The sequence below is a fragment of the Phyllobates terribilis genome, unplaced genomic scaffold (assembly GCF_046119375.1).
Source record: "Phyllobates terribilis strain yellow unplaced genomic scaffold, ASM4611937v1 Scaffold_2__4_contigs__length_985480577, whole genome shotgun sequence".
Taxonomy (NCBI): Eukaryota; Metazoa; Chordata; class Amphibia; order Anura; family Dendrobatidae; genus Phyllobates; species Phyllobates terribilis.
In genome coordinates this window covers 259,369,484-259,430,431 of record NW_027362762.1, presented here as the reverse complement: position 1 = coordinate 259,430,431, position 60,948 = coordinate 259,369,484, and the positions used below count along the sequence as shown (strand labels likewise).

The 60,948-nt window shown below is 43.8% G+C and overlaps 2 protein-coding genes across 5 annotated transcripts; one reads left to right on the top strand and one right to left on the bottom strand.

Annotated features, from left to right (window-relative positions):
- Positions 1–203: 203 nt before the first annotated feature.
- Positions 204–34,900, bottom strand: BORA (BORA aurora kinase A activator). 4 transcript variants are annotated; one of them, XM_073663961.1, is made up of 13 exons: positions 34,720–34,900; positions 33,725–33,911; positions 28,598–28,704; positions 20,150–20,195; positions 19,944–20,025; positions 12,130–12,195; positions 10,219–10,272; positions 9,104–9,333; positions 8,347–8,500; positions 6,297–6,871; positions 5,112–5,243; positions 1,363–1,522; positions 204–1,273 (listed from the first exon to the last, which is right to left on the bottom strand). In XM_073663961.1, the coding sequence occupies exons 1-13, from the start codon at positions 34,764–34,766 to the stop codon at positions 1,221–1,223; spliced, it is 1,893 nt and encodes a 630-aa protein (XP_073520062.1). In that variant the 5' UTR covers positions 34,767–34,900; the 3' UTR covers positions 204–1,220. The 4 variants fall into 4 exon arrangements, with proteins under 4 accessions (XP_073520062.1, XP_073520061.1, XP_073520064.1 ...); XM_073663960.1 differs by having other exon boundaries at positions 10,219–10,275; positions 34,720–34,899; XM_073663963.1 differs by lacking the exon at positions 34,720–34,900 and adding an exon at positions 34,610–34,717 and having other exon boundaries at positions 10,219–10,275.
- A 121-nt stretch (positions 34,901–35,021) lies between these two features.
- MZT1 (mitotic spindle organizing protein 1) lies at positions 35,022–51,917 on the top strand. The gene is made up of 3 exons (XM_073663964.1): positions 35,022–35,091; positions 39,833–39,978; positions 51,210–51,917. Exons 1-3 carry the CDS (start codon positions 35,043–35,045, stop codon positions 51,231–51,233), a joined length of 219 nt encoding a protein of 72 aa, XP_073520065.1. The 5' UTR covers positions 35,022–35,042; the 3' UTR covers positions 51,234–51,917.
- The last annotated feature ends 9,031 nt before the right edge of the window (positions 51,918–60,948 follow it).

Below are 60,948 nucleotides of genomic sequence, written 5' to 3'. Positions count from 1 at the left end.
ACCGAAGTCGCCTTCTTAATGTTAGTCTATATAGTCTTGTTTTGACCCTCAGACTTCCATTGGGAAAGCAGCACTGCCCACAGCAGACATTGTGCACGCCTGGAAAGCTGCAGAGCGGCCATGTGGGACCGAAGTAGTAAACCCAGAAGATCGTGATCGGTAAGTATTTTAACACACTTAATCATTACATAGATCAGGAAGTATTAGGGGAATAAAAATTTTAATGAGACTTCATTAAAAATGGTTCACTATGCATTAAATTGTCACTTTGTGGAGGTCACGGTTTCAATTTACATTACAAGCAGTGGGCATTGAATCCAGACAAGGCTGTCAGTATACACAGGAGGAACGAGCAAGGGTTAACTTCCATGGAAGCTGCACATCAGTTTTAAATAACAGGTGACAGTATGCGTCAGCCTGATAATTCATTAAAATGCATTAAAAAGAACCACAAAGTTCAAACTACATGCAATTGTGGACATTGTTTATAGGGGGGTACACATCAATCATTCTTATATGTGCCGACTTAGCAATTCCTGACCTATTTCCGCCTACTTGGTGGCAGGAGAAAGTAGTGTCTAGTGGTTTTTAGATATAACTGTAAATGCTAGCACTAGAACAAGCACATGCACAATACTGTAAACTAGTGACCGGGGTGCAGACAGGAACCCTTCAAAGCAACATTAAAGTATAACACTATATGAAGGTTTTTATGCACGATAGGAACTGCATAAAGGTGCTGATCGGTGGGGTTTAGGGTTTTGAGATCCCCACGATTCAGTCTAAATCTCTAAAGTCCACAGCTCCTGCATGAGCTGTGAGCACAGAGCCGTCTACAAGGTCAACAGTAAGGCTATGGGTCCATACACCGCTCTGAGAGTGAATGTACGGACACAGACTTACTAATGAGTCCATAGACAGCGCTATGTGTGTGCACCTCCTGCAGGAGCTGTGGCCTTCATAATGGTATTTTGTCTGACCGGTGAGAACTCAACACCCGGACCCCATCGATCAGCAGCACCTCTCATATTAAAACTTTCATATAGTGTCACCTACACTTTACCCACATTACCCAACTCTCGGGTTTTAACCAATCAAAGCAGAAATAAAAGGAGACATTGCTTTAATAAATAGGGCATTAAGTTAGTGGTTACAAACCACCTCTTCACATTTAGGAGGTTAAATAGTCACAGAATCCGGAAGATAAAACCCAGGAATTGCTAATGTGATAGAGATTTCTCATCCATGGTCTGCTGTGGACTCTGGAGACGTACTAAAAGACCAAGCAAGAAAAAACAAAAATAATGAGTGGGGTTGTACTTCTGCATTATTCCGTGCCATGTTGTTGTGCTCCAGACATACCATTCTTATTTAACCGGTTATATTGCCGGTCACTGCTAAGCTTCCAAGTCCCAGAGTGAAATGCAGGATGCGGTTTGTGAGTTTTATAAAAAGGACGGTCACGTTCCGGAGACTCTGGTTCTAGCAGCCTATGTCCTTTAACATCAATCGCCAAAAAGTCCTTAGAAAAAAAAAAATGAATAAATATAAAAAAGTTCCAGAACTCTAGTCAAAGAGCATTATGCAGTATACAATGACTAACACAGATAGATGGCAAACAATCTCAATTTGCACATCATGCCTGCGAATGACAGCTTGGAGAAAAAAACAAAAACAACTTTTTTCGCTGTTCAGAAGGCTGACTAGCTAAGCTCCTGCATACATCCTGCAGAATGGTATACGGCGCAACATACACAGCGCGGAGCATGGATCCACAGAAAGTCTCTGAGCCCATCCACAGCGCGGAGCACGGATCCACAGAAAATCTATGAGCCCATACACAGCGCGGAGCACGGATCCACAGAAAGTCTATGAGCCCATACACATCGCGGAGCACGGATCCACAGAAAGTCTCTGAGCCCATACACATCGCGGAGCACGGATCCACAGAAAGTCTCTGAGCCCATACACATCGCGGAGCACGGATCCACAGAAAGTCTCTCAGCCCATACACATCGCGGAGCACGGATCCACAGAAAGTCTCTGAGCCCATACACAGCACGGAGCACGGATCCACAGAAAGTCTATGAGCCCATACACAGCGCAGAGCACGGATCCACAGAAAGTCTATGAGCCCATACACAGCGCGGAGCACGGATCCACAGAAAGTCTCTCAGCCCATACACATCGCGGAGCACGGATCCACAGAAAGTCTCTGAGCCCATACACATCGCGGAGCACGGATCCACAGAAAGTCTATGAGCCCATACACAGCACGGAGCACGGATCCACAGAAAGTCTATGAGCCCATACACAGCGCAGAGCACGGATCCACAGAAAGTCTCTGAGCCCATCCACAGCGCGGAGCACGGATCCACAGAAAGTCTATGAGCCCATACACAGCACGGAGCACGGATCCACAGAAAGTCTATGAGCCCATACACAGCGCAGAGCACGGATCCACAGAAAGTCTATGAGCCCATACACAGCGCAGAGCACGGATCCACAGAAAGTCTATGAGCCCATACACAGCGCGGAGCACGGATCCACAGATTTTCTATAGAGCCTGAATACTGAAGTGTGCGCTCACTACATGCAGGAGCTGAGCGCATCAGCCTCATGAACAGTGCTGTATTTTAAGTTGGCGAGTATTCTTTTTCCAAACTTGTATGTGGATGCCAGCTTATGACTGGCAGCTACTACAACCCCTGGCAAAAATTATGGAATCACCGGGCTCGGAGGATGTTCATTCAGTTGTTTAATGTTGTTGAATAAAAGCAGATCACAGACATGGCACAAAACTAACGTCATTTCAAATGGCAACTTTATGGCTTTAAGAAACACTAAAAGAAATCAAGATAAAAAATGTGGTACTCAGTAAGGGTAATTTTTTTCAGACCAAGCCGAGGGAAAAAATTATGGAATCACTCAATTCTGATGAAAAAAATTATGGAATCACCCTGTAAATTTTAATTTCCAAAACTAACACCTGCATCAAATTAGATCTGCTAGTTAGTCTGCATCTAAAAAGGAGTGATCACACCTTGGAGAGCTGTTGCACCAAGTGGACTGACATGAATCATGTCTCCACCCAGAGAGATGTCAATTGAAACAAAGGAGAGGATTATCAAACTCTTAAAAGAAGGTAAATCGCAATGTTGAAAAAGATGTTGGTTGTTCACAGTCAGATGTGTCTAAAATCTGGACCAAATACAAACAACATGGGAAGGTTGTTAAAGGCAAACATACTGGTAGACCAAGGAAGACATCAAAGCGTCAAGACTGGAAACGTAAAGCAATATGTCTCCAAAACAGGAAATGCACAACAAAACAAATTAAGAACGACTGGGAGGAAACTGGAGTCAAATGTCTGTGACCGAACTGTAAGAAACCGCCTAAAGGAAATGGGATTTACATACAGAAAAGCTAAACATAAGCCATCATTAACACCTAAACAGAAAAAAACAAGGTTACAATGGGCTAAGGAAAAGCAATCGTGGACTGTGGATGAAAGTCATATTCAGTGATGAATCGCGAATCTGCATTGGGCAAGCTGATGATGCTGGAACTTTTGTTTGGTGCTGCTCCAATGAGATTTATAAAGATGACTCCATGAAGAGAACATGCAAATTTTCACAGTCATTGATGATATGGGGCTGCATGTCAGGTAAAGGCACTGGGGAGATGGCCGTCATTACATCTTCAATAAATGCCCAAGTTTACATTGATATTTTGGACAGTTTTCTTATCCCATCTATTGAAAGGATGTTTGGGGATGATGACATAATTTTTCCAAGATGATAATGCATCCTGCCAGAGCAAAAACGGTGAAACCATTCCTTGAAAGAAGACACATGAGGCCAATGTCATGGCCTGCAAATAATCCGGATCTCAATCCAATTGAAAATCTTTGGTGGAAGTTGAAGAAAATGGTCCATGACAAGGCTCCAACCTGCAAAGCTGATCTGGCAAAAGCAATCAGAGAAAGTTGGAGCCAGATTGATGAAGAGTACTGTTGGTCACTCATTAAGTCCATGCCTCAGAGACTGCAAGCTGTTATTAAAGCCAGAGGTGGTGCAACAAAATACTAGTGATGTATTGGAGTGTTCTTTTGTGTGTTTTTTCCCTCTGCTTGGTCTGAAAAAAAATTACCCTTACTGAGTACCACATTTTTAATCTAGATTTCTTTTAGTGTTTCTTAAAGCCCTTAAGTTGTCATTTGAAATGACTTTAGTTTTGTGCCATGTCTATGATCTGCTTTTTTTCCATCAATATTAAACAATTGAATGAACATCCTCTGAGCCCGGTGATTCCATAATTTTTGCCAGGGGTTGTAGAAGAGTTTGTAATGACACTGCCAGACATGAGATGAAAGCTGTTAGTTAATCACACCCAGGTCTGCTGTGCTCCTCCACGTCATCACTCAACAGTAGGAGCGCAGACCATTAGTCAATAGTATTCTTGGGGTGTGTTCTTCATTCCCCAGTGTGTTGCTGTCCCCTTATGAGTGGTCATCATCAGAAAGAGAACTTGAAATTAAAACGAAAATTAACTGTTATTGGCAAAGTAATTAGCACTATCTCCGCAACAGAGGCAGAAAACAAACAACCTAAGAGTGATAGATAACCATTATTGATAAAGACACCCCCTTTTGAAGGGTAAAACGGCTTGTACAAACAACTTTGTAATTATAGTCTTCGTAGAAATCCTCTACAATCTCTAAAACAGAAGGATTTTTAATTTTATAGTTAATTGCTCGTTGTCTAGTTTAAATGACCACTGCTGCAGTGTAGCAGACATGGTCGAGCATGTGCGGTGCGTACCTCTTTTTCATAGAGCTTGTAAACACTGATCTATTATGTCCACATCACTGTAGTACACGTTATATTTTTTTAAAGCATTCTTCGTTTGCAAAAGTTTTTGGTAGGTGAAAAAAATTCTGCAAAATACTTTATATTTCTGACTCCAATTATGTTCACCAAATCTGTGAAAAATGCTTGTTGACAACAGTTCAGTTGTGGTCTGTTTGGAGAGAGACCCAAAAGTACTACTAGTGCCCACTAATGAATGCGATGACTTTACATCTTGCCAGTATTGAATGGCATGCCTACCTTTGTTTTAAGAAGCCGAGAACCATTCTGATTTTCAAATAGCTGTGTATCAGTTTCTTTGTAGACTCCATCTGTGCCAATACCATCCATGATACTAGATCCACAAGTCTGTGTTGTGTAACCACTGTCCACCTTTATGTTAACACATAAGAGTAGTAAGAACACAGGTTAAAGTCAATATACATGGGTTCTCACAGTAAACCTAACCGTACTGAAATGTCCAATAGTTATAGTTGGCAGCAAAGACCAGAACGTTATTGCGTTATTCTAATGTATTGTACGAACTCTTACATTTCCTTGATTGAGAAGTAGATAAAACCCCTGCTTTCACTAAAATCACAACTTTGCCTAACTACACATTGACACATCTCACTACCGAGGATCCTCAGAGCGGATGGTGAACTGGTTTCCTATATCTTTGATGAAATTTATCTGGACTTTGCACCACTACTAAACTAACACTTGCTGCTTATTCTTTGGCATTATGGGAAAGTGTCAGCATCCAAATCAGCACTCGTCAATACCCAAATCTAACCAAAACCTAAGACAGAGGCAAAATCAACATATACCCTGCTGTAAGTAAAAGCTATTTAATTATAGCTTCCCATTTGTTGTGTGTCCATGTTCGGGACGGCTCGGCCCTTATTCACATTGATGTCACTATGACAAATGGTAAGGTTTAAATACTAAAGCTTAGGACCATCCCGATTTGGGTACACCTTGGTGGGGTGGCTTTTACGCTTTTGTGATCAAAAACGGTGTTTATGAAGTACCGTGTTACTTAAACAAATACCCTGCTGTAATAAAAGCAAAAGTGCATTTATTTTGTTTCGGTCTTAGATTTTGTCTGTTTAATGGCCAGTGTGAACATGCGCCTATTTTGCATGCATACCAACTTACACTCCAGTTCATTTTTTTCTATTTAGTTCCATAGTCTAACCAGCTTGAACTGTGGCACTTGTGCTGAACAAGACAAAAAATGGTACCTGACCAAGGACTTCAAGCACTAATAAAGAATATATATGACAATGTCTTTCTAGCCATTACCTATTGGCAGCTAACATTTTTTGTGTATTTAGAAAGAGGAATGGTTCACGATTAAAAAAAAAAAAAAGTTTAACACAAAGCCAGAAGTGGTGACATTCAATTCTGATTGGGGCAAGAATTGTGCATGAAGATCATTACCTGAATGCTGCTGTTGTCACAAGGGATCACACTACTCTCGGCTAAAGGAGACATGCACATGTGAGACATCTCTACACTAAAGGTGGTGCCAGTCATGAAACTGGTCATTGGAGTGTTATCATTCCCCGCTGCGTCCTTAACCCAAATCTGATCGTCTTCACTCTCCGCAGGATCCCCCATTTCCACGGTATCGTTGTCTTTCAGTTCATCTGTAGCGTGCTCCGGCGCCCGCTGTGTGCATGTCTCAGGAGAGATGTTATCTGCGGAGTGCGTGATGTGAGCATCCGGAGAGAACGTGTCCATGTTGTGTAGCTGTAACACAATACTGCCTCCAGGTACGGACAGGCGTGCAGGGGGAGAGTTCTCCTTCTCCTCCTCTAAACGTTCAATGGTAAAGGGAATCTGGAACAGAGAAGTCCGATACTGTGCATTCTCTCTGCAGGATTTTGCTTTAATCTGAAATACATTCTTGATGGGAGAGCAGCCTTCAATTAAAGGACTTGCAGAGCAGGAGTTAACCATGGACTTAGAAGCAGAGAGAGTCTCTGGTGAAGGGAAAGACAGCTTCTTCTGTTCTGCAAGTACAGATTTACAGATTATTAACAAGTGTCCAGAAAAGAACATCCACAGAACAAAATATGCTGCGATCGTCTAGAATCTGTCATGGTCTGCTGTGCTGATTGAGTGCATGTTATCACTGGAATGTAAAACTACAGGTTTTGTGTCTTTAAAGGGGAATCTGTTACCAGGTTTTGCTACACCATCTAAGAGCAACATGATGTAGGGGCAGAGGCCGTGATTTCAGCGATATATCATTTGCCAATAAGTGGTTGGGTCATACTTATACAGAGATAATCTCCTGCTGATAAAGCAGGGATTTTATAAAAACCTACAGCAAGCAGCTGTGTGCCCACGATGAGTTTAAGCGTTTCCGCAGTGGCAAATCCGCCGCAGAAACGCTTAAAAAACACTTGGTAGAAGGCCTGCCATGTTCCCCAATGATAATCCACATGTGCTGTGCACATGCTGCGGAAATTTCTGCTGCGTATTATCATTGCAGAAAAATCCGCAGCACTACCATTAATTTTGCGTAATCGCAGCATTTTCGCTGCCATTGACTTGCATTGAGTCGCATAATATCCATATGACTACACGTGCACATGCGGATATTAAGCAATTCAACCACTTTTCCAAGTGATGCTAAAATCGCTTGGAAAAGCGCTTGACATCCCGCATGCGAAATCGCATGTGCAAAAACATGGGACATCCGCATGTCCCTGGCACAAAAACGCATGTACAATCTGCATGCGTTTTTTTCTGCCAGGGAGATGCAGAAACGCTCAGGAAAAAATCTGGAGCATTTCTGCATCGTGGGCACATAGCCTAAGTGACGCATTGCTTGAATCCGGGTCTTTCTCTACATCATGCTGCTCTCAGGTAGCAGAAACCTGGTGACAGATTCCCTTTATTTGGGTACAGTAGACAGCGGAAAATAGTCTAAAGCTTCAAAGATGAAATGTGTGACGTGTCACTTTATTCATATGCAGCACATTTGCTGCATAAAATGTCTACAACTGTTCCATTCATCTGAGTATTTTGTAGAATCAGGTCCATTCAAGTATACGCCACAGACTGAGTCACAGAACTTTCTGCAACCAATCTGCAGCATTCAAATATACCCAGATGTAAGACCGTTCACACAATTGAATTTTACATGGGCTAAGATTAGTAAACTTAAATGCATCAGGATTTTAGAATGGAAATGTTAACCAGGAATTGTTAGCACTTTACCATGGGAAATCTTTTTTGCACATTCATTATAAATCCACAGGACAGGTGATAAATGTCTGATCACTGGATGGAACAGTACCGCACATGAAACTAAAAGACTACTCTAACATGACCAAGTTCTTCAGCAGGAAGAAAAACAAACATTCACTACATATTACATTGACGCATTTAGAGAACACTAATTATTCTAAACTTTAAGAGCCAAACATTTATTGCAGGTAAAAGTCCACAAAACCCAATATAATAAAGCAGAGCTCACCGGCCATTGGAGTTTTCCCCAGCACAGAAGATATGGGGGAGAACGCTGGCGATATTTCTCTCATAGGCGATTTTTCAAAGAACGTAGGGCTTGCTATACTCCCCAGGCTGTATTCTCTTCGGCCACCCTGGATTGGGCTTGAAGAAAACTGACCCTTTTATGAAGTAGATAAAAGGCAGAGAAAATCTGAGTACACTGAACTGGTTTCCAACGTATAGAAGTATAACAATTTCTGTTCATTTAATGCCCAGTATAAGAAAAGCCGTGCCCAGTTATCGCTACAGATCATCACCAAACCCTGAAGACAAGTTAGTAATAAGTTTTGACCCTGAAAGAAAAAAAAAAAAAAACGTCAAGAACTCAAGCAGCCGATCTAGTAAGATTACAAACACATTTCATCCATTCCTGCCTTAGCCAGCCTTCCTGACCAGGGGAGACATTAAAACATGTCACTTTGTGGTGAGAACTCTGGAATGCGTCTTCTGATCCTAGTGGTTCAGAGAATGGTTTTCGTGACACATTGTTCTTTATCATAGTGATAAATTTGTGTCTATATGACATGTGTATTAAAAAAATAAATAAGATTTCACACTTCAGATACTATCTGAGATCATGTGTAACCAATAGACTTCACAAGCCAGGAAGTCCAGTCTATATGTTTTGTTTTTATATACAAACAAACAAGCATTGGGCCTTCTAACAGTGATTAATATTAAAGTGATATATCTTAGATTTATGAATTCTAAAAGGTCATTACCGAACTAGGTGTCTGCATGGGACTTCTACAACGGACGGGAGAAAGATCGATCGAGCAGAGAACACCCAGAGAGGCTGGAGGGGCTTCATATGACCCAGGTGGAGGCGAGCTTGGTGATGAACACACCGATCGGTTGCACTGTCCATCCAAAAATAATTTTCTCCGAAGTGATGAGGAGCTCAAGTTTTCCTGGGACTGATCTGCATTTTCTTCTGACCTGAAATATTCACCTTTAAACAAAATTAAAATAGTTTTTACAAGATAAAGCATTCAACCGATAACTCATATACACAATCCAAAAAAACTCCCCAATACCATGGTGTTAGTTTAACATGCACGGATGGGCCAACTGAGAAAAAGGGTGTGGGTTTATATATTCTAGAAACAGAGTTAATAAAAAAAATACACTAGCTCCCAACAGGGATGTAGAAGCTGCTGGCAGATCTGCATCCTGGGTGATGGACCCTAAATGAGGAAAAACTAAAATAAATATATATGATACTGCCGCGCTAATAGAGTCAAATGAATCACATAACAGTTACAAATATGCAGCATACACAAATGAGTTACTGGATAAAGCCCTTCCATACGTGGTTAAAGTTAGTGAAATTAAATAAATATTGTATAGAAATCTGTATGAACGGTAGTGTGTGCAAACATACAGTTAGTTGGGCTGGTCCTTTCACTCCCCCATTGGGTTTTTAGCAATAAGATGCGGGATGCCGAACCCTTACGGTGCTCCTCTCAGCTGATTTATGGCCACAAACCACATCAATGGAGAGATGAACTTCATGTGATCATATCAGCTGAGAGGAGCTGCATAAAAGATAGATAAAAGAACGGGCTCATTCACAGATTCTTAGTGAATTCTGGAGCCTGCAAAAGAAAAGGGGAAACAAAAGAGGCTATAGAAGGTAAATGGTGAAAAATTTGTATTGAAACCCAATTGTAAAACAATTCTACCCAAAAATACGTGCATCTAAGTAAAAAAAAATAAAACTGCCTCTAAAGAGGTTTTAAAGATATTCCTTAAAATTAAAGTCCATGCTGTAAATCCATTTTTTAAAGACATTGAAAGCCTCTTTAAGAAAACAGCTTATTTACGATTTACTTACCTAAAACTTTCTCCATATCGAAGTTCACTGGTAATGATAACTGTGTTTGACAAGCTACTGCATAAAAAAAAAAAAAAAAAAAAACACGAGATGCAGTAACAATATACTCTGCTCAAAAAAATAAAGGGAACACTTAAACAACAGAATATAACTCCAAGTCAATAACACTTCTGTGAAATCAAACTGTCCACTTAGGAAGCAACACTGATTGACAATCAATTTCACATGCTGTTGTGCAAATGGAATAGACAATAGATGGAAATTATTGGCAATTATTAAGACACCCTCAATAAAGGAGTGGTTCTGCAGGTGGGGAACACAGACCACATCTCAGTACCAGTGCTTTCTGGCTGATGTTTTGGTCACTTTTGAATGTTGGACTTTCACACTCGGGGTAGCATGAGGCGGACTCTACAACCCACAGAAGTTGCTCAGGTAGTGCAACTCATCCAAGATGGCACATCAATGCAAGCTGTGGCAAGAAAGTTTGCTGTGTCTTTCAGGGTAGTGCCCAGAGGCTGGAGGAGCACTGCCAGAGCCCTGCAAAATGACCTCCAGTAGGCCACAAATGTGCATGTGTCTGTACAAACTGTTAGAAACCGACTCCGTGAGGGTGGTATGAGGGCAAGACGTCCACAGATGGAGGTTGTGCTCACAGCCCAACACCGTGCAGGACGCTTGGCATTTGCCACAGAACACCAAGATTGGCAAAGTCATCACTGGTGCCCTGTGCTCTTCACAGATGAAAGCAGGTTCACACTGAGCACATGTGACAGACGTGACAGAGTCTGGAGACACCGTGGAGAGCGATCTGTTGCCTGCAACATCCTTCAGCATGACCGGTTTGGCAGTGGGTCAGTAATGGTGTGGGGTGGCATTTATTTGGAGGGCCGCACAGCCCTCCATGTGCTCGCCAGAGGTAGCCTGACTGCCATTAGGTACCAAGATGACATCCTCAGACCCCTTGTGAGACCATATGCTGGTGCGGTTGGCCAGACCTCATGTGGCTGGAGTGTGTCAGCAGTTCCTGCAAGATGAAGGCATTGAAGCTATGGACTAGCCCGCCTGTTCCCCAGACCTGAATCCGATTGAGCACATCTGGGACATCATGTCTCGCTCCATCCACCAACATCACGTTGCACCACAGACTGTCCAGGAGTTGGCGGATGCTTTAGTCCAGGTCTGGGAGGAGATCCCACAGGAGACCATCCGCAACCTCATCAGTTGCATGCCCAGGCGTTGTAGGGAGGTCATACAGGCACATGGAGGCCACACACAATACTGAGCCTCATTTTGACTTGTTTTAAGGACATTACATCAAAGTTGGATCAGCCTGTAGTGTGTTTTTCCACTTTAATTTTGGGGGTGACTCCAAATCCAGGCCTCCATTGGTTAATAAATTTGATTTCCATTGATGATTTTTGTGTGATTTTGTTGTCAGCACATTCAACTTTGTACAGGACAAAGTATTCAATGAGAAGATTTCATTCATTCAGATCTAGGATTGTGTTATTTGAGTGTTGCCTTTATTTTTTTGAGCAGTGTATATAATGAGGTATGTGGTAAACAAATACTTAAAAAATCACTGCTGTGTATAGTTAAAACAGGCTGGTTTTCACAGGAGGAGCATGACAGGAATGGGGGTCTTTAGCAGACCCCCAGTTGTCATGGTAACCCATCGGCGCCCCACGATCACGTCACAGTGGCGCTGCCGGCGCGTGTTAAATGGCGATGTCAGAGATATCCAGCGGCTGTTAGAGGTTCAGGATGGCTGACTAAATCAGCGTTCATGTGCAGGGACATGACCTTGACGCAAAAGTACGTCAAAGGTCGTGAAGTGGTTAATAAAGTATTACCCAAGAAAAAAAAACACATGCGTTTACTTAAAACACACTTCTGAATCCGGCTTACCTGTACTTTTACCAAGATTTGCAGCTTGCTCTCTAGCAAGAGGCGATTCGTTATTAGGATCAATGCCTACAAAATAAATCATTCCAAACAGGAAATAAGCCAAGTAATGGAATTACAATTAAGAGATAAGAGAAGAAGCAAATATTGGCAGAAATCAAACACTTAAAGGGAATGGGTCAGCAAATTTTTGCTACCTCGTCTGAGAGCAGTATGATGTAGGGAAAGAGAAGCTGAATCCAACGATGTATCATTTTGTTTACTGTCCCTCAGTATACAAATTCCATAGACCGTGAGCTGCTTATCACAGGAGGGGGTGTAGCCAGATAGTCCGGCAGTGTTAATCTCTTAGTGATACACCCTTCAGTTAGTAAACTACAGCACGCACTGTGACAAGTGACACATCCCAAAATTCTGTGTTTCAGCCTCTATCTCCTGCTGTCTTCGGATTACATAGCACAAACCTGCTGACAGATTCCCTTTAACAGAGGCAAAACAAGTTACACAGAAAAAAAAAAAAAAAAAGACACCTTATGAAAATAAAACAAACTTTGTATAAAATTATAATAGGTAAAAGTTACTTGAAGTTGTTGACTGACAATATCTGTCCAATCAGTTTTGTTTTTCATTTCAAAGGGGGTTTTCCAGTCTAACCAAGTTTGTGTTGTGTGGTTTAGCTCGAGCGGTTAAGTGACTGTAAGCAAGTGATCTGCAGAGCCGTGGTAATGTGACAACTAGCTTCTTATTCACTTCCTTCAGTAGAACAGTGCTAGAAGCATGAAAAGATGCTCATCGGCACATGGCTGAGTGTGCACATCACATAAAGGAGGTCACGCAACGACCACTCGAGCTGGCAACAGTGAGAACATATACGCTCAGGATTCGCCAGTCTGCAGTGAGATGCACCACACAAATTTATGGTATACTAAAGGAATATACAACATCAAAGACCTAGAAAAAAATTATTAAAAGGTCTCGTGAAAACAAGTTATTTATTACCTATTGCGAAGATAGGTGACAGTTTACTGATTGGTGATATTAGGACCCCCACTCACCCCCCTTCTAGTGATTGGGGCTTACAGCTTGGACTCAGATTTATCACCTATCCTGTGAATAGGTGATAAGACGATGTTTAGTACTCACCATAAAATCTCTGCAGCCTTCATTGGAGGACACAGGAAACCATGGGAAATCTGCTGTCACCTGGAGGGTAACACTTAGAATACATCTTAAAGGGTTGTCCAGTATAGAAAGAAGAGTCTGCAGTCAGTGTGTGTACTGCGAGGACGGTGTGTGCACCGAGAAAGGCAGTCAAGTATGCGATATACATACTCCTGGCCAGAACCCGTCTAATGGGCATGGCCTCGCTCAATACATACTTGGCCACCGGGAACGGCACAGACATCGGCTAATACTTGCAGCGCACACAGTGACTGCACACTTGTTGTTCTAGAGTGGACAACCCCTTTAAGAAAAAAGTTGGATGCTCCGGAACAGGCTACACCTGGCCTTCTGACACCCAGCTATCAGTGCAAAAGCAAAACAAAGACTACCCAAACCAGGGAGGGTGGGGTGTCCTGCAATGAAGGTTATGAGAACGTTTTTATGGCGAGTACCAAAATTCCTCCTCTTTTCTCAGACGCTTCATTGGGGGACATAGTTTTACCACCCCAGGGACTGCTTTGGGACATCCCATGGTTTTCTAATATTGCAGAAGATGGCACACAGAAACAGGACAAAAATTGAAAAAATATCACAGAAAAGGAAACAGCCTTACCAACACCTTCAGATTAGAAATGCACTAGCAGGATGCGGTAGACCCTACACACTTGCAAGTCCCTACACTAACTATGAGGACCCTTGACATAGGTTGCGAGCTTGTGTATTTTGGCCAAAATATCGATCAATACCTCATGTAATGTATTTTATACATTATTTTTCATCTTTTTATTTCACATTTTTCCATTTTTATGCAGGATGCAGCCAGGCCTCTTAGTGTTGGTTGGGTGAACTGGGGTGTCTATCCTTGTGGGGTGCACTTATATAGTGCTGGGCAGCCCACCTGATCTAATAGTATGCGCGTCATCAATAGGCTGTAAGTCAGACACTGTGCACCACATGTACCTGTGTGACTGGAATCCTATGCAAGCTCCATCTGTGTGAATTTTTAATACTAAAGCAGCCACCCCCTCCATGAACTAGTAGAATTGTGAGTGGCTGTTTTCATCAGTATTTTGTACCTGTGCTGCCCCCCACCCTCGTCATGGGGGTCCGCTGCATCCTGCTAGTGCATTGGTAATCTGACTTGGTGTTGGTGAGCTAGTTTCTTTTTCTGTAATATTGCAGAATAGCAGCCCCTCAGGTTACCACCTGAGTGACTGATGCTTGCAGTAGCCTTTTGCCAAGACTTGTGTTCACAAGCGCAAAGGCAAGAACTGTGCAAGGATGTGGACTGTAGATTAAGTAGCAGCCCTACAGAGTAGAAGAACAGACGCCATAGAGACGTACTGCACTGGAGACTTCTACCGCTCAGGTGGAGTGAGCCGTACCCTGGCTTAGCCCAATCTTTCACAATGTCAGATGAAAACCAGTGAACAATTGCAGCCATAGAGGAGGTCAGACCTCTGCAAAGGCATCCCGGGATGAAAAACAAGGCATCCGAACATCTGAATGGAGCCGTGGGAGACCTGATGTGGTCAGTGCTGTGCAGTTTTACCGATCGTGTAAGAACTTCTTAACGAGATGATACAAGGTGACCCGGCCCTAGCACTTAGGAGAGCATCAATAACAGTGTATCTGATCTATGGTCCAAGGTATGACAAACAAAAAAAAAAAAAAAAAAGAAACACTCTTACAGGCTGTAGAAGACTAAAAAGAGTGTGACCAACCGGCATCCCTCACTACAAGGTAAAAAAAAAAGACTAGCTGAGTGATGCAGTCACCCCTGCTTCAGCAATTAAGGGAAAAGTGCCCTGATAAAAGGTAGGAATTACAAACAAAATGCCTCCATCCTCCAAAATGAAGCCCAAGAAGCTGGAGCAAGGCTACCTGGACTGCTTAAGGTGTAAACTCCAAGCTCAGTGATCTCTTCCAGAGGGTTAAAAATCTGGCTGGAAGTTAGAGAAGTGCATCAGAAGTCTTGCGACTTCGCCAAACCAAGAGGTCTCTGTTGGTAGGTCTGACTTACTCACGGAAGAGAAGTCTCAATAAGCTGGACGAGTTTAGAGAACTGTCTGGTCCCAGTGCGCAAAATGACCTAAAAAGTTATCTCTGTTAGATGGTCTGACTCGCCCTGACAGTGATCAGAGTAATGATTAGATTGCGTGTGTATTTAGCGCGAATAAAGGCCTCACTTCGTGTACTCACTTACAATGAAGAAGCACCTGTCCTGGGAGGTGGTCAGAGTCCTATCAAAATCGGTTACATGTCACCGCCTGCTGAGGAGTCTCAGCAAAATGTTCCGATAGTACTCTGATCTCTTCCTTGAGTGTGTCTGGTCTGTTAGCATCATACACCCAGTCAGTGATCTCACTTGGTTAGAACGCATAGCTGAGGAAAGTGTACAGAGCACCGTCTGGTTTGTTTTCACAATACACCCTGCTGAGATATCTTCGTCAACCGTTTTGACTCAATCGAGAGAGAGATCAGAGTACAGCCTGGTTCATTTGGGTGATAAACCTTGCTGGAAAGTCTCTATTGTAGGCTTGAAATACCCTGGCAATGGGACTGAGAACCATGTGGAATGGTTCAACACAGAGAAGATACTGCTCAAAAGGTTAGATCTCACTCTGATTCCAAGTACAATCAGATTTGCTTGCCAAGTTATGTTCTACTGAGAGACCTCAGCCTAATAAGTCAACCCCTCTGGGAGAGTACACAAAGTGATCTGTCAGACTGAGGAGGAAACCTAAATGGTCCAACCCCTTAGGAAGAGGTCAGAATACAGTCTGTTCCGCTATCACGATCTACCCTACAGAGAGGGCACAGCCATAGCTGCTCTTACAATATGCAATGCTGAGAGGACTCAACCAGCTGTTCTGACTCTTGAGATTGGTCAGGGTACCGGCTAGCTCACTTGAACGATACACCCTACTGAGCAAACTTGCTGGTCTGACCCACTATGGAAAGTGGTCAGAGCACCGTAAAGTACACCTTGCGCGACATGCCCTTTAGAGGGTCCTCTCCTGGAGATTCAAACTACTATATACATAGCTGGTGCGGTTCGCCCTTTAGAGAAAACTCTCGTGGTTGGGTCTTACCCAAGGAAGAGGTCAGATGGATAAATAGTTTCTGCAATGCGTCACCTTCCTGATATAGAAGGTGGTCAAAATAACATCTGGGTTGCCTGTGGAATCGCCTAGCTTTGAGGTCTCATTTGGAAAGTCCAACTCATTAAGGAAGGTGGTTAGAGTAAGCTGTGGGTTGCAGGATTACCTACAGGGTTCATCTAGCTGTGAGGTCTCATCTGGTGGTTTTGAATAACTCTGGGAGGTGGTCAGAGAAGCATCTGGGTTAGTGTTTCACCTGCGGGATTCACCCATCTGCAAGGTCTGACTCATCTTAAGAAGTAATCAGAGTACGAAGGGCAGAGAGTAAATAGTTCCAGTTGTGCTTAAAAGTTTACATACCCCGGCAGAATTTTTGCTTTCTTTGCCTTGTTTCAGAGAATATGAATGATAACAAAAAAACTTCACCCAACCAATAAACTTATGGTTATTGGTTGGGTGAAGCCATACAAAATGACCCTGATCAAAAGTTCACATACCCCAGTTCTTAATACCGTGTATTGCCCCCTTTAACATCAATGACAGCTTCAAGTCTTTTGTGGTAGTTGTGGATGAGGTTCTTTATTTTCTCAGATGGTAAAGCTGCCCATTCTTCTTGGCAAAAAGCCTCCAGTTCCTGTAAATTCCTGGGCTGTCTTAGCATGAACTGCGCGCTTGAGATCTCCCCAGAGTGGCTCAATGATATTGAGGTCAGGAGACTGAGATGGCCATTCCAGAACCTTCATTTTGTTCTGCTGTAGCCAATAACAGGTCGACTTGGCCTTGTGTTTTGGATCGTTGTCATGTTGGAACGTCCAAGTACCTCCCACGCGCAACTTCCGGGCTGATGAGTGCAAATTTGCCTCCAGTATTTGCTGATAACGAGCTGCATTCATCTTTCATTCAACTTTTAGGAAGTTTCCTGTGCCTTTGTAGCTCGCACATCCCCAAAACATCAGCGATCCACCTCCGTGCTTTACTGTAGGAATGGTGTTCCTTTCATCATAGGCCTTGTTGACCTCTCTCCAAATGTAATGTTTATGGTTGTGGCCAAAAAGTTCAATTTTGGTCTCATTACTCCAAATTACCTTGTTCCAAAAGTTTTGAGGCTTGTCTCTGTGCTGTTTGACGTATTGTAGGCGAGATACTTTGTGGCATTTGCGCAGTAGTGGATTTCTTCTGACGACTTGAAAATGCAGCCCATTTTTCTTCAAGTGCCTCCTTATTGTACATCTTGTAACAGCCACACCGCTAGTTTTCAGAGAGTCCTGAATTTCAGCTGATGTTATTTGTGGGTTTTTCTTTGCATCCCGAACAATTTTCCTGGCAGTTGTGGCCGAAATTTTTGTTGGTCTACCTGACCGTGGTTTGGTTTTTACAGAGCCCCTGATTTTCCATTTGGTAATCACGCAGCTGACTGGCATTATCAATTCCTTGGATATTTTTTTGTATCCTTTTCCTGTGTTATACAGTTCAACTACCTTTTTCTGTAGATCCATTGACAATTCTTTTGCTTTCCACATGACTCACAATCTAGAAACGGCAGTGGCTGGAAGAAAGATGCAAGAGTCTGTCTGGATCCCAGAAACTCACTCAGCTTTTATGCAGACACACTGATTACAAGCAAACAGGTTACAGGTGAGGAGGTTACCTTTAGTAGCCATTCAAACCCATTTGTGTCAAATTCTGTGCATGTTATTAGGCCAAAATCACCAGGGTATGTGAACTTGTGATCAGAGTCATTTGGATGTTTTTGGTTGTCATTAAGATTTAAAAAGAGAAAACACAGTAGTTTGACAATAAATGGCTTCACCCAACCAATAACCATGAGTGGAGAAAGTTTTTTTTTTGTTATCACTCATTCTCTGAAACAAGGCCAAGGAAGCAAAAATTCTGCCAGAGTATGTAAACTTTTGAGCACAACTGTAGATGCTACATGACAGTAACCAAAGACAATGACACTTTGGTTAACGTATCCCTTAACTTAGATAGAGCTATGGTATATTCAGGTGGGGGGTGCACTCTCGACGTTGGGGGCTTGTAAACGTACATATGCAAATAACAGTGTTCTCTGGATTGGTCCAATGGAAATCTGCGCTTGAATGAAGTGCAGGTATAATGGGCAACCAGGGCAGGCTACCAAGCACAAGCTACTCTAACTTTGGACTTGATGGGAGACAGAGAAGACAGCGATAAAGACAGAAGAGATAGCTGGTACCAGGATTGAGAGAGCGCTGCTGGGGAACTGCTAGTGTCAGTTGCCTGGCAGTTAAACAGCCTACTTGGTCCTGGAGGATGACTCCGTTCACGTTGAGGACGGCCAGTGACGGGGCAGCGGTATATGGCGAGGCTGGGTGGTTGTCTCGTGAGGCCTAACCTTTCTGTAAGGTAGGCCTGTGTGGAGATGCAGGCTGATTTTCATGAGAGAACTGCTAATAAAGTGATGCAGGAGAAAGATGGCAGCGCCCAGAGGAAAGAATGAGAAAGACGGAGCCTACCTGAAGAGCAGGTCAGCACAAGCTGGATTGGATGGCAGGAGTGGACGTGGCCTGCCAGGAGCTAGCTAGGCCGTACATGAAGCAAGGGACTTAGAGTCCCAGCCCCACCGGAGATCTGGGGGCACTGACCGAAAAGGAAGTCACAAAATCATTGAGTAACAAGAGCGTTGCAGGCCTTTGAGGAAAATGTGGCCAGGAGCAGCAGAGGAAAGGCACAAGAGATCTACTTAAAAGGGTATCCCCATCTCCAAGATCCTATCCCAATATGTAGTAGGTATAATAATAATATTAACAGCAAATACCTCCAATTAGAAATGTAGTATAGTGGTTCAGATTCGCTATGTTGCTTACCTTATGTAGGGCATAGCAGTAGCTTAGGTATCCATGGTTATGACCCCTCATGTAGCGTCAGACAGCTTTTAGTTGTTGTAACCATGGATACCTAAGCTTTTGCAATGTCCTGCACATGGGGTAAGCGTCCTAATGAATCTGAATAATATTATTATACCTTCTACATATTCGGATAGGGTCTTGGGGATGGGAATACCGCTTTAACTGTTTGGAAGATGCTTGGTCCTGTAAGTCTCACATCCACCCTCTGCTCCATGCAACGTGCCACGTAAGCAGAAGTCCTGCTCTCCTGAAGAGACGGGATACAAGCTGACCATTACAGGTGTTCTTTCCATTGCTTAGTGGGGTGAAACAAAGCAACCCACTCCGCTCTGTTACCCACGCTAACAGGGAAAATAAAGAAGTTTTGTTTTTTATCCAGCACATACTGACACAAGTCGGAGTTTCAGACTTGTTTTTGTCTGCCTCCTACATGACACTAAGCTAAACTTAATAGCTGGGTGTTGGGATATAGAGGACTTTTTTCATAACGTATATTCTTAGGTGTCAGCAGACTTCCCATGATTTCATGTGTCCCCCAATAGCGTCTGAGAAATGTCTTTAGTGCAGACCCCTTTAAGCAATTCCATGGCTGGTAAAGCATAGCAGCATAATCCAAAGGTCAGTCAGGCCCCTATAAAAACATCACTCATAAGAAACTTACATTTCGTTGAATGAAACTGAGCAGCTTGCTTCCCTTCATGTTGAGTCCACGGGGATGGAACAATTGTCCTTTTTGTAAAAAACTAAATCCATAAAAGAAAAGAGTCACTAAAAGCAATATCACCCAAGTAACACAATCCTGCTCTCAAGTTATGTATGCAGATTACTGAATCTTGTTCCATCTGAATGTGCATTACAATTACTTACCTCTTCTATGGCCTTTTGTCTTCTATCTTCTATCTCTTTATCCAACCTAAATAAAAAGAAAAAAGAGCCATGAAGTCAGAACAGTATGTACCACAGGCTTATATTCTGCAGGGTTACTATACAACGAAGGCGATAATAGGAGTGCTTCGTACAAATATTCCCTCCTGCTTATTGCAAAGATTGTAACATGCCCCTATGAGGCTTCTAATTCCTGACCGTGTCCATCTAGCATCTCAGATAGTCACCAAGGTCGGGTTCAAACAAGTTTACGAAAAATACTACATTTATAATCCAGAAAAACACAAACATGGATTTTTCATCCAGGTGTCTGTTTTTGATATCCATTTTATACATCAACAATTAAAAAGAAAAAAAGAAATTATAAAAATTATAGAGGAGACTAGAGAATGCAGCTTATCTCATCTGCCCCATTACTTTACATTGGCCAGTGTAATTGCTTTTCACACAGGGAACACAAGGATCAAAAACGAGGCCTAAATCTGGAATTCCTGCCTGTGTAAATGGGGCCACTGCAGACCTCACTGTGTAGGGATCGGTATATGAATGACAGGTAGATGCTGATTTACAGCTTAAAATGTACACTATGTGGACAAACTTTTCAGGACATAATTGATGAATTCAGGTTTTCCATTCAGTCCTATTGCCAAAATCCAGGCCCTAGCCATGCATTCTGCCTCTACTAAACACTTGTGAAAGAATGGGTCAGTCTAAAGCGCTCACTGGGGGTGACTAATAGGATGCCACCACTGTAACACGTAGGTTAATGAAATTTCTTTCCTCTGAAATATTCCACGATCAAATGTGATTTCAATATTACCAAAGGGCAAGAGTTTAGATATCAAAGCAGCTCAGCAAAGTGGAAGACCACGTAAGGTTAGTGTGGGGTCACCGATTGCTGAGGCTCATAGTTCATAGAGGTTGCCAACGCTCTGCTGACTCAATTACTGCAGAGCGCCAAACCACCTCTGGCATTAACATCAGCAAAAAATTGTGTGCCAAGAGCTTCATGGCATGGGTTACAATGGCTGAGCAACTGCATACAAGTCTGCAGGCAGCAATACACCCAACGCTTGGCGATGTAAAAGCAGCCACCACTGAGCTCTGGAGCAGTGGAAACGTGTTCTGTCCAATCCGGCAGTCTGATGGTGAGCCTGGGTTTAGAGAATGCCAGAAAACATTTAAAAAAAAAATAAATAAAAAAAAAAAAGCAGTAGGTCTAAGCCCCTTAGTTCCAGTGAAGAATATGAATGTGTCAGTACAAGACATTTAGGACAATGTATATTTCCAACATTGTGAGAACAGTTTGGTGAATGCCCTTTTGTGCTCCAACAAGACTGTGTCCTAGTGCACAAAGCAAAGGTCCATAAAGGCATGTTTGTGAGAGTTGGTGTGGAGGAACTTGACAAAGTCTGACTTCAACCCCAATGAACATCTTTGGGATGAACTTCAAGGGATCGGGAGACAGTCCCTCTAGTCCAGCATCAGTGTCTGACATTACAAATGCTCTTCTGGATGAATGGACAAAGTTCTTGAAGCAAGTCTTCCCAGAGAAGTGGAAGCAGTTATAGCTGCAAAGTTTTCACCACTCCATATTAATGCCTATGTATGTAGAATGGGAGGACACAAAGCTCCTGTAGGTGAGATGAGTAGGTGTCCTAATACTTATCGATAATGTATGATCTCATTACTGAAGGAGAAAGCAGTACAACAGTAGCGTGGCATAAGTGTGTTTGGACATTTTAATTTTCTTTTCAGTCAGCCTTACAGCCACTGAGTGCACCGATTTTCAGGGTATAATATTCACAAATTAAAGGTGCATTTAACCCCTTTCTGACATAATACATCCTATGGACCAGGTACATATTATTACGTCTCGGCAGTCACGCCCTCACAGAGGCTGTGCGGGCGAGATAGTCGCCAGGTGTCAGCTGATTGTGACAGCTAACACCCGGCTCTCGGTGCCAGAAGCGGTGTCCGCATCGCTTCTGGCACTCTAACCCGCTAAATGATGTATTTAGCAAGCAAGCAGAGGGACAGAACCCCCTCTGCTCTTGGATCGGAGATCCTGCGATGTCATCGCGGGGTCCTGATCGTCGTCATGGTGACCTGATGTCATCATACGACATCCAGGCACTAGCAAGATAGTTTGATCATGCGCAGTGCATGATCAAACTAGCTTCTGTCTGCAGCACTGACAGTTATGAGGTATAGCACTGATCACTACTATACCTTATAACTGCAATCAGACTGCAGAAAGTGAAAGTCCCATAGAGGGACTAAGAGAGAGAGAGATATATAGATAGATATATAGATAGATATATATATATATATATAAACTCAAATAAATAAAGGGAACACTTAAACCACACAATATAACTGCAGGTCAATAACACTTCTGTGCAATCTACCTGTCCAGTTATGAAGCAACACTGATTGTGAATCAATTTCTCCTGCTGTTGTGCAAATGGAACAGACAACTGGTAGAAATGATCGGCAATTAGCAAGATACCCCCTATAGAGGAGTGGTTCTGCAGGAAGTGACCACAGACCATTTCTCTGTTCTCATCCTTTTTGGCTGTTGTTTTGGTCACTTTCATTTTACCATTTCTCTCACCCCTATAGGTACAGTAGCATGAGGCGGTGTCTACAGTACAACCCACAGAAGTTGCTCAGGTAGTGCAGTTCATCCAGGATGGCACATCAATGTGAGCTGTGGCAAGAAGGGTAGCTGTGTCTGTCAGAACAGTGTCCAGAGCATGGAGCACATACCAGGAGATGTGGAGGGAGCCATAAGAGGGCAACAACCCAGCAGCAGGACCGTTACCTCCTCCATTGTGCAAGGAGGAACAGGAGGAGCACTGCCAGAGCCCTGTAAAATGACCTCCAGCAGGCCACAAATATGCATGTGTCTGCACAAACGGTTAGAAACCGACTCCATGAGGGTGGTATGAGGGCCCGACGTCCACAGATGGGGTTGTGCTCACAGCCCAACACCGTGCAGGATGCTTGGCATTTGCCACAGAACACCAGGATTGGCAAAGTCGCCACTGGCGCCCTGTGCTCTTCACAGATGAAAGCAGGTTCACACTGAGCACGTGACAGAGTCTGGAGACACCGTGGAAAGCAATCTGCTGCCTGCAACATCCTTCAGCATGACCGGTTTGGCAGTGGGTCAGTAATGGTGTGGGGTAGCATTTCTTTGGAGGGCCGCACAGCCCTCCATGTGCTCGCCAGAGGTAGCCTGACTGCCATTAGGTACCGAGATGAGATCCTCAGACCCCTTGTGAGACCATATGCTGGTGTGGTTGGCCCTGGGTTCCTCCTAATGCAGGACAATGCCAGACCTCATGTAGCTGGAGTGTGTCAGCAGTTCCTGCAAGATGAAGGCATTGAAGCTATTGACTGGCCCGCCCGTTCCCCAGACCTGAATCCGATTGAGCACATCTGGGACATCATGTCTCACACCATCCACCAACATCACGTTGCACCACAGACTGCCCAGGAGTTGGCGGATGCTTTAGTCCAGGTCTGGAAGAGATCCCACAGGAGATCATCCGCAACCTCATCAGGAGCATGCCCAGGACTTGCAGGGAGGTCATACAGGCACGTGGAGGCCACACACAATACTGAGCCTCATTTTGACTTGTTTTAGGGACATTACATCAAAGTTGGATCAGCCTGTAGTGTGTTTTTCCACTTTAATTTTGGGGGTGACTCCAAATCCAGGCCTCCATTGGTTAATAAATTTGATTTCCATTGATGATTTTTGTGTGATTTTGTTGTCAGCACATTCAACTTTGTACAGAACAAAGTATTCAATGAGAATATTTCATTCATTCAGATCTAGGATGTGTTATTTGAGTGTTCCCTTTATTTTTTTGAGCAGTGTATATAAATCTGGTATCTCTAATCGCACCGACCAGAAGAATAAATCTACCTAATCACTTATACCACACGGTGAACCACGCAAAAATAAAATGCTGTTCTGGTACCTTAGGGGCTCTGTCACATGTGACATGGTACCATGAAACTAGCCCAGCAGAATATGAACTCCAATATAGCACTCCTTCCCTTCTGAGCTTTACACAGTGCCTCAGAAGTCGTTTTCGACCACATATGGGGCATCTGCGTGCTCAGGAGAAATTGTACAACAAATTTTGGGGTCCAATTTCTCCTGTTACCCTTGTGGAAATAAAAAAATTGTGGCTAAAAGATTATTTTTGTGGAAACTTTTTTTTTTCACAGATCTACGTTATAAAACCATTGTGAAACACTTGGGGTTAAAAGTGCTCACCACACATCTAGATAAGTTCCCTGAGGGGTCTAGTTTCCAAAATGGTGTCACTTGTGGGGGTTTTCCACTGTTTAGGCTCATCAGGGGCTCTCCAAACGCAACATGGCGTCCGCTAATTATTCAAGCAAATTTTACATTCAAAAAGTCTAATGGCGCTCCTTCCCTTCCGAACCCTGCAGTGCATCCAAACAGTGGTTTTTCTCTCATATATTGGGGCATCGGTGTGCTCAGGAGAAATTGTACAACAAATTTTGGGGTCCATTTTTTCCTGTTACCCTTGTGGAAAAAAAAAAAAAAAAGTGGGTCTAAAGTAAATTTTTTATGAAAAAAGATAAAATGTTCATTGTTTTCTTCCACATTCCAAAAATTCCTGTGAAGCACCTGAAGGGTTAATAAACCTCTTGAATGTGGTTTTGAGCACCTTGTGGGTGCAGTTTTTAGAATGGTGTCACTTTTGGGTATTTTCTGTCATATAGGCCCCTCAAAGTCACTTCAAATGTGATGTGGTCCCTAAAAAAAATGGTTTTGTAAATGTTGTTGGGGGGAAAAAAAAAAAAAAAAAAAAAAGGAAAAATCGCTGGTCACCTTTTAACCCTTACACTGTGTTCCAAATTATTATGCAAATAATATTTTTCTCAGATTTTCCCAAATTACCTATATGAATTGCAGTCATTGTAATTTTCCAGTCAAATAACTATTAGAGTACAATTGAAAGTTTTTTGTACAAACTGCCTATGATAACAGTATATTTTTAAAAAAATAAAAAACTCAAACTGCACTCAAAATTCATGTTCCAAATTATTATGCACAGCAGAGTTTTCAACCTTTTCATTTTAATAAAGACCAACAAAATGGTCATTTTTGAAATTATAATCATTAGCTGGTTATTACAAACTGAAATCAAACAGTTTTCAACTCAAAACTTTATTCTAGGTGATGTTACATTTTCACATAGGACCCCTTGTTCGAAAGGAGCTTCTGAACTCTCTCGTCCATTGAATTTGTCAGGTTTTGGATGGTTTCTGCTTCAATTGTTTTGCATGAGGACAGAATACCCTCCCAGAGCTGTTGCTTAGATGTGAACTGCCTCCCGCCATCATAGACACTCCTTTTGATGATGCTCCAGAGGTTCTCAATGGGGTTGAGGTCAGGGGAGCATGGGTGCCACACCATAAGTTTGTCCCCTTTTATGCCCATAGCAGCCAGAGATGCAGATGTGTTATGTGCAGCATGAGACGGGGCATTATCATGCATGAAATGATCTCGATGGTCCAGATGGATGGAGTGGAGGATGGCTGGTTGATGGACACCCCATGCAAACACGGCTGCGGCGCTAACAAGGAGGAGGTGGAGTAATGTTTTGGGCTGGAATCATGGGGAGAGAGATTGTCGGCCCTTTTAGGATCCCTGAAGGGGTAAAGATGAACTCCATAATGTATGTTGAGTTTCTCAAACAGCACTTCCTTCCATGGTTCAAGAAGAAGAACCGTGTATTCCGCAGCAAGATCATTTTCATGCATGATAATGCCCCGTCTCATGCTGCACATAACACATCTGCATCTCTGGCTGCTATGGGCATAAAAGGGGACAAACATATGGTGTGGCCCCCATGCTCCCCTGACCTCAACCCCATTCAGAACCTCTGGATCATCATCAAAAGGAGTGTCTATGATGGCGGGAGGCAGTTCAAATCTAAGCAACAGCTCTGGGAGGGTATTCTGTCCTCATGCAAAACAATTGAAGCAGAAACCATCCAAAACCTGACAAATTCAAAGGACGAGAGAGTTCAGAAGCTCCGTTCGAACAAGGGGTCCTATGTGCAAATGTAACATCACCTAGAATAAAGTTTTGAGTTGAAAACTGTTTGATTTCAGTTTGTAATAACCTGCTAATGCTTATAATTTCAAAAATGACCATTTTTTGTTCTTTATTAAAATGAAAAGGTTGAAAACTCTGCTGTGCATAATAATTTGGAACATGCATTTTGAGTTTTTTATTTTTTTAAAAATATACTGTTATCATAGGCAGTTTGTACAAAAACCTTTCAATTGTACTGTAATGGTTATTTGACTGGAAAATTACAATGACTGCAATTCATATAGGTAATTTGGAAACATCTGAGAAAATATTATTTGCATAATAATTTGGAACACCGTGTATAACTTCCTAACAAAAAAAAAATGAATTGGTTCCAAAATTGTGCTGATGTAAAGTAGACATGAGGGAAATGTTATTTATTAACTATACTGTGTGACATCTCTCTGATTTAAGGGCATGAAAATTCAAAGTTTGAAGACTGCTAAATTTTCACCAAATTTCCGATTCTTTCACAAAGTAATGCAAGTCATATCAAATAAATTTTACCACCATCATAAAGAACAATAAGTCACGAAAAAAAGATTTTCAGAATCAGTGGGGATTCATTGAAGCGTTCCAGAGTTACTACCTCAAAGTGGCACTGGTCAGAATTGAAAAAAATTGGCCTCGTCATTAAAGGGAATCTGTCACCCCCTGGGAGATATCAGACCTCTACTATGGGCATACAGGTTATAGAGAAGTAAATCTATACATACCAGTATGGCCCATAGTAGAGATCTGCTTGCAGAGAAATGGAGTTTTATAAAATCGTTTTTCACATGCTTGGCGTCCCCAATCTCCGCCTATCATCTTATTATGCATATTCCCCCCTCTCCTGCACATCATAGGGCCCTGTGACGTGCACGCATCTCACTCACTTCCCGCGCATGCGCAAAGCGTCAGGAGCGCTTCTTTTCCTCCCGGCCCCGTTGTTCTCTGCAGTGTTCTAATGCGCAGCCTTCAGAGGTAAAGGGGTTAAGTTGGATTTTCTTTTTCTTGCCAAAGGCATATTCTCATCTCAGTAAGCGATGGTATGTTGCTAGGATATACCATGGCTAAACCCCTTAACATATGATGTAAACTTATGTCACATGTTGTGTCCCTGCCTTTGATGCGGGCCCGCAAGCAGAGTCTGCGTCTTTCCCTGCATTCATAGAAGTCAGATCAAAATATAAAATAAATTAATGCAATCAATAAACAGCTTAGCGAAAAAGAAAAGCAAAACGATACAATTAGGTTTTTTTTAGCAGCCACAACTTTGCAATAAAAGGTGATCAAAACATCATATGTACTCCAAAATGGTATCAGTAAAGTCACACGTACAAATGTCCAATAGGCTGTGTGCCCACGATGCGTTTTTAAGCGTTTCCGCAGCGGCAAAAACGCTGCAGAAACACTTAAAAAACGCATGGTAGAAGGCCTGACATGTTCCCCAGTGATAATCCGCATGTGCTGTGCACATGCTGCGGAAATTTCCGCTGCAGATTATCATTGCGGAAAAAAACGCAGCACTACCAATTATTTTGCGGAAGTGCTGCGTTTTCGCCGCCATTTACTTGCATTAGAACGCGTCAATTCCGCAAGACTGCATCTGTACTTGCGTAATTGGCGCATTCTAATGTGCGGATGGTACCTGGGTGTGGAGGACAGGAGACTCTCCTCCACACCCAGGTACCCTAAAAGCTGTAAAAAAATAAGAATAAAAATAAAGATTATATTCACCTTCTGACGGCCCCCGGACTCCTTCCCTGTGCTTGCCTACAGATCGCGCAGGACTGAAGGACCTGCGATGACGTCACAGTCATGTGACAGCAGGTCCTTCAGTACAGCGTACCGCGATCTGCCGGCAGCCAGCACAGGAGCGCAGCAAGACTGCAGGGGCCATCAGAAGGTAAGTATAGGTTTATTTTTTATTTTTTGACATTCTCTCGGGTCACACTATATGAATCCATGCTGTTTGCATGGATTTATATAGTGTGACCGAGTTGTCAAGCACTTTCCAAGTGATGCTAAAATCTCTTGGAAAGCGCTTGACACCCGCATGCGGAAATGCAAGTGAAGAACGCTTCACATCCGCATGTCCCTGGCAGGAAAACGCATGTACAATCCGCATGTACAATCCACATGCGTTTTTTTCTGCCAGGGAGATGCAGAAACGCTCAGGAAAAAATCAGGAGCATTTCTGCATCGTGGGCACATAGCCTCAATCTGCCAATGAACAGCTGTTCAATTTCCTTAGTACTCTTATGGTAGAAATAGAGAATAAAGGAACTTACTTAGCATGACTTAAATACAAAGCTTGCCGATGAATGTCCTCAGGGTCAATGTCGACCGGGTTTATTGCAGCAAGCTGATCAATTGACCACCTGAACTGTCGCGGAGTCTAGAAATAAAACAAATATACGATACTAATTGTTGCAATGCTGGATTCCTCACCAAGACAACCTCTCTCTATAATCTATAGGGACACTTAGACTTCACAGGGGAGTATGAAGTGGGAGGAGGTCTGATAATGTTAGCAGCTCAGGCAGTTCCAACCCACTCTTCTATCCCAAAGTTATGAAGTCCTACTATTTGTTCAGCATTCTTTTCTCATTAAAGGAGATTCTACAGGAATAACTTTGAAGAGTGGAAATACCTCTTAAAAGGAATCTGTCACACCTTCGGAGATATCAGACCTCTACTATGGGCATACAGGTTATAGAAATGTAAATCTATACTTACCTGTATGGCCCATATTACAGGTCTGATTGCAGAGAAATCTTTTTATCCAATCCGTTTTTCTATGCTTGACGCCAAGAAATGCCGACTATATGCTTAATTTAAATATTCCCCCCTCCCCTGTGATGTGCAGCCTAGAGCTGAACATCCCGCGCATGCGCCTGTAGCTGAAGGCGCTTTTTTTTCTCCCTGTGCTATTTTGCTTGTGTGCTCCAGTCCGCAGGGAGTCCCTGTGTACATTTTGAATCAATAAGTTAAGTTATAAAGCATAGGTGCATACACTGGTGAACAACAGCTGCTCGGTTTTGAGAAATTTCTCTGTTTTTCACAGAAGCCAATATTTCTCCAATATCACCAGCCCTCTGAGCTCATCATAAATCAAGTCAGTGACATAAGAGCCAGGGCTGTGGAGTCGGTGTCCATTTTGGTGGAGTTGGTATAAAATGGACCGACTCCAACTCCTAAAATATATAATAAATTGGGTACAGTAGCTCAATGCAGTTTGTGGGGAATATTTTTTTCATAAGAATTTGGGAAAGTTATGAAATGTCCTATAAATGTCTGTCCTATTCCTGATCTAAGGGTCTAGACTTTTAGCTGAGATGAATCTGCGCTACAGTAAATTTATCACTTAAACATGAGCCATGTATGAGGGATTCGGAGTCGTGGTCATGGAATTGAGGAGTCGAAGGTTTGGTTTACCGACTCCACAGTCCTGATAAGAGCTCATACGTTACCGACTTGATTTATAATTATCTCATGGGACTGGTGACATGAGAAAAACCCACTCCTGTGATAAAACAAACAGACAATTAAAATGTGTTTCCTCACACAAACGAGTAGTTGAGAGTCCCTGCCATGTTACCACTATATGCACTTATGCTTCTTTCCTTTACTAGGAGTTGTGTATGAACGACCATAAGCTGCAGAAGCCCTGCATTTTCAGACATAGCAAAATAAGACAATACACAGCAGGGGGCTATTTATAAGATTACTAGATGGTGGCCCGATTCTAACGCATCGGGTATTCTAGAATATGTATGCGGCCGACCGGGAGCAACTAATCAGCAAAGCAGTGTGTAAATGGGTTGCGCACTACTTTAAATTAACCCCCCAATGTATCCCCCTGGGGCCCCTAATGAATTTTGGAGGACCGGGGAGCGAGGCCGCCGGTCTGGGTACTTCTGCTGCGAGTAGCCGGGAGATGACCGGCTAGCACAGGGTGAGCGTGAGAATGTGAGCGTGGGAGGGTGTGAGCGTGTGAGCATCAGAGCGTGAGCGCGTCAGAGCGTGTAAGGTTGAGCGGGTGAGGGTAAGCCGCTAACCGCCGACATCTTGTTCTCAAATCCCGCATCGCTGATTGGCTGCGGCCTGACCAATCAGCGACGTGGGATTTCCTGGACAGACAGACAGACGGGATAAGACTATATCTATATCTATCTATATATATTAGATACTGTATCAGCACAGGAACATTTTTTTTTAAACACGTCCAATTATGAGACATTATAATTCCACAATCTATTGATTAAAATGTACTTTGTTGGTGGGACAACCCCTTTAAAAAAGTATTCCCACAACTGAAAGTTATCCCTGTAGGACCTCAAGTGATATAACAAATAGAGCTCTGCTCTATTCTGACTCTGGGAATGCCACATAAAGTTAAAGGGGTATTCCCATCTTCAAGATATGTAGTAGGTGTAATAATAATATTAGCAAATATCTCCAATTAGAAATGTAGTATATTTTTTTCTGATTCACTATCTCTCTTTCGTAATGTGCAGGCATTGCAGGACCTTAGGTATCCATGGTTACGTCCACTGATAAAAGTCACAGTTAGTTAGCTAGTTGCTAGTGGTCCTAACCATGGATACCTAAGGTCCTGTGATGCCTGCACATGAGGAAAGAGACATAGCGAATCAAAAATACTATACTACATTTCTAATTGGAGATATTTGCTAATATTATTATTATTACACCTACTACATATTGGGATAGGATCTTCGAGATGGGATTACCCCTTTAAGTACACTGCTCAGATTTCCCTGTTCTAGGGATCACTGGGAGTGAAAGCAGTCAGACCCACATCAAATCAGTAAATTATCCTCTATTCTACAGATAGAAGATAACTTACAATTGTAGTAATAGTCCTCTTAGGGTATAAACATACAACTTCTTACAGACACCCCCCGCAGTGTTATGCCCAGAGGAAGGCGCTTCAGGAAAATGATGGCTGTGATTTTCCTGAAGTCTTCTTTTGGCATCTGTTCAGTCCTTTCTTGATAGTAGTTTTGGTAGTTCAGGCCATAGAGAGCTGAAACGTAGCTGGTGTTGATGAATAAAGAAAGGATCCTTACTTTTTCTTTACTATTTTAGATGTGTTGCCTCCTTTTTTTAGATCTTTATATTTTTAATGGGAAGCTTTGTCAGCTTACTCGGGGGAGATTTGCACCCATTTAGCAGTGCTGCTGTTTTTCTGGAGATACAGATATACATAGGCGGGAGTTTACAAGAGGAAGCAGATGGAATGGTCAGGTCCTTTCTTCTAGCCTCTTCACGTAATTCGAAACCTGAAGCAGTTAAAAGAAGCTCAAAAAGATAGAACATATGAACAGCAACTTGTTTTTACGTTGCAGTGCATGGGTAGATTTTTAAGCTCCGTTTCAGGCAGGTTACAGATTAAATCCACTTGAAAAAGACCCTTTGTCCTTAGGCCTTATCAAGACATCTATTCTTCACATATGTCCCATCTGTGGTTTTCATTTATAGGACAGTATGCAAAAAAATAAGATGTCAGTTTTTGAATCATGTCACAAACTAAAATTACCCCTAAGTCTATGAAGCTGTGAAAAATCATAGACAATTCGTACTGTCTGATTAATATTGCAATGGCTGCTCACTCTCCCCAGTCTCGCTGCCTCGGGGGAACTCTGGACTCTGATCTCTCCTTTACACCACATATCCAAGACCTTCCCACTTCCTGCCGACTCAGGATAAGTGCCCACGATGCAGAAATGCTACTGATTTTTTCTGCATCTCCACTTGACAAACGCTTCTACCTGGCAGGGAAAACGCATGTAAAATCCACACATTGAATCGCTTAATATTAGCATGTGCACATGAAGTCATGCAGATTATTAAGCGATTCAATGCAAGTCAATGGCGGCAATTACGCTGCGTGTCCGCAAAAATAATGGACATGCTGCAGATTTTTCCACAATGATAATCTGCAGCGGAAATTTCCGCAGCATGTGCACAGCACATGCGGATCATCATTGGGGAACATGGGGCACGTATTACCAAGCGTTTTTGCTGCGGAAATTCCGCGGCAAAAACGCTTGAAAAATGCAGAGTGGGCACGCAGCCTCAAACACAAAAATATTTCCTGGATCTGTACATTCCTCAACCAAGAATCTACAAAAACACTAGTGCATGCCCTCATCATCTCCCACCTCAACTACTGCAACCTCCTGCTCTGTGGCCTCCCTTCTAACTCTCTTTCACCCCTCCAATCTATCCTAAACTCTGATGCCCGACTAATCCACCTGTCCCCCCCGCTATTCCCTGGCCTCTCCCCTCTGTTAATCCCTTCACTGGCTCCGCATTTACCAGAGACTCCAGTTCAAAACCCTAACCATGGCATACAAAGCCATCCATAACCTGTCTCCTCCATATATCTCTGACCTAGTCTCCCATTACATACCCGCACGCAACCTCCGATCCTCACAAGATCTCCTGTTCTACTCCCCTCTTATCTTCTCTTCCCACAATCGCATACAGGATTTCTCCTGTGCATCCCCCCTACTCTGGAACTCTCTACCCCAACATATCAGACTCTCGCCTACCGTGGAAGCCTTCAAAAAGGAACCTGAAGACCCACCTCTTCCGACAAGTCCACAACCTGCAGTAACCCTCGCTCCACTACACCGCTGCATGACCAGCTCTACCCTCGCCCATCCCTTGTAGACTGAGCCTTCACGGATAGGGTCCCAGCTCCTTCTGTACCAGTCGCTGACTTTTTTTTTTTTGTTTAAGATTATTGTACTTGGTTTTTTATGTTATACCCCTTTTCAAATGTAAAGTGTCATGGAATAAATGTCGCTATAATAATTATAAAATGTATACTGCTCTGTAATTTATGTATCCATACGCAAAAATCACTGATGAAACAGATGGTAAAAACTGACCAATCACGGATGACACTCAGTCTTTTTTGTGTGTGTGTGTGTGTGTGTGTGTGTGTGTGTGTGTGTGTGTGTGTGTGTGTGTGTGTGTGTGTGTGTGTGTGTGTGTGTGTGTGTGTATAGAATAACTGACAACTGAGTGCAGCCTAAGTTACAACTATGTATCTGACTGGTATAGCCAAGCGCTGTACTCGGCCCATCTCCGTCATAGCCAACGAATCAATTCATAACAGAGGACAGCAGACCGCCAGATCACCCTGTATTTGCCATAAAGGAAGATCTGTTGGCATATTAGGACCTTTAGCCCCGTCTACACTGAAAAGGACATTTGGCTGCATTGAATAACACACCTGCAGGACACAGTCACTGTAGATGTAGCAGCTGCCAGGCAGTGCGTTACCTACATCAGTGTATAGACCGTGTGTTGGGCTCAGTCCCCAGGACCGTACCCCCCAGACACCCTGGCCTGGGCGGCCGATGCTGCGTCATATCACTTACTGCAGAGGACTTTCTGGGCTTGAACACCGTTGGGCTGGACACAAAGGGCTCATGTAGGCTGCAGTAGTCGTTCGGGCTCTCGAAAGGATTCAGGATTTGGACGCGGCCTGGAGTCTCCGGGGTTAACTGAGCATGCACATCACCCATTTCAAGGAAAAACAATTGGATGAAGAAACGTAATGGAAACCTACAAAAGAAAAGAGAGCGGTGTGACCCCATACGGCCAACATCTGGTAGACCAGTACATAGTCAGTGAACATCACTAGGTGCCCATTGTATGTTCCACCCATTATAATGTGCCCACCCAGGACCTCCTTATTATAAGTGCCTACACAGGACCACCCATTACATGTGTCCACATGGGACCTCCCATTATAATGTGCCCACACAGGACCTCCTTATTATAAGTGCCTACACAGGACCACCCATTACATGTGTCCACACGGGACCTCCCATTATAATGTGCCCACACAGGACCTCCTTATTATAAGTGCCTACACAGGACCACCCATTACATGTGCCCACACAGGACCACCCATTACATGTGCCCACACAGGACCTCCCATTATAATGTGCCCACACAGGACCTCCCATTATAATGTGCCCACACAGGACCTCCTTATTATAAGTGCCTACACAGGACCACCCATTATAACGTGCCCACACCAGACCACCTATTATATTTGCCCCCTCCTACACTTTCTCAGAATATTCAATGCATTAGAAACGCTGGAACAGCCATACAAATCCGTGCTGAGGGACTATAAGTCTCAGCACGTTTACATGCATGGCTTTAGCTTGCCCCCACATACTGACTTCTTACACCTGGACCCTCAGCACAGTCTCACAAAACGGAACCCCGCCGGTAACACTCCCATAACACACCGTCCTGACCGAACCCTCCAGCACCGTTTCCTCGTCCCTCCCGCTCCTGACCCCGCCGCTGCTCCACACACCACTCCTGTTCACTCTCTCTACTACACTACCTTACTTACGACCAATCAAAATCCCGAAGCTGAAGTATCGCCCAATCACAGCGCATAGAAGGGGCGCAGTCTTTAAGGTAACTGCGCTGACCAGTGAGCTGAGTTCCGCCGAACAAATTCGAATATAACCCCGCCCCCTGTCGCCATAGGAACTGTACAGCTGAGCACGGTTCTTCCTTCCGGGGAAGTTCTCTGAGGGAATGTCAGTAGTAGAGGCGTAACTCCGCCCCCTGTGGGCGGTCCCTGAGACGAAGAGAGTTCACGTTCTACTGGTCAACTCCAACGTCTGTGCGTGACGTCACTACAGCACATCCGGCTGCTGGGGGACAGCTATGGCGAGCGCTCCTGTCAGTGTCAGCGCTATGAGGGAGACCATGGACGGTGAGTGGCTGTGTATGTGACCTGTCCCTTCTATTTAGGACTCCCCCTCCAATGGCGGGACATAGGATCGTCTGCAGCCTGTATGCGGCTCTGGCAGTGATAAGAGATGCGCTGCTCTGAATAGCCCTGATCCTCCACACAGCGATTACTTTGTTGCTGCCCAAGTCTGGCGCTGCGATATTCAGACCGAACATGGCGCACAGCAGGTTGTAACTAGTGATAGTAAAGAAGCTGGGGAGGACATGTTTTCTATATGGGATGTCGCAGTCGCTGCAGCTTGTGGGCTGCGACCACATTGACTGTCATTAGCCACGATCTTCCGTCATTGGCCACGTACTGTATGTATAGCAATGTGGCAGCGGTGCCAGGGATGTGAAGCTTCACCCTCTGATGTGACTGGCCGCCACGCAGGGGGCCCCTGGTGTGACTGGCCGCACATATGAAGACTGGCGGTGGTCGTAAGGCGGCACCCCCATGGGAGAGGTGTGACGTTGACTGCCATAAGTGTGAGATCAGTCCCTCGTGTGGGGTGGACGCCCCGTCTCCATCGTAGCCTTTGTGAGTTGCTGTAACAGCCAAGTGACCTCCTACCCCACTCATCCTACAGTGATGGCTGCACACATGTGGCCCCTCAATATCTCATCTCATCCTTACTGGAGGGCCACACAGGGGTCAGGAGACCCTATTCTGCCAGTATATGGGCATCAAAGAGATGGCCACTGTTCTCCATTAGTACCTACCTGGCCTCTCTGTCAGAGGACCACATGTGGCCTTTGACTGCAGACTGTGGCCCCTTATCGTAGACCTAAGCAGGTTGATGGCTAATCTATGATTGTCTGGACAAGTCCTCTGATAGCGCCCACCGGCCAAGCATGTTTAACTCCTGCCTGCTTCATGACTTCCTGTTTTCACATGGAACAGGTCCAGGATTCGGGAGCTGAGCCCACTCCACACAAGACAGCTGTGTTATGAAGAAAAATTCCAAGTGTCGTCAACTGGATAAAATTTTCAAAACATAAAATTAAAATTCCTGGTGGATGAAATATCGCTCAGATGCGTTTCAGGCATGTACTGCCCTTGATCACAGCTGTGTTATGCAGCCAGCACCTGCCCCTGACAGCAGCGATCAGGTAGCTCCAATCACCACCGTTTAACCACTTAAATGACGCTATCTTGCAGTATTTTAGTCTTGTGCATCCATTCAGGGTGATCATAGGGTGCTGTTGGGTTATCATGGCAGCTAGGGGCCTGCTGAAGGCTTCCATTGCTGCCAACTTGGAGTTCCTGTGATGCTCAGCCATGGACCTGGCTTCATAAGATTGATTTGCACTACATACAGTAGAAGTATACAGTGCAAGCAATCACTGGGTCAAGTCGCTGTTATACAGGACCAGTCACATGAATCGGCGCCTCTGAATCCTGAGACACGGCCTTCACTTCATGGTAAATCTAGTTTTGTTAGCACAGTGGGTGGGGTCTTCAACTCTGGAGTCTTCTTGTAAAAAGACTAAAGTTATATACTGGGAAGAGGGGAGCATGTCTCAGGAATGGAGAGGTGATGGAACAAGCTAAGAGTAATGGCAGATTCAGAACACCAGGTAAAATGTGACTTGTATGGTAAGGGGCAGCTCCTCTATAAATTCCACTGAATTTTATGTGACATCATCTGATTTGATCTACTCTTGACTAATGTGTATGGTCGTGTTAAAGAAGTTGTCCACTACTATATAAAATGCCCCAATGTATTTAAACTGTGGAGAGAAGTGTTTTTGTACATACAGTACAGACCAAAAGTTTGGACACACCTTCTCATTTAAAGATTTTTCTGTATTTTCATGACTATGAAAATTGTACTTAACAAAAAAGTGTGAAACAACTGAAAATATGTCTTATATTCTAGGTTCTTCAAAGTAGCCACCTTTTGCTTTGATGACTGCTTTGCACACTCTTGGCATTCTCTTGATGAGCTTCAAGAGGTAGTCACCGGAAATGGTCTTCCAACAATCTTGAAGGAGTTCCCAGAGATGCTTAGCACTTGTTGGCCCTTTTGCCTTCACTCTGCGGTCCAGCTCACCCCAAATCATCTCGATTGGGTTCAGGTCTGGTGACTGGAGGCCAGGTCATCTGGCGTAGCACACCATCATTCTCCTTCTTGGTCAAATAGTCCTTACACAGCCTGGAGGTGTGTTTGGGGTCATTGTCCTGTTGAAAAATAAATGATGGTCCAACTAAACGCAAACCGGATGGAATAGCATGCCGCTGCAAGATGCTGTTGTAGCCATGCTGGTTCAGTATGCCTTCAATTTTGAATAAATCCCCAACAGTGTCACCAGCAAAGCACCCCCACACCATCACACCTCCTCCTCCATGCTTCTCGGTGGGAACCAGACATGTAGAGTCCATCCGTTCACCTTTTCTGCATCGCACAAAGACACGGTGGTTGGAACCAAAGATCTCAAATTTAGACTCATCAGACCAAAGCACAGATTTCCACTGGTCTAATGTCCATTCCTTGTGTTCTTTAGCCCAAATAAGTCTCTTCTGCTTGTTGCCTGTCCTTAGCAGTGGTTTCCTAGCAGCTATTTTACCATGAAGGCCTGCTGCACAAAGTCTCCTCTTAACAGTTGTTGAAGAGATGTGTCTGCTGCTAGAACTCTGTGTGGCATTGACCTGGTCTCTCATCTGATCTGCTGTTAACCTGCGATTTCTGAGGCTGGTGACTCGGATAAACTTATCCTCAGAAGCAGAGGTGACTCTTGGTCTTCCTTTCCTGGGGCAGTCCTCATGTGAGCCAGTTTCTTGCAGCGCTTGATGGTTTTTGCATCTGCACTTGGGGACACTTTCAAAGTTTTACCAATTTTTTGCATTGACTGACCTTCATTTCTTAAAGTAATGATGGCCACTCATTTTTCTTTACTTAGCTGCTTTTTTCTTGCCATAATACAAATTCTAACAGTCTATTTAGTAGGACTATCAGCTGTGTATTCACCAGACTTCTGCACAACACAACTGATTGTCCCAACCCCATTTATAAGGCAAGAAATCCCACTTATTAGACCTGACAGGGCACACCTGTGAAGTGAAAACCATTTCCGGTGACTACCTCTTGAAGCTCATCAAGAGAATGCCAAGAGTGTGCAAAGCAGTCATCAAAGCAAAAGGTGGCTACTTTGAAGAACCTAGAATATAAGACATATTTTCAGTTGTTTCACACTTTTTTTTGTTCAGTATATAATTCCACATGTGTTAATTCATAGTTTTGATGCCTTCAGTGTGAATGTACAATTTTCATAGTCATGAAAATACAGAAAAATCTTTAAATGAGAAGGTGTGTCCAAACTTTTGGTCTGTACTGTACCTTGCTGACCACTCACAGGCATCACGTGACCCCCGGCTGCAGCCAGCTCGGACATCCTCTGATGTCACGACAAGTTCCGGCTGCAGCCGGGCGTGACCCAGCGACGCGCTCCCCCTGATTGATGGGCTGCCGGCTGGGTTTCCCCGCGCATCACAGCCCAGCATCACCGTGCGCTTTTCCTCTCCTGCAATCATTAAGAAAGTTCACGGTGATGCTGGGCTGTGATGCCTGTCGATGATATGAGATAATGGATGAGGGTAAACCTGCTTCAGGCCGGTTGATGATGCTTCACAGTTATCTCAGCCGATCTCTGTGCGAAAGCTTTAGGATCCAGGAGTGATGTGTCTCTATCTGCGCTGCTGAAGGAAATCTCAGGACATCAGGAGATTTATTAAAAGAATTCGTTTGTCCTGAGGAAAAGGTCCTGAGCGACTTAAAAACGCGATGACTGTAAAACCTGTACAAATAAAACTAATTATTTTAAGAAATCTCCTGATGCCCTGAGATTTCCATCAGCAGTGCAGATATTGACACATCATTCCTGGATCTACAAGCTCTTCGGTCTCTTCGACCCGTGTCCTGCAGCAGCGGTTTCATGCGTTAAAAATGTTGCAAATAAGCAACTCCATCAGGTGAGCGTAATACTCCCCTTCTCCAATTCTGTTACCAGTTCAGACCCTATTTTATGCTTTTTTGCTCCCTAGCTTTTTTCTACTGAAAGCTTTAGGGCATCTTGCTAGAAGTCAGACACCTTCCTAATTTAGGCTGACATTTGATTGTTTTTTTTTTTTTTAAGCATAAAATAGTCCAATTTGCCACTCCCATCTTTAAACAACAATTTTTTTAAAGGGATTTTCCAGGGTTGAAGTATTGATGAATAGGAAAGGTCATCAATTTGAGACTGGTGGGGGTCGGAAACCCAGCACCAACACCAATCTGCTTTTGGCAGTAACTATAACTAAACGACAGATGGGCAGGACACAGCCGGCCAATTCAATGCTTAGTGGCCACTTCCGGTACTGCACCTAATCTCCCATTGAAGTTATTGCCAGATAATGCGCAGTGCTCTGCAGCGACCACTAAGCAATGTGCATGACTTGGTTCCATTAGGAGTTTCGGACCCCCACCAATCTCACAATGATTACATATTCTATGGATACATCATAAAGAATGCAGTCATGGACAACCCTTTTAACGCAAATTGTGCCAAAAAAACAGATATACCAAGCTTATTATAGGGGAGATACGGGCCTTGTGGGAGAGTGGTGGTGTCAGGGGCCACAGAGTTCTTCAGAAGGCTGAAGAAGCATGTTCCCTGCACACAAGCACATTGTGTATCCCCCATAACTTATCACTAATATGACTGTATACCTGTTCTCACAGTGCTGCTAGAGATTTCAAGACTGCTGAACACCGGTTTGGATATGGAGACTTTGTCGATTTGTGTAAGGCTATGTGAGCAAGGGATCAACCCAGAGGCTTTGTCGTCTGTGATCAAAGAGCTGCGCAGAGCATCGGAAGGGTTAAAGGCAAGTGACCTCTTATATATTCCTGGCCTGTAAAATCCTAAGGTATAAATAGCAGAAAACCAGCAAGTCATTCCAACAGTATAACAGAGGAGGCAATCCAGCTCCGCTCATTTCTGTATCAGGAGGTGACCAGGGCTGGTGATACCTGCTGCCCGCAATCTGGTAGATATCGCGCACCTGTCCTGCTCCCATAGAATAGGACTCAGTCGCTCATGTACAGGTGCCTGCCGATAACTGCACATATGATGACACCATAAAAGTATAGGTTTCTCAAATTTTTGGCTAAAATCTGATTGCGAAACTGCATGGCAGGGAAGGACCAGACCATGTGCAGTAGTAAAGAAACATGCTGCAAAGGTGAGAACATAGAGATGAGCGAATATATCCGATTGTAGTTAAATTTGCCAAATATCCGCATTCGCTTAAATGAAGATTTTTTTTCTGCCATTTTTCTGAACCATAAAAGGCCATTGGAATGTAAAAAAAATAAAAACCTTCTAGTAACTTCTCCTACCGCTCCACTCCTACCTGCCACTCATCCGGTCTTCAGCGCTTTTTCGGATTGGCTCCGGTGTAATCCCTGGGCCTGGGTTGCTAGGCCAAGGCTTTTGAGTTTGCCAGGCCCGGGAAGATTCTGCACATGCGCCCACAAAGGTAACAGCCCACACCGAGACGAATGTCGTCAACGATTGCGCATCAATCTTTGCTGGTGCATGCCTAGAACCATCCCAGGCCCGGGAATTTTACACTGCCATCAATGAGCCAAAGACGCGATGAGGACCAGATGGGTGGCAGTGAGGGGAGTATAACTGTTTCTTAAATTTTATTCTAAGAGGTAACTTTTTTCCTTGCGAAGAGTGACATGTCAGGCCTGAAATGCCAAGGTGAGGAGACTTTTTAAGCCGCAATGCTCCTCTGCAAAATATGAATATTGTCTCTTCAGAGAGGAAGAGGACTAGAAACTAGCATTCTAGTGCCACCTATAGGAAGTAGCAATCCTAAAAGTCAATATCAACTGTCTAACGAGCCTTGTCACATGACTTAAGATAAAAGCCAAAACCAGATTCTCACTGACACTGCAGACACTGTGTTTCGGGCTACTGCCCCTCATCAGTGCAAAGTGTGAGATCTGGTTTGGCTGGATGAGAGGTGTCTATAAATTTAAATTCTGGTTCTGGCTTTTATCCTAAGTCATGTGACAAGGCTCATTAGAGAGTTGATATTGACTTTTAGGATTGCTACTTCCTATAGGTGGCACTAGAGTTCTAATTAAATTTTATTAGCATATTATGTTTCTTATGCTCTGGGGACTGTGACCCTAGTCTGTGTTACATGGCCTATTATGAAGTCGGTCAGCATGATGCATACAGGCATAATACACTGAAATCAAAAGTATTGTCAAATGTTATGAACGATAAAGCTCCTGGCGCATCAGGTCCTCTAATAGGAGTTAAAAGAAAACAATGCTTAGACGCCACAATATTTAACATGCACTGATGTTATCATACTGGCATTATTATTATTTTTATTTTTTAAATTCACCCCGCCTCCGAAAAACGGAACAAAAAGCTATTAACTCCTTAATGACCCTGCCAAATTTTTGAAACCAGTGTCACTTCATATGGTATTAACTCTGGAAAACTTCAACGTATCCCAAAGATTCTGTGGTGATTTCAGGTGCTACACAGGAATTAATCCTAAGTCGATTGAAACATTTTTTAAAAATTTTTACTGTAATATGTTGCTTTAGCCCCAATTTTTTCACTGTTTCAAGGAATAGCACAAGAAAATGGACCCCACATTTTGTTACCTAGTGTCTTCTGACTGCACTGATACCCCACATATGGCCAGCAACCCCTGTTTGGACAAATGGCAGGGAAGGAGCAGCATTTGAATTTTGGAACACAAATTTGGCTGGAATAGATTGCGGGCCCCATGTCGTATTTACACGGCCCCAAAGGCGCCTAAACAGCAGAAACCCCCTACAAGTGACCCCATTTTGGAAACTACTCCCCTCAAGGATTTTATCAAGGGGTATAGTGATTATTTTGATCCCCCAGGTACTACACAGAATTTGATAGCATTAGGTCGTCATATTGAAAATTTTTCAATTTTTTTTCACAAAAGTGTTGCTTTGGCCCCAAATTTTTCACTTTTTTTAAGAAGTAAGATGGAAAAAGCGGACAATACAGTTTCTTACACACTTTCTTCTGAGCGCAGTGATACCCCACATGTAGTCAACAAGTTATGTTTGAACACATGGCAGCGTTCAGAAGGGAAGAAGCGACATTTAGTATTTGGAATGTAAATTTGGCTGTGATAGATTGCAGACACCATGTCTCATTTGCAGAGCCCCTGAGGTACCAAAACAGCAGAAACTCCCACAAGTGACCCCCATTTTGAATACTAGACCCATCAAGGAATTCATCTAGGTGTGTGTTGAGCTTGTTGAGCCCATGTGTTTCACAGAACTTTTTAAATTGGGGATGTGACAACGAAAATTAAGGGTTTTTTTCCTACTAAAATGTTGTTTTGGTCTCAAATTTTGTAATTTTCACAGTGAATAATAGGAAAAAACGCAATTTCTTCTGAACCTAAAAGATACCCCATATGTGATCAAAAACTGCTGTTTGGGCACATGGCAGGGCTAGGAAAGAGCGCTATTTGATTTTTGGAGTGTAAATTTGTTTGGAATAGATTGTGAATGCCATGTCACATATGCAGAGCCCCTGACAGCCGAAACGCCCCACAAGTGACTCTATTTTGGAAACTAGACCCCTCAATGAATTCATCTAGGGGTCTACTGAGCATTTTTAACCTACAGGTGATTCACAAAACATTAGTGCTGTTTCTGGCCTCCATTGAAATTTTGTTGCAGTGTGTCAGTGAACTTATTGACATGAGGTCGGCGCTGTTAAAAATAGTTATCTACAGGCCAGGTATTTAAAACTGGTTTGTCCGTCACACGGATCACATATAAGTTCGCTCCAAATTCAGCCATTTGTAGTGAGCGTGGAAGATACTGTCCTCCATTTAAAATGGGCAAGGCACGTGGCAAGGGACAGGCAACTGGACATGATGGTAATGGTGCATGCAGAAGCCGAGGCCGTGGACAAGCTAAAATTGTGCCACAACAAATTCCCACATCTTCTAGCTCGACCTTCCTGTCCCAATTTATAGGGGACCGCAGAACACCACTATTGAACACAGCAGTGTGAAAAGATGATTATTGGTTGGATAGCAGATAATGCTTCCAAGTGCTTCCAGTCACTTAGCCTCCACCACCACAGTGTCTTCCACATAGTCAAGTCTCAGTAGCCGTGAGTCTGGACCGCATATTCCTCACCCTGAACCTCCTTCCTCCCACTATGCCGAGTGCCCAGAGACAACCGATCCCACACTTGGACACTCCGAAGAGCTGTTCACTTTTCAATGTAAAGATTCGGGCCTCCCGCCCAGTCCACTTGAAGCAGGGCAAGAGGAGATCGCATGTAGCGATGCGCAAATATTTGGGCAGCCAGAGTCACACGAAGGCAATGGTGTGAAAGTGTCACAAGAGGTGGACAATGATGAGACACAATTGCCAGAAAGTCAGGAGGAGGACCGGGGTGCGAAAGTGTAAGACAAGGCGGTGGATGATATAGTAACTGACCCAACCTGGCAGGAGGACATGCATAGCGGGGAGGGAGGCAGAGCACCCCAACAGGCAGGAAGAAGCAGTGTGGTGGCCGCAGACAGCAGGCAGGCAACCGTTCCCCTGTTACACCAACACGAAGTAAGTTGCCAGTACAACTGTTGGGTCTTCCCGAATCTGGTTGTTTTTTAAAGACTCTACCGATAACACCAAAAAGGCAATTTTCACCACATGCCAGGCCAGCATCAGCAGGGGTGGCAAAACTTCCAGCCTGACCACCACCAGCATGATCAGGCACATGGCAGCAAAGCACCTGACTTTGTGGGCCGAACCCCAGGGTCCAGGAACAGTGTCTGCGGGTGGCACCACTGCTTCTTCCGCTGTTGTGCATGCAAGCCAATCCCCTGTCCAGAGTGCATGCGAAGATGCCTCCTGCCCTGCACCTGTCGTTGCACACTCTCAAGTAGCAGCATCAGGAACGTCCTTGTCCCAGCGCATCGTTCAGTTGTCCATACCCCAGTCATTGGAACGCAAGCGCAAATATGCAGCCAACGCCCCACAGGCCACTGTACTAAATTACCACATTTCACGACTGCTTGCGCTCGAAATGTTGCCTTTTAGGCTCGTGGAGACGGAAGCATTCCGCAACCTGGTAGCGGCGGCCGTCTCTCGGTACTCTGTCCCCAGCCGCCACTATTTCTCCCGGTGTGCCGTCCCCGCATTACGCAAGCACGTGTCCCAAAGCATTAGCCGTGCCCTCAACAACGCAGTTACTGGGAAAGTCCACCTAACCACGGACACGTGGACAATTGCTTGTGGGCAGGGACAGTACATCTCGCTGACGTCACACTGGGTAAACATAGTGGAAGCTGGGACCTAGTCGGACCTTGGGACGGAACACGTCCTCCCGACGCCAAGGATTGCGGGCCCTAGGTCAATCTGGGTTGCCCCCACAGTCTACAGCTCCTGCACCTCAGCCTCCATCTCCGAAATGACCACATCAGTCACAAGCTGGAAGCACTGCAGCACTGCCTCGGCCAAGCGGCTACAGGCTGGGCAGAAGCTATTTATGCTTAGGTGACAAACTGCACAATGCTGAAGAGTTGTGGACAGCTCTGAAAGAGCAGGCAGATCTGTGGCTCACACCACTGAACCTACATCCTGGCATGGTCGTGTGTGACAATGGACGGAACCTGGTGGCGGCTCTGAGGCGAGGCGAGCTCACACATGTACCATGCCTGGCCCATGTGCTTAACCTCGTGGTTCAGCGGTTTCTCAAATCCTACCCGGAGCTGCCAAATCTGCTTGCTAAAGTATGCCGCCTGTGTGCCCATTTTAGAAAGTCACCTACAGCTTCCGCAGCCCTTGTCGTGCTTCAGCAGCATTTGCAGCTTCTGGCTCAGACTGGTGTGTGATGTCCCCACATGTTGGAACTCTACACTGCAGATGTTGGGAAGGATTTGTGAGCAGAAGAAAGCAGTTGAGTACCAGCATCAACAAAGCCTTCGCTATTCAGTTCAGACTCCACACGTAAGACCTCAGGAGTGGACATGGATGTCAGACATATGTACCATCCTCCAAAACTTTGAGGACTCCACCAAGATGGTGAGCGGCGATGATGCCATAATTAGCGTCACCATCCTGCTTCTTGTCTTCTGAAACGCTCTCTGCTCACAATCAAAGAGGATGCATTGCAGATGGAGCAAGGAATCATACAGGGTGATTACACACAGCCCAGCCTCATCTCATCCCAACGTGGATTGGGTGACAATGAGGAGGAGGAGGAAGAACAGGAGCTAGTTTCATGCGCTATAGACGGTACTACCTGCACAACTGTCATACGATCTGTTCAGCGTGGATGGACAGAGAGGAGGAGGAAGATGAGAGCATGGTCAGTCATCCTCTTGGTGAGGACACGGAAGTCTTGCCTGTTAGCAGTCTGGCACGCATGGCTGAGTTTTACGCTGCCTTTCCCATGACCCTCGCATTCTCAAAATTTTGGATGACAGTCATTACTGGTTGGTGGCACTTCTAAACCCACGCTACAAGGAGAACTTTATATCTCTTATTCCTGAGGTGGACAGGTCTACAAAAATGGGGCAGTACCAGAAGGCCCTTGTTGCGTAACTATTAAAAAAAAAAAAAATCCCATCTAAAACGCTGGCGGCAGAAATCACAGTTCGTTGGACAACCAAGGAGTACAGGCGAAAGAGACACAACTCCAATCCAGCAGAGGCAGGGGAACACTGTCAAAGTTCTGGGAGAGTTTTCTCAGCCCCTCCCATTGCACAGGCTCTGAGGCTCGGGTTACTCTCACAAGGAGTGCAAAGTTTGGGAAGATGCTGAGGGAGTACCTTGCCGACCGTACCAATGTCCTCCGTGATTCCTCTGTGCCTTATAATTATTGGGTATCCAAGCTGGATACGTGGGATGAACTGGCTCTCTATGCCTTGGAGGTCCTGGCCTGCCCTGCCGTCAGTGTCTTATCAGAGCGTGTTTTTAGTGCCGCTGGTGGAATTACAACTGAAAATGCTGACAGGCTGACTCTTATAAAAATGAACAAGGGCTGGATTGGGCTAGACTTCTCAACACCACCGAATGATGGCAGCGTAACATCAACTCAAATACAGTGTCTTTTTTTTGGAGAGGTCTAACTCTATTTCCATGCACCTGTCTTCACACCCAGACATGGGTATACTCTTCCTGATTATGGCTATTTGCTCTTGTCCTCCTCCTTCTCCTCCTCATCCTTCACCACCATATTACCAGGGTGTCCGTGGTCCGTGATGCAACACCCACGTAATTTTTTTAAAGGGTGTTTGTGATGCCCTTAAAAAATAAATTTATACAGTATGTTCATGTATACCCCCAGGGGTAAATGTTTGTCAGCCCATACACTTAGTGTATGGGCATTACCAGTATAGGAGACCCGCTCCTTTCTACTGGGAACATTTTTTTGAGGCCCTCTACGTCTCTTCCAAATGTCATTGGAGTGCGTCCCGATTTTTGGCAGCCCTTGCATTCACTGCATAGGCAAACAGTATGGGAGACCCACTTCCTAATAATGAGAACATTGTTTTCAGGAGGCCCTCCTCTAAGTCTCTTAATAGGGGTATTGGGGTGCGTCCAAATTTTGGGCAGCCCTGCCACTCACTGCATATGCAATAACAGTATAGGAGACCCACTCTTTAGTAATGGGAACAGCAAAGCATAGCCGGCTGATGGCTCTAAGAATAGCGAGGGATGATTGCTGACCCTTTAAGAATAGTAAAGGCCGCCTGATGGCCCTATAAAAATTGGCTTTGTGACTTTCAGAATCCCTCCTTCATAAATGAAACAGGATGTGTTTGATCATGTCTCACACACCACATGGCCAGATAATGTTGTAAAATGTTAAAATGACATTTCCCAGTGAATGCATTTGTCTTGGTTGAAAGCAATGCAAAAGTGCAAAAACACATCAAAAATGCTCCGTGTGAACATTGCTCAAGATGTGGAGGAGTATTTTTTTGATTATTAATTTTGCCTTATGTACAAGTAATTACCCTGGAAAGGATGTTCCTTAGCATTTTTCCCAGGAAAATCCATTTTGTTTTTGTATGTTTTATTGTGAGTCTGTAAAAGTGGCGTTGTTGACAGCAGTGACCTGGGAGTCCGAAATGCTTCCAGGGGTCTTCCCCATGCTGTTCCCATGTGATTTGAGCACTCTTCCCATCTATTTGGGCAATTTTTAGGCCTCTGCAGACCGTCGGGGGGGGAGGAGGGGGGCGACTGAAAAATGCCCGAGTTTCCCATAGACTTACATTGGGCTCGTTGATCGGGTTGAGCACCTGAGCATCCAATTTGCTCGACCCGAGCATCAAGAGCACCTGAGCATTTTAGTGCTCGCCCATCACTAGTTTTTATTGGTAACATTTTGGGGTACATAATAATTTTCGGTCACTTCCAGAATAAGGCTGGATCACATTCTTGTGTTCTATGCTGAGCGCTAATGTCTGGGTTTCCGTGTAAATCCCACAAAAAATGCGATTCAGTTGAAACCCCCGATGGAGCCACCCACCATAATGAGGGCAATGGAGACACTTTGGAGCCTGTTTGACGTCTGCTTCGGTGGTCTCCAGCTTTTTAGGCTTGCACAGCTCTGTGGTTGCCCACACTTGTGCGCTAAAAAGCCGCCTAAAATGATGGAACAGAGACCAGTCCTAAGGGACTCCCTCGGCCTCATAAGTGAGTGGCACCGTCTGGGGTTTTGTCTGAATTGCGGTTCGGGTGAGTTTACACGGAAACCCCAGCGTAAACGCTCAGTGGAGAGTGCAGGATAAATGTGAGCCAAGCCTTGTTCTCATTTTTGGGAAAATTAATAAATAGACAGCAGTACAAGAATAGTTCTTATTTTTATTTTTGCGTGGTTCACCCTGTGGTATAAGTGATTAGGCTGATTTATTCTTCGGGTCAGTGCGATTACAGAGATGACAACAGATTTATATACACTGCTCAAAAAAATAAAGGGAACACTCCAATAACACATCCTAGATCTGAATGAATGAAATATTCTCATTGAATATTTTGTACAGAACAAAGTTGAATGTGCTGACAAAAAAATCACATAAAAATCATCAATGGAAATCAAATTTATTAACCAATGGAGGCCTGGATTTGGAGTCACCCCCAAAATTAAAGTGGAAAAACACACTACAGGCTGATCCAACTTTGATGTAATGTCCTTAAAACAAGTCAAAATGAGGCTCAGTATTGTGTGTGTGGCCTCCACCTGCCTGTATGACCTCCCTACAATGCCCGGGCATGCTCCTGATGAGGTTGTGGATGGTCTCCTGTGGGATCTCCTCCCAGACCTGGGCTGAAGCATCGGCCAACTCCTGGAGAGTCTGTGGTGCAACGTGAAGTTGGTGGATGGAGCGGGACATGATGTCCCAGGTGTGCTCAATCGGATTCAGGTCTGGGGAATGGGCCGGCCAGTCCATAGCTTCAATGCCTTCATCTTGCAGGAACTTTTGACACACTCCAGCCACATGAGGTCTGGCATTGTCCTGCATTAGGAGGAACCCAGGGCCAACTGCACCAGCATATGGTCTCACGGGCGGTCTGAGGATCTCATCTCGGTACCTAATGGCAGTCAGGCTACCCCTGGCGGGCACATGGAGGGCTGTGCGGCCCTCAAAAGAAATGCCACCCCACACCATTACTGACCCACTGCCAAACCGGTCATGCTGAAGGATGTTGCAAGCAACAGATCGCTCTCCGCGGCGTCTCCAGACTGTCATTTCTGTCACATATGCTCAGTGTGAACCTGCTTTCATCTGTGAAGAGCACAGGGCGCCTGTGGCGACTTTGCCAATCCTGGTGTTCTGTGGCAAATGCCAAGTGTCCTGCTGTGAGCACAACCCCCATCTGTGGATGTCGGGCCCTCATACCACCCTTATGGAGTCGGTTTCTAACCGTTTGTGCAGACACATGCACATTTGTGGCCTGCTGGAGGTCATTTTACAGGGCTCTGGCAGTGCTCCTCCTGTTCCTCCTGGCACAAAGGCGGAGGTAGCAGTCCTGCTGCTGGGTTGTTGCCCTCCTATGGCCTCCTCCACGTCTCCTGGTGTACTGGCCTGTCTCCTGGTAGCGCCTCTGGACACTACACTGACAGACACAGCAAACCTTCTTGCCACAGCTCGCATTGATGTGCCATCCTGGATGAGCTGCACTACCTGAGCAACTTCTGTGGGTTGTAGAGTCCGTCTCATGCTACCACGAGTGTGAAAACACAACCAACATTCAAGTGACCAAAACATCAGCCAGAAAGCATTGGTACTGAGATGTGGTCTGTGGTCCCCACCTGCAGAACCACTCCTTTATTGAGGATGTCTTGATAATTGCAATAATTTCCATGTATTGTCTATTCCATTTGCACAACAGCATGTGAAATTGATTGTCAATCAGTGTTGCTTCCTAAGTGGACAGTTTGATTTCACAGAAGTTTGATTTACTTGGAGTTATATTCTGTTTAAGTGTTCCCTTTATTTTTTTGAGCAGTGTATTTTTTTTTATGTTTGGCTGTTGTCACACACAACAAAAAATGCTTTTTTTAAAAAAAAAAAATAATAATAATAATTTCTTTGCCATATTCTGAGAGCTGTAACTTTTTTTTTTCTTTTTTGGCGAATGGCTCTATATGAAGGCTTATTGTTTGAGGGACTAGTTGCAGATTGTTTTGGTACCATGTTGGGGCACTTAATAATTTTTGATCACTTTTTGTTCTGATTTTTCAGACACAGAATGAACAAACACCAGCAATTCAGTTATTGTTGTTTTTATATTTATTTTTTGTGCTGTTCACCATGCAGTAAAAGTGATAAAACCGATTTGCTTGTTGGGTCGGTACGATTACAGAGGTACCAGATTTATATTGTATTTTTATGCTTTGCTGTTTTTACAGACTTAAAAACAATATTTTACAAAAAATTATTTGTTTTTGCCTCGTCATATTCTGAGAGCTGTAACTATTTTACTATGTTTATCACAAAAGTTGTGGTTTTTGTTTTTTTTTGTTTTTTTTACTTCTTTCATTAAGTTCCACTGTGGGACATGCATAATATTCTCTCTGATCACTGGTCTCACACACTGCAGTACTCCTGTGCTGCAGTGCATGAGACTGTCAGTGAGTCACTGACTCAGCCTGTGAGACCGAGCTTATAGCTGGATCTCACAGTCATCAGATAACCTCAGGGTACCATGGCAACCATCGGCACCCGCTATTGTGGTGGATCGATCCTGCCATAGGGTGTATTTTAACCACTTAGTTAAGGGGTTAATCGGCCCCAAAACCAGTTGGGGCTGATATCGCTGGATGTCAGCTGTCACCCTCATGAATTTTGGCTGTGGAGCAGAGCTATTCTATTATGCCTTATCATCGTTTTAAAACAGCGATGAGGGAGTAAGGCCCCTTAACGGCCGCCGTTTTATTGCATATAGACAGTTATTAAGGGTTTAAAGGGGTTGTCCAGGTGTGGCGCAAAATCCGGCACTCACTCTATGACTGCAGACTCGTGAGCCCTCACACAGTGATTTTAGTGAGTCCGCCCACGTCTAATTGAAATAACCCCTTTTAGCCAAATGTTCCCTACATAACACTAGCTAAAATGTCAGAACATGACCCGGCTGTCAACTTGGACAAAAAAAATTGTCCTGGGAGTCAGAGCTTAGTTTTACAGTGTAAAAGTAGGAAATGATGATAAAAAAAAAATAAATAAATAGGCGATGTCATACGAGTGCAGGTCTGTGTGAGCACTGTGCACTCGGTGGGGTGGACGTACTAAGAGTCTTGGGCACCTTCTCGCGGTGAAGAGGCCGCCCACACACAGATCCGGGCAGTTTTCACCATATTCTCCTTTATCAGATAACCCCAGAATGGGCTGATCAAGCAAATCATAAATGACGATGCAATGGTTAAATAAACTTGAATGTTGGTTTGGATAACTGGACAACCCCTTTAAATGCAAATCTCAGTGTATATGGTGTATTTTTGTCATTACTGCAGCTTTTATATTACTAATCATTGTTATTCTTTTTTTATTATTATTTCAATCAGGCATCAGAAAATGCGCCAAGTTAACCTTGGGGTGAAAAACCCATTTCTGGATGGATGACGCTGTACCAGAAGAGTATTCTCTGTCCTCCTGTGTGCCAGCTATGTTCACACCTGGATCTGTAGTCTGCACACTATTATGTCTTGGACTTGCACATTTGTATGTAGTTTTTATTTGTGGAAGCCGATTTATTTAAACCTTTTGCTAGCAGATATTTAGGATAAAGAATAGTTCGGATTGAGGCTGGTTCAGACCTGGTTTTTGCTGCATGTTTTTTTGCCCCAGTACAAATGTATGTAAAAGACCATTTATTGCAACTGTATTTTTAACAAAAAATGCCGCAGTTTGTAAAAAAAAAAAAAAAATTAAGTAAATTCCTACTCTGGAGATTTTGTTGCAGAAATTTCTGCTACTGAACGTAGTTCCCATTCATCCTAATGGGGCAGTTTCAGAACTTTCCACAACAAAATCTGCATTGTGGGAATTTACCCTGATCAGTATTCTCACATTTTGTGCAGCATTTTTATTTCTCCTTGGTTTTGATTCACTTTTGACCCATGACCCAAAATGATCCTCTGACGTATGGTGATAATGATCACTGAAAACTGAAACTAATGGCCACTTTTAGCTTCGTTTTTCATTTAAAAGAAAAAAACACCGGGCCTGTGTGTATAACGCTTTGTGCAATAAATGTGGATTTGATACATGAATTTCCTGTGTGCTCTCATGGACTTTTCTGTTTTTTATGCTGACTGTACATGTATTTCTTTATAACGACCATCATTATACTAGAGAAGGACCACCCAATTAAACTTCATTAGTTCCATTGATTTGCCTTTTTAATATGGCACAATTCTAAATTTTAGCAGGATCATAAAATGGTCCTAAGCCCGGGCCCTACAGCAGCGTATTCCCATACATAGGCGCAGGCACTGCACAAATACTTGGTAGGTGCGGAATTCATGGTGCTGGCAGAGCAGCGGCTTCTCCAGACTGACTGCTTGTTACATGTCAGTATTTCCTCAGGATCTTTGTTAGTTGTCGTCTCTGCAGGTTCTGCTCCTGACTTTGGCTTACAAACACTGATGCACAATACTGACACTTCAATAACACTGAGTGCAGGCAGCCACCGAAATGATCAGGCCAGTCACGCCTGCAAACCCTCACCGAGTTTGTGTGTTCCACAGACTGGTGCCATTTAATTTATTATTCTCAACCGTAAAACAGAACAAAAGTTTCATGGCTGTTAGGCCATCGTTGATCAGCGTGCGATGTGGAGCGCATACAGACAGCAGACTGCCTGAAGACTCGTCCATTGAGGAGTATGAGAAGTGATGGACATGCTGTGACCCCTGGGTGCAGTCTGTGGTGGGTCCATGCATCCTTTGGAGAACGGTCTTTGGTGGTGGATGGAAATCGGGCAGAAGGACTGTGAGATGCCGCTGCTCCAGGTATAATAGTGCTAGGAGATTCCATTGGCCAGGCAGAACAAGTGTCAGGAGGAGGATACCCCTTAACTGTTTGTTATGGAGTGCATTCTCCGGGTCCCATGTCACCTGCTCATGCCCTCAGTTTGCGGAGCTTTTGGAAGGATACTTGGGGTCACTGTGCAGTTTGTGGTACACAGATGAGGTTTTGGATCATGTACATATTACCTCCTGAGTGAGGTAAGAGACAACTGTGGAAAGGAAGAAGTGCCCATGACCTGACAGTCCCATGTACATGACAAGAATGCAGTGTACAGAAAGCTGGATAGATGAGCGCTGCCCACAGGATAGGAAAGTAAATACATGCAACGCGTTTCCGAGCTCCTCCGTATTCCGGGCAGTGCTCATCCATCCTTCTGTTCTGTGCACTGCATACTAATCCGGAGATTTAACCTACGTCCCACTCATCAGGAGGAGCAACAGCCCTCAGATTCATCGCACACGGGTGTCTCAGCGTTGTGCTCGCCATTTGCACAACCTTCAGTCGTAAACGACTATTGTGCTTTTTTTTTTTATCCTGTTTTCCTTCACTATGGTTGCTTCTCTTGATCTATTTGCCATCCCATGTCTATGATCCCGAGCCTCTGAGAGCAGGGATATGAGGGGGAGATGTGGAAATATAGAAGGACCTATTGTGATGGAAAGAGACAGAGTAGGTCCTCTCTTTATATCAGAAAGGTCCCCATCCTCTTACATTGTGTGGATCATCGCTGTGGATTACAATTTTTTAGATAAACCAAAGGCCGCATAAACCGTTACTACGTAGTCAGCAATCCAAGCTGGATATTGGTGAGCAGAGTTCAACTAAGAAATATGCAGAATCTGAATTGTAACCAATAGTCACAAAGTTGCAGTCCTGTGCTAGTCTTGGACCTCACTATTTGTTCCTAGTCTTTCTCTTGAACAAAAAAGGCGACTTTATGCTGAAAGACAATAAGAAGACTCCTTTCTTCCAAAGATTTTAACTTCTGGCTGCCCTAATTACCACTGATCGCCACTTTCTGTGCCACAACCATGGTACTTAACAGGAAAGACTAGAGACTAGTGATGACCCGTGAATGACAGAGTTCATCAAGTTAGACCAAACTTTAATCTAAAGTTCCGTTTGGGAACCAGAACACAAACCACATAGAAGTCGATGGGGACCTGAGCTTTGGTGCTGTAAAATGGTACTAATAAGGGCTAGAGGGCTGCCAAAGTCCCCCACTTCCAAACCAAGAGTGGTGCACGTGTTTCTATTAAACTTTGCTTCTAAATGCTACTCTCATACTATCAGTATTTGTAAGCTAACGTATACATACCCTCTGGTCCTGGCTCAGAAACCAGCGAATCCTCCCAGCACACAGAGTGACTGCAGACTTATCATTTTGGACTGTACGATCCCTTTTAAATTCAGGTTTCTCGTTCAGCCCCATTGCCACAGGTGTATAAAATCCAGCCCATCGCCATGTTCTCTGCCTGTAACACTTGTGAAAGAATGGGTCATTCTAAAGAGGTCGCGGATCGTGGCACTGTAATCGGATGCCACCATTGTAATAAGTCAGTTCTTGACTCCAAAATAGTGAGATTTATCACCAACTTTCACTCCCAGTTTCCCTACATGAGGGAGGCCCTTTACAAGTCATGGCCAGTCCTTAAAGCCGACTCCATTATTTCCAAGTTTATATGAGATAGACCTGCCATCACTGTCAGACACTTTAAGCATCTCTGTGACCATCTTGTGCGTAACCACTATGTCGGTGAACCTAAAACCACATTCCTGGATAGTTTTGGTGATAGATGTGGATGTGCTCCATGTGGACGGTGCGTGGCATGCTCTAGTATTAATCACTGTCATTCATTTTCTGACTCTAGTAAGTCAAGGAGTTACAAAATAAAAAAATATATTACATGCACCACCAAAAATGTAATTTATTACGCCACATGTCCATGCTCGCTTCTTTATGTTGTTCTGACCACCGGCCAATTTAAGGTTCGCGTCAGGGAGCATGTACTTGGCAGGCTAGCCGCATCAGATCACACGGACACATCCACACTCAAAACTATACCTTACCACTTCAAGCTATACCATCAGTCTGATAGTAGACCTCTTAGAGTCATTCTTGTGATCACTGGCCTTCCATGGCTGCTATATGGGTGTACTAATCAGCATGTTCATTCCGTTATATGTATTATCTCCATCTGACTTGTCTCCTACATATGTATATGAATGACATGCTTCTTATTTATCTGTGTGTGAATATATCGATCATATATATATATCTTTCAGTATTGGATATTCTGTATGATGTGATTACAATCAATAATGTACATCTTGCGGCCACTACTACCCTTATACTCGTGTATATACACTTATATTTTTATACGTACACTGGATTATATTCCCCTTGATCAATTATCCTTTATCAATGATGTACACACGTGGTGAAAATTGTTGCTACCCCTCGTTTAATGAAAGAAAAACCCACAATGGTCACAAAAATACCTTGAGTCTGACAAAAGTAATAATAAATTAAAAATCTATGAAAATGAACAAATGAAAGTCAGACATTGCTTTTCAACCCTGCTTCCACAGAATTTAAAAAAAAATTAAACTCGTGAAATAGGCCTGGACAGAAATGATGGTACTCCTGAAAATAATGTGACAAAAGGGTCATGTTAAATCAAGTTGTGTCCATTAATTAGCATCACAGGTGTCTACAATCTTGTAATCAGTCAGTGGGCCTGTATATAGGGCTACAGATACTCACTGTGCTGTTTGGTGACATGGTGTGTACCACACTCAACATGGACCAGAGGAAGCAAGGGAAAGAGTTGTCTCAGGAGATTAGAAAGGAAATTATAGACAAGCATGTTAAAAGTAAAGGTTATAAGACCATCTCCAAGCAGCTTGATGTTCCTGTGACTACAGTTGCACATATTATTCAGAAATTTAAGATCCGTGGGACTGTAGCCAACCTCCCTGGACGTGGCTGCAGGAGGAAAATTGATGACAAATCAAAGAGACGGATAATACGAATGGTAACAAAAGAGCCCAGGATAACTTCTAAAGAGATTAAAGGTGAACTTCAAGCTCAAGGAACATCAGTGTCAGATCGCACCATCCGTCGTCGTTTGATCCAAAGTGGACTTCATGGGAGACGACCAAGGAGAACACCATTGTTGAAAAAAAAATCATAAAAATGCCAGACTGGAATTTGCCAAACTTCATGTTGACAAGCCACAAAGCATCTGGGAGAATGTCCTATGGACTGATGATACAAAAATGGAAGTTTTTGCAAGGCACATCAGCTCTATGTTCACAGACGGAAAAATGAAGCATATCAAGAAATGAACACTGTCCCTACTGTGAAACATGGAGGAGGCTCTGTTATGTTCTGGGGCTGCTTTGCTGCATCTGGCACAGGGTGTCTTGAATCTGTGCAGGGTATAATGAAATCTCAAGACTATCAAGGGATTCTAGAGAAAAATGTGCTGCCCAGTGGCAGAAAGCTTGGTCTCAGTCGCAGGTCATGGGTCTTGCAACAGGATAAGGACCCAAAACACACAGATAAAAACACCCAAGAAAGGCTAAGAGGAAAACATTGGACTATTCTGAAGTGGCCTTCTATGAGCCCTGACCTAAATCCTATTGAGCATCTTTGGAAAGAGCTGAAACATGCCGTCTGGAAAAGGCAACCTTCAAACACGAGACAACTGGAGCAGTTTGCTCAAGAAGAGTGGGCCAAAATATCTGTCGAGAGGTGCAGAAGTCTCATTAACAGTTACCCGAATCGTTTGATTGCAGTGATTGCCTCAAAAGGTTGTTCAACAAAATATTAAGTTAAGAGTACCATCATTTCTGTCCAGGCCTATTTCATGAGTTTAATTTTTTTTAAAAATTGCTTTTCAACCCTGCTTCCACGCAATGTCTGACTTTCATTTGTTCATTTTTATAGATTTTAATTTATTATTACTTTTGTCAGATTCAAGTTATTTCTGTGACCATTGTGGGTTTTTCTTTCATTAAACGAGGGGTACCAATAATTTTGACCACGTGTATATAAATATATATAAAAGATGTTTTTATCTATAAATCATATAACACTGAATGCACATATGAGTATATTTGCACATAATTATGTATCTTTATTACATATGGGTATCTCATATGCTAGATGCTTAGTAGCCATTTGGTACCTTTCGCTGTTTGTTAGTTGCTAGCACATACAGTGCCTTGTGAAAGTATTTGGCCCCCTTGAACTTTTCTACATTTTGCCACATTTCTGGCTTCAAACATAAAGATATAAAATTCTAATTTTTTTGGGAAGAATCATCAAAGAGTGGGACACAATCGTGAAGTGGAACGAAATTTATTGGATATTTTAAACTTTTAAAAAAAATAAAAAACTGAAAAGTGGGGCGTGCAATATTATTCGGCCCCCTTGAGTTAATACTTTGTAGCGCCACCTTTTGCTGCGATTACAGCTGCAAGTCGCTTGGGGTATGTCTCTATCAGTTTTGCACATTGAGAGGCTGAAATTCTTGCCCATTCTTCCTTGCAAAACAGCTCGAGCTCATTGAGGTTGGATGGAGGGTGTTTGTGAACAGCAGTTTTCAGCTCTTTCTACAGATTCTCGATTGGATTCAGGTCTGGACTTTGACTTGGCCATTCTAACACCTGGATATGTTTATTTTTGAACCATTCCATTGTAGATTTTGCTTTATGTTTGGGATCATTGTCTTGTTGGAAGATAAATCTCCGTCCCAGTCTCAGGTCTTTTGCAGACTCCAACAGGTTTTCTTCCAGAATGGTCCTGTATTTGGCTCCGTCCATCTTCCCATCAGTTTTAACCATCTTCCCTGTCCCTGCTGAAGAAAAGTAGGCCCAAACCATGATGCTGCCACCACCATGTTTGACAGTGAGGATGGTGTTTTGAGGGAGATGAGCTGTGTTGCTTTTATGCCAAACATATCGTTTTGCATAGTTTGATTTTGGTTTCTGACCAGAGCACCTTATTCCACATGTTTGGTGTGTCTCCCAGGTGGCTTGTGGCAAACTTGAAACGAGACTTTTTATGGATATCTTTGAGAAATGGCTTTCTTCTTGCCACTCTTCCATAAAAGCCAGATTTGTGCAGTGTATGACTGTTGTTCTATGGACAGACTCTCCCACCTGTAGATCTCTGCAGTTCATCCAGAGTGATCATGGGCCTTTTGGCTGCATCTCTGATCAGTCTTTTCCTTGTTCGAGATGAAAGTTTAGAGGGACGGCCGGGTCTTGGTAGATTTGCAGTGGTCTGATACTCCTTCCATTTCAATATGATCGCTTGCACGGTGCTCCTTGAGATGTTTAAAACTTGGGAAATCTTTTTGTATCCAAATCCGGCTTTAAACTTCACCACAACGGTATCTCGGACCTGCCTGGTGAGTTCCTTGGTCTTCATGATGCTCTCTGCACTTGAAACAGAACCCTGAGACTATCACAGAGCAGGTGCATTTATACGGAGACTTGATTACACACAGGCGGATTCTATTTATCATTACCAGTCATTTAGGACAACATTGGATCATTCAGAGATCCTCACTGAACTTCTGGAGTGAGTTTTCTGCACTGAAAGTAAAGGGGCTGAATAATATTGCACGGCCCACTTTTCAGTTTTGAATTTTTTTAAAAAGTTTAAAATATCCAATAAATTTCGTTCCACTTCACGATTGTATCCCACTTGCTGATTCTTCCCCCAAAAATTAGAATTTTATATCTTTATGTTTGAAGCTAGAAATGTGGCAAAAGGTAGAAAAGTTCAAGGGGGCCAAATACTTTCACAAGGCACTGTATATGCCTATGAATTCATCCCTTTACCTATTACACCACGGTCCTCAGTGTCTCTATGTTGTGGATGACATTTGGTCACGTGTGTCATGTGGTCCTGATGTCAGCCGTCACATGATGCGGACGCCGGCCGGCATTGCGGTTGCCAAAGCAACGAATGCGTCACTTCCGGTCCGTGGTGCTATTGGTTCCGGTCCCCTGTTTAAACCCCTGCACACTTCTCTTATTATGCCCCCTGACAAAGGCTAGTCTGAAACGCGCATCGTTTGCAGCCCCTGCATACATTGGTGCCTATTTAAGGTAATGCGCCATTTAAATCTTTGTTACTGTCTGGCCTTTGTTACTCATGTCTAGATGAACTCTCAGCACCATACCACTTGGCTATAAATGCAGGGTTACATATCCACTGCTCAAAAAAATAAAGGGAACACTCAAATAACACATCCTAGATCTGAATGAATGAAATATTCTCATTGAATACTTTGTTCTGTACAAAGTTGAATGTGCTGACAACAAAATCACACAAAAATCATCAATGGAAATCAAATTTATTAACCAATGGAGGCCTGAATTTGGAGTCACCCCCAAAATTAAAGTGGAAAATCACACTACAGGCTGATCCAACTTTGATGTAATGTCCTTAAAACAAGTCAAAATGAGGCTCAGTATTGTTTATGGCCTCCACGTGTCTGTATAACCTCCCTACAATGCCTGGGCATGCTCCTGATGAGGTTGCGGATGGTCTCCTGTGCGATCTCCTCCCAGACCGGGGCTAAAGCATCCGAAAACTCCTGGACAGTCTGTGGTGCAGTTGGTGGATGGACCAATGAAAACACGAAAGTCATTATCTTAGTAAATTAAAATAATTAACAAAAAACACCTGCAAAGGCTTCCTAAGTAGTGTTGAGCGAGCATGCTCGACACTGCTCGGTACTCGCCCGAGCATCTCACTACTCGGGATGTTCGGTGAGTACCGAGCATTTCCGGGGTACTCGGGCAGGAGCTCGGGTCTCCGCCCTGCACGTTTGACGCTCTTTACAGAGCCAATGAATATGCAGGGATTGCCACCCAGTCACTGTAATGCCGCAGCCATGTTGTTTGTGGGCATTACAGTGATTGGCTGGCCGCACAGCGTCACCTCGAGTATTTAAAACCAGGCGGTGCCATCTTGGACACAGTCGCTCCGGATCAGACAGTGTAGGGTCAGTGCTACTGAGCTAGAGAAAGATTTATACTGTGAAATAGTTAGTGTAGGGTCTCTAAAGCCTGCCAAATCAAATGAACAGTCATTCTCAGGACTAATATCCATCCCAGATATCAAGCAGGCAGGCTGTATAGGAGACGCAGTGGTTATACCAACAAACACTGCATTACTGTCCTGTGTGCTCCTGCTGGTCGAATTTCTAGACTTAGCCCCAGGTCTCAGGGGCCAGGAAAAATCCTTTTTTCTTTCATCTAAATCCTGTTTTGTTTTTTCCTCAGTCACACTGTACAAATACCCGTCTTATTAACCTTTTGATATCCCCCCCCCCAAAAAAAAAAATTGAGTGTGTCTGTGAGTGTTCAGACACCAATATATCTGATTAAAAGAGTCTGTTGTAGGCCAGAGAACTAAAACTGAGGTTTTCCTCTTCCACGGTTCAAATCTGGGTGTTATCAACCTGCTTGCCTTTTTTCCATAAAAAAAAACAGTTTGAGTGTGTTGCTGACTGTTCAGACACCAATATATCTATTTTAACAAGTCTGGTATACACCAGGAAATTATAACTGTGGTTTTGCAGTTCCACGGTTCAAATCTCTGTATTATCCACTTTTTTGTGTTTTTGCATAAAAAAAAAACATTTTCAGTGTCTCGCTGACTGTTCAGACAACAATATATCTATTTAAAAGAGTCTGGTGTAGGCCAGAGAGCTAGAACTGTGGTTTTCCTCTTCCACGGTTCAAATCTCCTTTTTATTACCCTTTTGCCATTGATAGTGCGAGTGTAAGCTATTTTACTTCATTTACAATTGGCAAGGCGCGTGGCAAGGGACGTGGAACTGGACGTTCTGGTGATGGTGCGTGCAGAGGATGGGGCCGTGGCCAAGGTGAAAATGTGCCACAACCAACAGCCACATCTTCTCGCTCCCAGTTCTTGACCAAATTACTAGGGAAGCACACAACAGCACCACTATTGCGAACTGATCAGTGTGAACAGGTTATTAATTGGATAGCAGATAATACTTCCAGTCACCTGGGCACCACCACCTCCGGTCTGTCTTCCACACGGTCAAGTGTTAATAGCCGTGAGTCTCGATTGCATATTCCTCCTCACCCTGATGCTCCTTCCTCCCACCATGCCGAGTGTCGTCAGACAGCAACTGATCTCACAGTTGGACACTCTGAAGAGCTGTTCACTGGTCCATTTCCATATTTGTGCCCCTCGCCTGCTCTGCTTGAAGT

Coding starts and splice junctions, on each gene's coding strand:
- BORA (XM_073663960.1), bottom strand. CDS start 34,766: ATGCGCTGTGATTGGGCGATACTTCAGCTTCGGGATTTTGATTGGTC. Junction 10,276..12,129: donor AAATCTTGGTAAAAGTACAG/GTAAGCCGGATT, acceptor TTTTTTATGCAG/TAGCTTGTCAAACACAGTTA. Junction 5,244..6,296: donor GTGACAACAGCAGCATTCAG/GTAATGATCTTC, acceptor GTTAACATAAAG/GTGGACAGTGGTTACACAAC.
- MZT1 (XM_073663964.1), top strand. CDS start 35,043: ATGGCGAGCGCTCCTGTCAGTGTCAGCGCTATGAGGGAGACCATGGAC. Junction 35,092..39,832: donor TATGAGGGAGACCATGGACG/GTGAGTGGCTGT, acceptor CTGTTCTCACAG/TGCTGCTAGAGATTTCAAGA. Junction 39,979..51,209: donor GAGCATCGGAAGGGTTAAAG/GCAAGTGACCTC, acceptor TATTTCAATCAG/GCATCAGAAAATGCGCCAAG.